The sequence below is a fragment of the Euphorbia lathyris genome, chromosome 9, assembly GCF_963576675.1.
Source record: "Euphorbia lathyris chromosome 9, ddEupLath1.1, whole genome shotgun sequence".
Lineage (NCBI taxonomy): Eukaryota > Viridiplantae > Streptophyta > Magnoliopsida > Malpighiales > Euphorbiaceae > Euphorbia > Euphorbia lathyris.
In genome coordinates this window covers 13,496,441-13,568,529 of record NC_088918.1, presented here as the reverse complement: position 1 = coordinate 13,568,529, position 72,089 = coordinate 13,496,441, and the positions used below count along the sequence as shown (strand labels likewise).

The window sequence follows — 72,089 nt, the reverse complement described above, 5'->3', positions numbered from 1 at the left end:
TTTGATATGGTCCACGTGTCATTTTAATATAAAATCCACATGTCATTTTTCATTTTTCCTTAAGAAATGGATATGGTCCTATCTCACTCTTTAAGGCTTCTATATATATATATATATATATATATATAAGTATTTTTCTCTTTTTTAGGAAATATTATACTTTCCATTTTTAGCACTTTTTTTTACAATTTTACTGATTTTGTCATTTGGAGTATACCCATATGCCTTACCATAGCACATGTCAATCTCCGAAAACGGTGTTAGCAGTCGAGTTCTTGCGCGAAACTCAACATGTACTAAGTTTCTGGTAATTAAAAGAGTCGTCGAATCTTCACTGTCAATGTGTTCTGTCATCGTATATATTCCATATAAAATCCATATTTTTTTTGTAATGTCATTTAAATATAAAATCCACATTTTTTTGGTAATGTCATTTTAATATAAAATCCACGTGTCATTTTTAATTTGTCCTTAAGCAAGGGATATGGTCCTATGGATGTTATTTTATTTTCAAATTAATCAAATTTTATATAATTAATTACAAAATTATAACAAACTATAGTCCTCATGAATTATTCTCACTCACGATTAGCAATGTAATCTCACTCTTTGAGACTTCTATATATAAAAAAATATTTTTCTCTTTTTTAGGAAATATTCTACTTTCCATTTTTAGCACTTTTTTTTTTACAATTTTACTGATTTTGACATTGAAGTATGCCCATAGGCCTTACCTCAGTTCATGTTCAATGTAAAAACTTAACATTTGGGGCTCAGATTAGAGGCTATATGGACCTAGTTGACTTGGCAGGAAGTGAACGAATCGACAAATTTGAGGATATTGGAGATCGATTAAAAGAAGTGCAACATATCAACACGGTTGGCATGCTCTCGATGATAATAACCGGAGACACTCTCTTGATAATGCTAGCAGTATTTCAGAGGTAAACTATCTTAGGGGTGTTCATTTCAACTTTACGGACAACTGATAGTTGTTTCCGTCCCAAATAACTATCAGTAAACTTTTGGAGAAATTCTTCAAAAAAACAGCTGATAGGTTTTGCAACGATGTCTAACAACTGTTGTTTCAAAATATTAACAGAAGAAGCCTATTAAGTGGTGGCATTTTTGAGTGGGTTGGTAAAATTACTTAAAAAGGGACCACTACAAAAAAAAAAAAGGTCTGTTACGACATTTGTTTAACGACGCTTTTTGACACGTGTCGTTATATTTTAAAAATTAACCACGCTTTTGTATTTGTGTTGGTCTATATTGTCACTTAACAACACCTTTTATTATATGTTGACATTTTTAAAAATATAAAGACGCTTTTAGAAAAAGCATCGTAATTTTTTTAAAATTAAAGACAGTTTAAAATTTGCATCCTAAAAAAGTGTCTCAGTGTTTTTTTATTTAAATATAATTTTTTTATCATTCCCGTATTTAATATTTAACCACGCTTCTTAATTTGTGTCGATTTATATAATAATATAACGACGCTTTTAATTGTTGTGATGGAATTTTTAAAAAGTTAACTACACATTTGAAAAAAAGCATCGTTAAATTTTGTGTCAGTAAAAAGTGTTAACGTATTTTCTTTTTATTTGAAGACATTTTTAGTTTTGTTCGTATAATACTTTTCACATTAAGCCGAACTGCCAACGTTAGAGATAAAAATTCAACTATAATTTCTGAGTGTCATATTTATTTTCTATATATTTATAAAAACTCTCTTATTTTTATATATTTATAAATAAAAAAAATGACGTCCAAATAAGAAAAAGAAAAGATTAAACTAAAATATATAATCTATAACTGTCGTAGCCTGAACTAAACAATAAATTTGTAAGACGCGAGACCAATCGTTGAACTTCTGAAGGAAGGCGGTCCTTCCAATCAGGATGATGACCGTCCGCGTTCCTTGAGGATCGAACCTCCTGGATGAAGGTTGAACGTCCCTGGATGAAGGTTGAACGTCTTCTTTGAGGATCAAGCCTGTTACAGTGTGGGAAGCGATCTTCCCACAAACGCTCCGATGCTTAAGTCAGATATCTTAAAATATAATATTCTTTTTTCTCTCTAAAAGCCAACCCATTCTCCTTCGAACTTAAACCTATTTATAGGAATAAGGGAGGAAGTTACTTGTGAGTTATCGGTAAGATACCATACTGAACGTGGGTACGGTTATTTAGGTGGATAATGGGTTACGTGCGTCATGGCTATATCAATTGCTCCCCACTGTTATTTTTGGATTATTTTCAAAAATAAGAGTGAGAAAGAGATTTTCTTAACCACCCAAAAAATGATTTTTAAAAAATGGTTGTATGAATTCTCCTGTCAGGATTATCAATTTTGCATGGGAAGTAAAATAGAATAAGTTTTTTAGAACAATGAAAAAAATCGGGTTTCTTCCCGTTGAATGAGAGAAAGAAAATCGGGTTCCTCCCCGTTTTCGTATTTTCACAGGATAAAGCTTGGCCTGTTTATTCTGATAAGGATAATTTTTCTAATTTCTAACTCCACTAATTAAAATAATGATATCGAGTCACGAGTCGAATCTCGATTTAACAACTATGCACATAAGACACCACGAACACAGCATTCATCACATCAATCAAATTGTTGAACCATTGTGTAGTTCAAAGGGTAAGGGAAGAGTAGATTTACTTTTCTGCTGAAGTTTTTTAAAGAAGCACAATCAATTCATGCATTGGAAACGGATGAGACATGCAACCACGATATGAACGAAGTTATTCTACGGACTTTCAACAAGATTTTATTTTCTTCAAAAATAAAATAAACCAACCTTTTAAAATAATGATAGGTTCAGAACCCTATCCTATGAGATAAATTAGAATTATAACAAATATTAGAATCCTCTTCCATTTAGGATTTCATGGGATAATCCAGAATATTAGTAGGAATCGAAATCCTATTCTATTTAGGATTTTATGAGATAAAATAGAATTATAATAAATATTAGAATCCTCTTCCATTTAGGATTTCATGGGATAATATAGAATATTAGTAGGAATCGAAATCCTATTCTATTTAGGATTTTATAAGATAAAATATAATTATAATAAATATTAGAATCCTCTTCCATTTAGGATTTCATGGGATAACTCTGGTATTTAAGGACGTCGGTACATAATTTGTTTTTTACCTCCACGGCACAGTTTTACCTCCACGACAGAATTTGTTTTACAAGCTTTTTCAAGCCTTCCGACCCGCGTCGGTCCTCTCACGTGCACCGATTTTTCCAAGTTTCTTCAAGCATACCGATTTTCTCTCATTCATACCTAATCTTGGTGTATCTGTGGAATTTTTTCATCCTGCTCTTGCCTTCGATTTCTTGGCTCGGAAAAAGCTCCGTTTTCAGGTTGTCTTTACCCTTGATTCTGAAATTTTGTATTTATAGGGTAGTTTATCTGCACACTATTTTATATTGGTTAAAAAAAAAGGAAAACTAATATTGGTATTGGCTCTTCACCAATTCAAGTCCAAATATCTTATAGAAGGAATAGATTGGTGATAGGATTATTAATATATCAATCATCTGATATCCTGTTGTTTTTCTATGGGGTAACACAAGTATGTGATTAAGATGGAGTTTTTGGTGCTGTCATGGCCTAACAAATAGGCACTTAGGGGGTTTAATTTTTGGAGATAAGGTTTTCGAAATAATGGGCCATTGAATTGTTCTTTTTTTTTCCTGGAATGTGCACTCTTTGATTTCAATTGAGGAATCTCTCCGATTTTTCTGCATTTTGAGCTGATTTTGACCAGCTATATGTTCTTGGTGCAATGTGGGCTCAATTTGTGAACCTCTAGGTTTTGAGGTGATTTATTTCATTCTCTGGGATTTCCTAGAGTTTAGGAATTGCTCTATTTAGGAAGTTCTTCTATCGGAAGGTAATTGTTTTTTGAGTTTGTTTAATGAGATTGATTACTTTCATGGATTTCTTCTACGAAAAATTGACCTTCAACACTGTTTTTGCGATTTTTCTTATTAGAAAAAATCGAACTCTAACGTTTTTTGTGATTTTCCTACTTCGAAATAATCGACCTCCAACGTTTTTTCTTATTCGAAAAAATCGAACTCTAACGTTTTCTTCAATGAAGATTTGAAAAGCTCAATTTGTGAGACTATTATTTTTAAGATAATTGTGGACACTATCCGAATTCAATACGAATTTAGTTAGTGTATTTGTGTTTTATTTAAGATGAGTCATTATTGAAGCTATCCTCGGAATAGCGAAAAAATTCGTTTATCTGATGCTAATCGCCTTTGTTTTTAATCGTTTTTGAGCTTTTTCTCCCGCAGTTGGTTTGTTTCATTATCATGGTTCGTACCAAGCAAACATCAAAACACATATCCGAAGCATTGGGGCCTCATTCCTTGGACGTTTTAGCTTTGTGTGTTCCTACTCGCCTATCAAAAGATGATGTTCATACTTTCAAGACAAAATTCTCGTTTCCGTCTGGTTGGGAGGGCCGCCTCCCTCTAGACCCGAAGACCTCCTTTGCCTTTGTTCCTTCAGAATCATTTGCCATACATGAGGCTCTACTAGAGATGGGAGTTCGTTTTCCTTTACCTTCTTTTTCATAGAGTTTTTGAAAAGCAACAAATTGTCTCCGTCTCAACTTCATCCTCAAGGATGGAGATTGCTTGTAGCATTTTATGCTCTTTGTAATAAAAAAGGAGTAGTTCCAGCCGTCAACCTTTTTCATCTTTTTTACATTCTTAGACCTCTCAAAGACAAATCGGGGCGATTTTCTCTTCAGAGGACTGATATGTGCAATGATGGATTATTTATTGACGATCTTCCTCCTATCGAGCGATATGAAGATAGATGGATCCTCGTGTTTCCTCCTAAAATGGCATGGAATATTCCTCTTCCATGGAGTTGGTGTTGGATTAAGAGAGGTGTCTCACGGCCATCGCATCCCAAGCTTTTAGAGAGATATTCTTTTGAGATTCCTCTTCTTCAATATGCGAAAAGTCCTCTCAGCCACGCTTTAAATGCTTTCCGCCGTATCACGACTAGACCTCGGCATGGGCCGGGCTGGGCCGGGCTCGGGCCGGGCTGTCGGGCCTGTGATAAAACCTGATAAGCCCAAGCCCACACTAATTAGATTCGGGCTCGGGTCGGGCCGGGCTCGGGCCTAAACAAGGAATCCCAAGCCCGCCCACCCAAGCCCATATCTATATTAAAAAAAATCAATTAAAATAAAATACTAACTTTTTTTAATGAAAAATAATAAACATAATAGTTAATAAGTCTTAGAAAAATATAACAAACTAATAGTTAAGTTCGAAATAAAATTATAACATAACAATAAAAAATAACTATCTAAAATTACAACATAACAATACAATATAGCTATTGAAAATTTATATAATTAAATTTATAAATATATATATATATATATATCGGGCCGGGCCAGGCCCGCCGGGTATTTACATAGCCCAGGCCCGCCCATTTACTAGGCGGGCTTAATCGGGCTTGGGCCGGGTCGGGCCTGAAACTAATTTTATGTGTCCAGGCTCGGCTAAATGGGCCTGGGCTCGGGCCGGGCGGGCGGGCTCATCGGCCCATCGCAAGGTCTAATCACGACTGGTTGGGGAATTACATCTTTGATACATGTGAAGAATGGCAAGACTTTGAGTTTTAATTCTTCATCGGAAGAGACAAATATGGCTCCTAAATTTATAAATATGGCATCCGCATCCGACTCCGTAGATGATCCATCCTTGGTCGAGAAATTTAGTGTTTCTTCAATGTCTGAAATGTCGAAAATTTCTACACACACCATATCTGAGCTTGGTGAATGACTTAAATTGATATAGCAAATTATGTTTCAAAAAATAAAGTAGCTTTGTTAACTTTAATGCTTCTCTTATTTTTTACAGGTATGACTTCCACGCCTGGAAAATTTGCTCTCACCGCTTTGAAGACGGGCAACCAGAAACGTAGCAGAGAAAATGTTCATGATTTAGTAAATTCTAGAGATGATACCTTAGCCTCTAAAAAGGTTAAACCTATTGATGCATCTGCCGATACAGATCCTTGTAAGGAAGCTAAAGCCGACTCATCAAAGATGGGAGATCCCCAAGTTGCTTTTGAGAGTGGAGTTGAGAAAGATATTCCCAATTTACACGCGAACACCTTCCATGCTGACAAGGGTGGCTCAGATTTTTCACACCCTAAACCCCCATGCATTTCAAGGAGGACACTTCGATCAGAGTCCTTAAATGACATTCGTCCATCTTTTCCCTTGTTAGATAGACCTAAATCATTCTGGAAGCTATATAGGGATGAACCTACCATGTCTCGTTCTTTAAACGGTGATGATTTTAGAGTGTATCTTGGGTTGCTTGATACAAATTCTGTTTTTCTTCCTGGGGTAGCTTCAAGATTAATGTATTCTTCCATTCTTCCTCAAGATGAAGAAACATATTTTAAAGATATCTAACAAAATATGGATTTAGCCGAGCGCCGGATCGTTGAGGTGATAGGCTTATATATATATATATATATTGTTTCCTTTTATATATAAAAAACATGTCTCTTTACCTCTTCTTATTGTTACAGGGAGCTCAGCGTGCTTCTCTTGCTTTTGGGTTTGCAAGATCATGGAAGAAAAAACTTGACGATTGTCTTGCTCGCAATGAGAAAATGGATCAGACTATCAAAGATCTTCAAGAGCGGAACCAAAAGCTAGAGAATTATCATACACATCAAGAGAAAATGGAGCAAACCATTAGAGATCTTCGAGTTTATAACAAAAAGCTGCAGTCTGAGTGTGACAATTTCAAAGATGATGCTCCTAAATATTCAGCCATGGTTGATGATAATAAGAAGTTGGGAGAGAAGACTTGTAAGCTTCTTAACGATGTTACTTTACTCCAAAGCGAGTTAAACATTGAGCGTGAGATGGTTCAAAAGCTGAAAGGAGAACTTAAATCGGTGCACCCTACCAGCGTTAAATCATACAGAGAATCTTTTGATTGTTACCAAAGGAAATGTGCCGTAGGGGTCTCATTTAGCAAGACATGTTTCTATCTAGCTGGCCAAATTCTTGAGGAAGAACATGGTCGAGCGTATCCCGAGTTAGTGTTCTCAAAAACTGCGTCAGTTTCTGACTCCCGTCCATGGCAAAGTTTCGACCCCGACGAAGAGGATGTCACCGCCTCTTTTAATAAAGGTCTCTATGATGATTTGGAGAATCTTAGCGGGCCTTGGACATTTCACGGGAAGAATGGGATTACCGAAGATGAAAAAATAGCTGTTTTGCAAAACCTGGATGAAGATCATGGAGTTGATGAGGATTTTGATGATGATGATGATGCCTCTGCCACCCCTGCTTCTTAGAGATACATTTTCATTTTATTGGAAAACTTTATCATTTCCTTTTGTTTTGGAAACCTTTTTGAGTTATATTTATTTAATCTTTCCTGCTCCCCAATCACTTGGAATTCAATCCGAATTAAATGTGATTTTGATGAACTTATTTATACTGCTTGCATTATGGCAAAAAACATGTCTTCCCCCATAGAAGTTGTATTTTCTCCATGCCATATATCTTAACAGTTTTAATGGAACACAACTGCGTGCATCATGGTAAAAAGCATGAGCTTTTCCTATACCATGTGTCTTAACAGCTTTAATGGAACATAACTGCGTGCATCATTGTAAAGAGCTATCTATACCATGTGTCTTAACAACTTTAATGGAACACAATTGTGTGCATCATGGTAAAGAGCCATGGTAAAGAGCGTATCTTCCCTCGTAGAAGATGGGCTTTTATTTTACCAGCTTTTATTTTACCATTTTCCTTAACACATTTGGAAAATATGTTAAAGCTTATTAGCATGGAATGATAATCTTTAAAGATTTATTAGCTTTCCTTCAGCGTTATATAATAAATTAAAAGCATGAATAAAATAAGCTGATAAACAAATGATAAAGATAAACACACAATATTTACGTGGAAACCCCAATGTGGGGAAAAACCACGGGACCGTAATTACGGCCTGAGTATCTTTATTCATAATAAGTGTTGATACAATTGCTCTGGAGATAGAGCTTCAAGTGATTTGCATTCCACGTCTTATGAATCTTTTTTGCTTCCATCGTTTCGAGTAAGCAAGTTCCAGGTCCAAGTATCCTTCTTACCCGATACGGTCCTTCCCAATTTGGACGAAACTTCCCTTCTTCCAAATGTGCATTGGTTATGACTGTCTTTCTCAGAACCAGATCTCCTTCTACTAACACTCTTTCCTTCACCCTTGAGTTGTAGTAACGAGAGACTCTTTGTTGGTATGCTGCTAACCGTATGCACGCTTGATCTCTATGCTCATCTAACAAATCCAAGTTATCCTGTAGTGCATCAGAATTTGATTCCTCGTCAAAATCAACCATTCTTGGAGAAATTGCTCCAATCTCAACAGGGATCAAAGCTTCCATTCCATAAGCTAGACTGAATGGAGTTTCTCCAGTTGGGACCCTTTTGGTTGTTCTATAGGCCCAGAGGATTGATGGAAGTTCATCCTCCCATGCTCCTTTTGCCTTATCCAGGCGCATTTTTAAACCTTCTAGGATTGTTCGATTGCTTCTTTCTACTTGCCCATTGGCTTGTGGGTATGCTACTGAAGCAAAGCTGAGTTGGATATGAAGCCTTTCACAAAATCCTTTGAATGAATCACAATCAAACTGCTTCCCTCTATCTATAATTATCACCCTTGGTAGCCCAAATCTGCATATGATATCTTTCCATACCACGTTTTCTATCTTCTTTGCAGTAATAGTAGCTAAGGGTTCTGCTTCTATCCATTTTGTGAAATAATCTGTTGCTACTATCAGGAATTTCCTTCCTCCGGTTGCTTGGGGAAAAGGTCCTAATAAATCTAATCCCCATTTTGGAAATGGAGTTGGTTCGATTGAGGTTCTCAAAAGTGAGACTGGAGCACTTTGAATGGTTGCAAATCTTTGGCATTTATCACACGCTTTAACCTTCTTTAAAGCGTCATCCCTCAAGGTAGGCCAGAAGAATCCACTACGCAACACTTTACTTGCTAAAGCTCTTGCTCCCAAATGTTGCCCACATATCCCCTCATGTATTTCAACTAGAGCGTAATCTGCCTTTTGTGGACCCAAACATTTCAAAAATTGCATCGAGAAACCCTTCTTGTATAGGATATCATTTATCAAAGTGAAACGTGCTGCTCTTATCTTCAGTTTCTTTATTTCTGTGGCTTCAACGGGAAGCTCCCCCGTCTTCAAGAATTTTACAAATGGTGTTCTCCAATCTTGTCTTTCTTCAATACATGCTACAATTTTTTCCTCTATGCTCGGCCTTTTAAGTTCCTCCAAATGCACCATTCTTCCTTTTGTTTCCATTGATGATGCAAGATTTGATAAAGCGTCTGCGTGGCTATTAGAAGACCTATTGATTTGTAGCAATTGGAAATCTTCAAACTCTCGAGATAAAGATCTGACCTTTCGTAGATATTTAATCATGATAGGTTCCTTCGCCTCATACTCTCCATTGAATTGTTGAACCACCAATTGTGAGTCACTGTAAGCTGTTATCTTTTGAACTTGTAATTCTTTGGCAAGTTTCATTCCTCCTATAAGGGCTTTGTATTCTGCAATATTATTTGAACTTGGAAGAGCAAAACGCAAGGAGTATTCGATTATTTCTTGCTCGGGAGATATCAATACTATCCCAGCTCCACTCCCTGTTGAACTTGATGCTCCATCAACGAATAATTTCCATGTGCGCCCATTCTCTCTTGTCATTATTCTCTCGCCAGTGCATTCCACAATGAAATCGGCTAAGACTTGTCCCTTGATCGCTTGTCTAGGCTTAAAGTTGATGTCGTATTCTCCTAACTCAACCGCCCATTTCGCAAGACGTCCAGAACATTCAGGCTTCTGCAATATTTGCCTTAGAGGTTGATCAGTTAATACCACTATGGAGTGAGCCTGAAAATAAGGTCTTAACTTCCTGGAGGCCATCACTAGTGCAAGTGCAACTCTTTCTGCAAAAGGGTATCGAGGTTCTGCTCCTTGAAGTACTTTACTGACGTAGTAGATTGGCTTGTCAATTTTTCCTTATCTTTTCAACAGGACTGCACTTAAGGCCACATTGCTTACTCCTAAATATACAAACAATATTTCACCTGGTTCTGGCCTAGTCAAAAGTGGTATTTTCTTCAAGTAATCCTTTAATTCTCCGAAAGCTTTTTCACATTCCGTTGTCCACTGGAAATTTTTCCCTGCCCTCAAGGTTTTGAAGAAAGGTAGGCTTTTTTCCGCAGATTTAGACAGAAATCTATTCAACGATTCCAATCTTCCTGTTAAACGTTGAACTTCCTTAATAGAGGTAGGAGGCTTCATCTCTGAGATGGCTTGGATTTTTTCTGGATTCGCCTCAATACCCCTTTCAGTTATCATATACCCCAAAAAATTTCCTGATTGTACTCCGAAAGTACATTTGCTAGGATTTAACTTTATATTGTGGCTTCTCAATACATTGAACACCTTGTCGAGCTTCTCCGCATGCACTTCTCCTTTCTTGCTTTTAATGATCATATCGTCCACATACGCTTCCACGGTGTTACCTAGTAGAGGTTTGAAAACTTTATTTACCATCCTTTGGTATGTTGCTCCTGCATTTTTAAGTCCAAAAGGCATAACCCTGTAGCAGTATGTGCCCTTTTCAGTGATAAATGCAGTTTTTTCTTCATCAGAAGGATTCATCTTGATTTGATGGTATCCCATGTATGCGCCCACGAAGCTCAATAACTCGTATCCAGAGGTTTCATCCACCATTTTGTCAATTGGAGGTAAAGGATATGAATCCTTTGGACAAGCCTTGTTTAAATCGGTGAAATCTATGCATATTCTCCACTTTCCGTTGGGTTTCTTCACCATCACAATATTTGCAAGCCAATCCGGGTAGTAAACTTCTCGAATAAAGTTTGCCTCCAGTAACTTATCAACTTCTTCTTCTAAAGCCTTTTGCCTCTCCGGAGCGATTCTCATTTTCTTTTGCTTGATGTTTGGATCAACATTCAAGTGGTGTGAAGCTACATCCAAACTTATGCCAGGCATATCTGCAGGAACCCAAGCAAACACGTCCACATTTCTCTTAAGGCATGCGATTACTTCACCCTTCACTTCTTCTGCCATTTTACTCCCAACATATGTTATTTTTTCCGGATCATCTTCATTCAACTGTATTGCTTCAACTTCTTCAACTGGCTTCGGTTTTGGCTTGTTATCAGATTCTTCTGAAATTGCCATTGTTTCTGCACTTACACCATGTTTTCCTTTAATGGAAGAAACGTAGCAATTGCGAGCTTTCTTTTGATCTCCTCTCACTTGCCCTATGCTATTTGGTGTAGGAAACTTCATCAATAAGTATCCTGGCGATATCATGGCTCCCATGCCAATAATTAATGGTCTTCCTAGTATCACATTGTAGGCTAGAGATATAGATTTTACTACCATAAAATTCACCATCCTTGTAACATTACAAGGCTCCTCGCCCAACGTGATTGGTAATTGGATAGACCCTGCCACCTGGACAGCTTCTCCTGAGAAGCTAAAGAGTGGAGCCGACACCTTCTTCAATCTATCCAAAGACAAGTTCATCTTCTTAAAACAATTCCAATAGAGGAGGTTGACCGAACTCCCACTATCAATGAGAATTCTTTCTACTGGGAACTTCATTATGGTAGCGGAAATCACTAAAGCATCATCATGGGGTATAACCACATTTCCTTGATCCGCAGGGGTAAAAATTATGGACTCTTCTTCTTGGATTTTCATCACATTATTGACTTCATAAGCTTGTCTAGCATAAGCTTTCCTTGATGAAGAGGATTCACCAGCTAAAGTTTCCCCTCCAGAGATAACATTTATTGCTGGATACGTCGGCTTGTTATCAAGAGCTATGGCTTTATCTTTTTTGTCTTCCTTTCCTTTGGCATATGTTCGACCATCCCTCTCTCTGTTTTCCATGTATCTTTCTTCCTTTAAGTTTTGTGGTTTTTCCCTTCTCCACATTTCTGCAAAGACAAAATTTTCAAGCTTACCTTGTCGTACCAATGATTCTATTTCATTCATCAATTGTCTACATCGATCAGTTGAATGACCATGAGTTTTATGGAATCGACAATAAGCATCCGTAAATTTGCCCATCGTTCTGTCAGTTTTGGGAGGGAATGTAAGGAGTCCGGATCTTTCAATGGCTACCAGGATATTGGAACGTGGTTGGAGTAAAGGTGTGAAATTCTCATATCTCAACTTTGGAGCATGTCTTGCTTCATTTCTTCTTCCATTTCCCTTTTTTACATCATCAACCTCGTCCCTCTCTTTCCTTTTTTTATCTTGATTTCCTCTCGCCCCTATATTCCTCATCACATCTTCGGAAAGAATGAATTTATTAGCCCTGCTGAACAAATCGCCCAAGGTTGAAGGTTGATCATAGGAAAGAGATTTTTGGAGATCCCGCGAACTTGTTCCCTGAAGTACTCCCGCAACTGCCATTCCAACTTAGAGATCATGAATCTCGAGAGTTGCAGCGCGAAACCTTTCTACATAATCTTTCAAGTTTTCTCTTTCATCTTGCTTTATTGTAAGGAGATATGTTGCATCCTTCTTCCTTTTGGTGTTAATGATGAATGCTTTTATGAATTCTTTTCTCAACTGATCAAAGTTGGAGATGGAGCTTTCCTTTAAGCTATTGAACCAAGTATGAGCATGATCTGATAAAGTGAGAGAGAAAGCTCGACACATTATAGCATCTTCCCATGTAATAGCATTACTGCCTCATAATTCTGCATATGATCATAGGGATCACCTTTTCCGGAGTAAGTGATGAGTTGTGGCATCTTGAACTTTCGAGGGAGAGGTTTATTCATGATCTCTCCTGAAAATGGAAATTTTCTTGCCGTTTGTTCGTCACTATTCGGAACCAACTTCTTTTGTTCTAACACTTGCTCGATCATCCTCTTAAGATCTACTGTCTCTTTCGTGCTGAACATGGATTCTTCTCCGGCTTTCTCATGTGCTTTCGAATTTTCTTTACAAGAACTCTCCACAACCTCATGGATCTTTAAGTTGTTTCCCTTACTCTTTCCTCCTTCACGTGGTTCTGAGACTTCATCGTGTGATAACTCGAATTCAGGACGCTTTTCCTTATTCCGAAATTCTTTGTCCCGCATCTCTTCTTGAACAAAAAGCATTAACTCTTGGAGTTGATTATTGTTTTCCTCAAATTTTTTCTTCAACTCCTCATAGTCCGATAAGGGAACGGTGGGCGGATTAGCTCTTGATGGACCATGTTGGTCTTCAACGTGTTCCACACGTTCTTCTTCATTGGCTTGGCGTGCATCGTGCTCGTCCGGAATATGGGATGTTTGAGAAGGTGGAACTTGAGATCTTTTGGGAGGCATCCCTTTTGATTATGAAAAGTAGATGACGTAGAATGAATGGCTTTTTTATCGATGATTTCCCACAGACGGCGCCAATTGTTGTAGCCTGAACTAAACAATAAATTTGTAAGACGGGAGACCAATCGTTGAACTTCTGAAGGAAGGCGGTCCTTCCAATCAGGATGATGACCGTCCGCGTTTCTTGAGGATCGAACCTCCTGGATGAAGGTTGAACGTCCCTGGATGAAGGTTGAATGTCTTCTTTGAGGATCAAGCCTGTTACAGTGTGGGAAGCGATCTTCCCACAAACGCTCCGATGCTTAAGTCAGATATCTTAAAATATAATATTCTTTTCTCTCTAAAAGCCAACCCATTCTCCTTCGAACTTAAACCTATTTATAGGAATAAGGGAGGAAGTTACTTGTGAGCTATCGGTAAGATACCGTACTGAACGTGGGTACGGTTATTTAGGTGGATAATGGATTACGTGCGATAATATTGGTAGTGGGTTCAATTGTGGTCCACGATTAAAACTCCATTTGTAAAAATAAAAATAATCTCCCATCACCAACAAATATTACTAACCTAATCTCTCATCCCTAACTCAGCCATCTAGCATCTTCTGCCCCTCCCCTCTCCTTTTATCTGATGAATTCTCTTCCTTTTACTCCTCCATCTTCCATGTATGGTTGCTCAGGCGAAATTAATATCACCTCTTCTCCTAACGGTTTGTATCTCTCTATATCTCCTGTAACACTAAATCCAATTCCTCTTTCAATTTCTTTTCCAATTTTAAGAACTAGCATGAGGTAGAGGAATCAAGATGCTTTTATACAGTAGATAAAAAGGATCGGGATATGGTTGAACAAATACTAAAGCTTATCTTTTTGGATGTGTAGCACCTTAATCCTGTAAGTTACTTTGTATATCTATTTCCTTTTTTTATATAGTCCAAGACGTGAAACGTCAGTTGGCTGAAGTTGAGGCAGCTACAAGAAGCCCGAAAGAATCCTCCACCAGAAACTAGGACACATGTGGTTGGGGAAGGTCTTTTAATAGAGGAATGGATAGTTATATACTCAATTCATAATTCCTCTTATCGTATATTGGCAGATTAAAAATTGAAGAACCCAATTATGATGTTGCTGGCCGAAGATTCAGATTTTGTAATTTGTAAATTGATACTGTACTTAATCTATCTGAATTTGAACATGTATATTTTTTTCATTTGGGATCTTTGTAATTGTTTCTTATGTGTAATGTTTTTGAGTTTAAAGTAGTTTAATAAAATCTTATTGTTTTTATTGACATTTCAGATGATGTATAATTGTTTTTCTTGTACGGATGTTTCATTTTAGATTTTTCTTTTTCTTTTTTGTATATATCTCCATATACAATTATTTAATTATTTTTCATAAAAGAAATTTCATTATATTGGGAATATAAAGAACTCATATTTAAGTGTCTTAATCCTATAAATGTTACAAAATAAGTATCAATAATTAATAAAGATTAAATATAACTTAATCGTCGTAAATTTGGAGATATTTTCAAATTAAAATGTAAATGTGTTTAAGACGCAATATTTTCTGAAGTGAAAGAACGACATAACAAAAATAATGTGTTGTCAAATTTGCAACGCTTTATTAAAATGTAGTGTTAATTTTGGAAATTAAATATACATAAATTGGAAAAAAAATTACGACGTTTCAGATATAATTGTCGGCAACATGACGACGTTTATATGTGAAATGTCGCCGGATCTAATTTACCCACACAACGTTTATGCGTCGTTAGATTTAACGACACGCGATTTAACGACACTTGTGACGACACTTTTAAAAGCGTGGGTAAACATTTAAGTACGCTGAAAAGCGTCGTTAAGCTATAAATTTTAGCGTCGTAGTAGACCCTTTTTTTGTAGTGGACATTCAATTTTAAAATTACAGATAAAGAACTTTTATTCTTGTGTGTAAATTTCCGATCTTTCAGTACAGTACAATACAATGACACACAAACAGATCAAATGAAGTACAAGATATTGAAAAAGAAAAGCATTAGATATCATCTCTACCACTGGCGATGCCACCACCACCAAAATGGAATTGATTTGGAAGGTAATGCAAATCAATAAACCAATGTGACCTCTATATCTCTGGCTGCTCAACCACCGTCCCTTCAGTAACCGTTATCTCCTTCAAGGTTTGGTCAGTTACCCGTCCAAGATCATTCAAATCTAGAATGTTCATATAGATCAAGCTATTTCCATTGTGGCTATGGAACATCACCCGAGTTGCCTCATTTTCTCGGTTCTCCTCTCTCTGCTTCCTCAGCTACTCAATAGCCTTGCTGATTCTTTGTATGAGAATACTCTATTAGTCAACCATTTTCTTAGTTTGCACCATTCTCGGCATCATTTTGAACTCAACATCAACTTGTTGAACACCGTACTTTGACGGACAAACCTCCGGTTGAGAATTATAAGGGCTATAAATGATTGCACAAGCCGAAAGGTCACAGAAGGTAGTTAATTCAGTGACCTTCTTTAGTAAACCCTTCTTCCCCGCTTTGAAACTTGCCTTTCTAGCTGAGTCATTTTTTTTATAAAGGCAAGTTTCACCATTTCTTAAACTATGTGAAATTCAGAGAAAAGAGAAAATGGTCTGATGATATTTTTAGGTTAGGGTTGGTGATTTTTATTTTTAATATACATTGCACCGAGTTGAAATCTTCGTTGTCAAACGTGTTTTTTTCTTTTGGTTTGTTATGGACCAAATTTGGAAAGTCCATGCTATTTGTTATTTATTGAGATAGATAAATTTACTTTCATAATTTTTTTTATATAAATATACTAGTTGGGTCGGCTGATGAGCTTAGGAGTTAGTTCTCTCAGCCTGGCCCAGTCCAACTCGAGCCTGATGTAAATATAGTGTCGACTGAATTGGGTTAGGGCATTATGATTTAAGTACCCTACGTTTATAATTAGACAGACATTCAATTGTTATCTATGTATAAGTCATTATAATAAGTTACCACGTTGTTGTGTTTATGATTAGATAGGTGATTTGTACGGTTATCTATTCTGAATATTAACGTTTAATGTGGTTATGTTTATAATTAGACATGTATTATGTGTTTGATATTAATATGAATTGGGTATTTAACTATCATGATTTATGTACATGGTATCAAAGCCAGGTTGATCGAAATTAATTTATATATAACTGAATTTAATTCCTTAAGTTATAAAACAAGAAAGCTTCTTTGCAAGTTGCATCACGATAATTTGGCGCAATATAGGTATTTTCGTCATATGAAGAGGTATTTTGATCATGAAAATTTTAACTGGACTAAACAACTCTTAAATTAGGGGTTCGAATGAAAACTTGATATATGGTCCACATGTCATTTTTAATTTTTCTTTGAGCAAGAGATATGTGTATATTAAAAAAATAATTTTCTCTTTTTTAGGGAATATTCTACTTTCCATTTTTAGCACTTCTTTCGACAATTTTACTGATGTTGTCGTTTGGAGTATACCCATGGGTCTTACCCCAACACATGTCAACCTCGAAAAAAAGGTGTTAGCGGTCAAGTTCTTGGGCCAAACTCAACATGTATTAAGTTTTCGGTAATTAAAAGAGTCACTGAATCTTCGTTGTCAACATGTTCTGTCACAGTATATATTCCATATAAAATCCACCTTTTTTTGGTAATGTCGTTTTAATATAAAATCAACGTTTTTTTTTTGTAATGTCATTTAAATATAAAATCCACGATTTTTTATAATGTCATTTAATATAAAATCCATATGTCATTTTTAATTTTTCTTTGAGCAAGGGATATAATCCTATGGATGTTATTTTATTTTCAATTTAATCAAATTTTATATAATTAATTACAAAATTATTCTCACTCACGATTAGCCATGTAATCTCACTCTTTGAGACTTCTATATAAAAAAAAAAAGTATCTTTCTCTTTTTTAGGAAATATTCTACTTTTCATTTTTAGCACTTTTTTCAAAAAAATTTACTGATTTTGATTTTGACATTGCAGTATACCCATAGGACTTACCCCAGCACATGTCAACCTCCGAAAACGGTGTCAGAGGTCGAGTTCTTGGGCCAAACTCAACATGTACTAAGTTTTTGGTACTTGAAAGAGTCACCGAATCTTCGTTGTCAACATGTTCTGTCACCGTATATATTCCACATAAAATCCACATTTTTTTTGGTAATGTCATTTTAATATATAATCCACGTTTTTTTTTGTAATGTCATTTTAATATAAAATCCATGTTTTTTTTTGGGTAATGTCATTTTAATATAAAATCCACGTGTCATTTTTAATTTTTCTTTAAGAAAGGGATATGGTCCTATGGATGTTATTTTATTTTCAAATTAATATACATGCATTGAATCTTCATTGTCAACGTGTTCTGTCATTCCGTATAAAATTCACCTTTTAATTTCTAATATACATACATTATTATACTGAATCTTCATTTTTTTTTTTTGTTATGGACCAGATTTGGGAAAAGGCTTACTAGTTTATGTAAAGGCGATTTATCATAAATATAATTATGTTGCAGATAATTTGCTCTTAGCTACCAATTTTAGGGGTAAAATTGCACATTTGTAGACGTTAGAGATAAAATTGCTTCTAGCGGTCAATGTTAAAAGTATTTTTGCATCTTATTCTTTTAAAATATGTCCATATTAAATGTTTTACATATCAACATCATCATTCCATCACAATTTTGCTCAACATAAATAATTAATCATCTAATAACAAACCGTTAACAACAACAACTGTTTTGAAATATAAAAAGTTTACTTTTGATTTTTTCTTTCTTTTATATTTTAAATGTTTTACTTTTTTAAAAAACTAGATGTATAAAAAGCCTTTCGAATTATAGTATTTAGAGCATTGTGGGCCTTATGACATCTACTATTAATTGGGCTTTTAAAAAATAGCAACAATTACACATATGAGAAACTAAAATGGATTTGATCATCCATTATATTAGACTGATTAAAATCTTAGAGTAGAGATTAAAAGTATAATAAAACTTAAATTTAATCAGCCTAGATCTAACGGTGAATGATCAAATTCAATTTTATCATTAGGGTCCATGTGAACATTTTTGATACAGGGATAAGGCGAAATTCGACCCTAACATTTTCTGTGAAGTGAAAATTTGACTATAATGTACAAATTTAATCTTAACGTTTCTAAACAAGATTAATTTTAGCTTTATTTAATATAAAATTTGAACGAACTTATTTAACCGTTATTTAATTATATCAAATTAAGTAAATTTATTTTTTTATATTTTAAAGAATAAAGTTTATAATTATGGATCTAGGATATAATTTGTAGTGTTTTATACTCCCACCGTTTCATATTACATGTCTTTTTAGAGAGTTGTATAGAAATTAAGGATATTAGAAAAAGACGTTGTTGCCCCTTATTTATTGATTCCAATATTTATTTATTCTATAATAAGTCCATTATTCTAATTAATTTTCGTAAATCCACGTTTTATAGCAGAAAAAATGACTTAACGTGTACTGATCATATAAAATGACATGTAATATGAAACAAAAAAAAAATCTCTAAAAAGACATGTAATATAAAACAGAGGTAGTATTTATGAATTTGGATCTAGAATTCTTAAATTAGAGTTTAAAATCATTTGTAATATATATAATATCATATTTATAATTAAGTTTGATAGTATGGTTTAGTTGTAATTTTGTATCTATTCATGACATTCATGTAAAAAGCTCAAAAATGAATTAGTTTAGAAAATTTAGCTTTTTACATAAAAATGATATTAGTTGTTTTTTTTAAATCCTATTAGTTTTAAAAACTACAATTAAATCAAATTATAAAACTAATTCTAAATATATCATTATTTGTATATTTTATATTTTAATTTATAAATATTAAACCTCAACTTATAAATTCTAACCCTAAAAAATATATACTAAACCCTTAATTTATAAAAAAAGTACTTTATTTATTGATTTTGTTAAATTAATTTATGCGTTTTAATTGTTCATCATCATTGTTTAATTTTATTTTATTTTGTTAATATAAATATATTTGTTGGACGAGGTGGATTAAAGCTAGGAAGTTAGTTTCCGTAATCTAATCAGTCCAACCCGATCCGATATAAACATATTGCGGGTTGGATAATATTCAAATTAAGTTAAATCCAATTTCATCCAACAATAAACATGTCCAGTTAAGAGCTCTTTCTCCTTAAACAAAAGAGTATTGCTATATACCACATCCAAATTTCTTATCACTGTATCCTTTAGACCATTTTGCCCTTGACATAAAAATTTTGTCAAAATTGGGAAAACAAATTTTTGAGAGAAAATTCACCGCATCCATTCCCACCATGGCTGGAACGGATGCGGCATACCATTCCCACCATGGCGGGAACAGATGCCGCATCCGTTCCCACCATGGTGGGAATGGTATGCCGCATCCGTTTAGGCTAAATTTTGAAATATCCAAAATCGTAAAAATTTTAGTGATGAAAAATACTAAATCATTCAATTTTTTGTGACGAAAAATGCAAAATCGTCATGAAAAATATGTAAATCTTAATGTTTCCGACTCGTAATCATCCATTTTCGGGGTTCGGATTGTCACACATCAATTATTTTCATAATTTCAATTATTGTTGTTAGGGTTTATGATTTTGGAGAGTGAATTTTCAGTTTTTGATCAAAATTATGAGAAGGGCAAAAAAATCCAAAAATGACGGTGAAAAGGAATTTGATGGCGGTATTTAGCAGCTCACTAAACAAAATCTAGAGAAGAAATCTAAATATACTCCTAATGTCTATTTCACCTTTAACATTTAAAATGATACAATTTTACTATCTAATAAATGTTAGGTTTTAGATTGCAATCTTTTGCACGTTAAGATTAAATTCGCTTCCTTCCAATAATTATGGGGTTTAATTTGTAACTCTTCTTTCACTAACAAAGTAAAACAACACTGTTCCAACTTTATAAAACATAAAAAAAAAAAAAAATCTACCCTAATCTTTCTTCCAACAACTTAACAACTTAACTTTGAAATTGCAAAGGAACACAATAACGGACAACCCACGACTCTCACATAGAGATGGTAATGGGTACTGTACCCGTGGATACCCGATCTTAATGGCACTACTCTGAGATAGGTATGAGATCAAAATCATTCTCCATGACCTCATCATTACCTCATGGTACCCGGTACCCATCATAACTCTTTTATATATTAAAAAAAATTATTGTTTTTAGATATAAGATGTAGTATTCAAACCCCAATTTTTTGTTCTTCAACCATTGAATAATACCATTAAACTACTTTATTCGTATTGATTAAGGTTCAATTTGTCAGTTTTTAGATAGATGATTTATTAAATTTATATTTTATTAAATTTGTAGTATTTTTTATTTATGTATTGATTCTTAACGAGTGACGGGTATGAGATGCAAAAAGTATATCCGTTAGGGTAATGTGATGGATACGGGTAATTAAAAAATAAACGAGTAAGGGTTTGAGATTGGTCTTACCCGCAGGTGTCGTACCTGTTGTCATCCCTACTCTCACCTTTTTTCACCTTGATTCCATTCCTTATCGTTTCATCTACCACTGCTTGAAAGTAGCTAGTTTGAATTCCTGTCGCATCTGGAATCATGGTTCCGCCACTTCGGATTAATACATAAAGCATAAGTATATATCTTAATCATATATCTATTTATATGGAACACCTTTAAAGTTGGAATAACTCCCAATTGAACTAAATACAATTGATATAGTTTCTTCCATTCATCATCCCCACCTAAAGGGTTGAGTTGTTCAATTCAATCAATTCTAGTGTTAATCACAACCATATGCTCAAATTTGGAACCATTCTATTTTTTCTTATTATAAGATTAATCAAGATTTAGAATAGAATCAAAGTTTTTTCGTATTAAAAACGATGATTTTTAATTTGACACTATAAAAATGATCGTTAAAGATTTCAAAATAGAAGTTTTCTCTCTTTAAAACATTCATTTTCTCTTTTCTCACCAAACAACACTTAAATGACCTTAAAATTGAAAAGTTGAAGAATTAAAATTGCTTAAAATATCATCAAGTCCTTGAATTTTTTAATTTTGGGATCGTCAACTCTCATTTTAATTTTAAGATCATTGTTTTTAGTAAAACGAAAAACTCCAATCATCTCGTTTAGCAAAGCCAAAAAGCTAAGTCGCTGTTTGGATAGTTTTTTTTTTTTTTTCAGATACCAATTTGACAATACGAGTGGGTTTTTTTGGACAATTATAATATTAGAATAGGACAAACTAGATGATTTGTCACAAACTTTGGCATTTGGGTTTTATTTAATAATCTAATTAAAGAAAGGAAAAGTGCTTTATTAGTTTAAGATTTTATGTTTTGATGAAGTGACTTGTACACATGGCTTGTAATGAAAAGAAGGAATTGAAAATATGTTTCTATATGAAAATTAATAATAATCAATAAATTATGTGATTGAATAAACCTTGATATTAAAACTATGCATTTCTTCGTTTGATCTTTGTTTTTTTCTTTTTAACTATTATTGATAACTGTATATATGAATTTGTCACTGAGTGTCAGAACGTCATGCTGAGTCTTCTGGAGTCGATATGTAAAACAGAATCAACGATTAGAGAGTGGCTGGAGTCCGACGAATCCGTATTGATACTTGAATCAGTAGGTGTTTTGGAAGAGTTGAAAAGTAAAAACTAGTTGCCCTGTTTGGTAAAGAGCGTTTTGGGATAAAAAGAGCGGTTTTGACCAACTTTAGCGGTTTGACCACTGAAACCGCTGATTGGAGTGTTTGGTGGAGAGAAGTTTGGGAAAGAGTTTTGGGATGAAAACGCTAATTTAGAAAAAACTCCTTTTATGAGCTTTTTCAATTAGCGTTTTGCAATATTAAAATTAATGGACTTCTTTAACCCTAATAGATAGACTCCTCCTCCAATATTAAAAAAAGAAATGCCTTTATTCGTCTTTTTGCACAAACCGCTATTATCAATCAGCTAATTTTTACCAAACAGGTCTACACAAATAGCTAGTCAAATCAGCTAATATAATCAGCTAACGGCTAACAGCTAATTCCCAAACAGGGTCATTAGTGTTAATGTCCATTAAGTGTGGCCATACATATCTATTTATAAGGGTGGGTCGAACCCATCTTCTTCTAGGAGTCTTTTTGGTATTAGAATTCCTTCTTCTGCTAGAAGTCTGGCTTTAGAAAAAAAGTTTGTGCAGAATAATGAACAAAATATATGTGTTTTTATAATAATGTCTGAAACTGATCTAACTTGCGAACGTTAGAGGTAAAATTATTATTGGCTACCACTGTTAGGAGTAAAATTACATCATTTTAGACGTTAAAAGTAAAATTGCTCCTGACTATAAACATTATCGGTATTTTTACACTTTATCTTTTTATTAAAATTTGGAAGTATGGATATAATTACAATACAAAGTCTAAGAACAAACTTTATAGGGCATATGATAGTATGCAACTAATCATGAAGTAAAAAGGTAATATTGGAGGGACCCATTCAATTGAGTTCAACTCTAAATACCCTGAATTTAAGGCCCATGTTCTTTGTCTTTTAAGGTATACTTTATTTTTTAGGATATTTTATTTAATAATGCATTGCAATTTTCTTTTTCATGTGATCCTTCTACTTTAATTTAAATACATTTGACCCTCTCCTATTATTTTTCAATGTAATAAGCCCTTATTATTATTGGACGGAAAAAGTGCATTGATATTAAACTATTTTTCCGATTAAGCCTTTAAATTTTAATTTTCACATACATTGTGTTTCTTATTAACTGTTTAGTTAGCTAAACCGTTAATGAAAAGCCCAATCTATATGAATATTATAGATTAAGAGCTTAATTTATAAAATTTATAAAGTTTAAGGGTTTAATAAGATTTTTGCATATACTAATAAAAAAAATCATCATGAATTGAATGTACATGATTTGTTATAAGTTAACTAATATAATATGTTTGTATATAATGTAAGTTAGTATAACTGTTATATCGATATATTTCTTTATTAATCGTTTTTTTTTTATTAATTTGGAAGTGAAATTCTAAATTAGTAATTCACATAATATTGTTTAAAATCTCCTACCAGGGGTTTCTGGCAGGCCAGCCGACCCTCCTCGCCCCCTTGGCTCTTCTCCTGCATATATATCATAGATTATTTGTAATCTAAAAGGCAAGTTAAAAGTAACTCGAACCTTTTGTCCTTATAGCAAAAAGTAGTTCTAAAAGGAAGTGGACTAAGTTTAAATGTTTAGGCATATATGAACCAATGCTTTGTATGGTGTTGATAATAGACATGCTTCTTTCAAAAGGAAAGAAAGGAACAACATAACACATGATTTCATGTCATGTGTGCTTAGCGAACCTGAGATGGAAAAGACATGAGACCCACTTCGTAAAACTATGGTATGTAATTTTTTATCCTTAAGACTTAACTTATTGTGGATGTATAGTCTAATATGGCTATCTCGGAAGGATGTCTACAAGAGCCATGACTGATTCAATCTAGAAGAGACTGACCAGACAAACGAGTTAGATTATGATGGAAGGAATATATTAAAAGGTTTAGATTTCCATGTGTTTACATTTTCAAGTTTTTATTTTACTACCGGGCAATTATGCGTAAGTGCGTACTTGTGTCCAATAAAAATGGTAGAAACCAAAAGGATCACAGTGGATCTGATATAAAATCTAGGATAAAGTATACAACTTTTAGATCCATGTGAATAAAGACACTATATATCTTCAATGAATGTATAACACTAGAGCTCTTGGCAGTATGATGGTCGCATGAACTATTTGCAAGTATGAATGATATTGTTGTGGTTTTGTGAATAATCGTATGTTTATTCATCAAAAGAATAACCTATTTATAGGCAGATTACAAATGTACAGATAACCTAGGTTAACTAATCTCCTAAAAATCAGGAACTAATTTCCTAACAATCAGCAATATGCAAAATAAGATAATCTCTAATTAGTTAGTATCCTTAAGGGATAAATACCAAATAACTAAAAGATATTTACATAAATCTACACTCCCCCTCAAGCTGGGTTATGTATATCATACATTCCCAGCTTGCACACTAGTTCATCAAAAATAGTCCTAGGAAGAGCTTTGGTAAGAATGTCGGCAGTTTGCAGTTTTGATGGAGTATAGATAGTCTGAATTGTGGAATTTTCAATCTTCTCAGTGATGAAGTGTCGATCTATCTCAATGTGTTTTGTTGTGTCGTGTTGAACTGGATTTTTAGCGATACTAATGGCAGCTTGATTATCACAAAGCATTTTTATAGGTTCTCCTGCAAAGAGATTCAGTTCACTCAATAATCTTTTTAGCCAAATCCCTTCACAAATACCAAGAGCTAGAGCTCTAAATTCTGCTTCAGCTGAACTTCTAGAAACTACTGATTGTTTCTTACTTCTCCATGTCACTAGATTACCCCAAACGTAAGAGCAATATCCTGTAGTACTCCTCCTAACTTTCTTATCTCCTGCCCAGTCTGCATCAGTGTAGACTTTGACATCTCTGCAATCATTTTTCTTGAATAGAAGCCCTTTGCCAGGATTCATCTTGAGGTACCTTAAGATTCTAGTAACTGCTTCCATGTGTTCTTCGGTAGGATTGTTCATGTATTGACTGACGACACTAACCGAGAAACCAATATCAGGTCTGGTATGAGATAGATAGATCAAGCGACCAACTAATCTTTGATATCTTCCTTTGTCCACCGGTGTTGTATTTATTTCTAACCCAATTTTCTTATTGGAGTCCATTGGAGTTGAGACTGGTTTGCATCCAAGCATTCCTGTTTCCTTTAGTAAGTCTAGGACATACTTGCGTTGAGAAACAAAGATGCCATGCTTTGATCGAGCAAATTCCATGCCAAGAAAGTATCTAAGACTTCCAAGATCTTTAATCTCGAATTCCTTAGATAGGAAGTCTTTCAATCTTTCAATCTCTTCCTTGTAATCAACTGTCATTATTATGTCATCTACATAAACAATTAGGATAGCTATCCTTTTATCAGATGAAAATTTCACAAACAAAGTGTGATCTGCTTGACATTGAGGGTACCCATTTTGAGTGATTGATTTAGTGAATCTACTAAACCATGCCCGTGGAGATTGTTTAAGGCCATACAAAGATTTCTTGAGTTTGCAAACTTTTCCCTGGTTTGAAGAGTTCTCGAAACCTGGCGGAATGTCCATATAAACTTCTTCTTCAAGGTCACCGTTCAGGAAGGCATTCTTCACATCAAATTGGTGTAGGGGCCAGTCTTTATTTGCAGCAAGAGATAGTAATACACGAATAGTGTTGAGCTTTGCAACAGGAGCAAATGTTTCTTGATAATCAATTCCGTAGGACTGAGTGAATCCTTTAGCAACAAGGCGAGCTTTAAACCTCTCAATACTACCATCTGCTTTGTATTTGACTGTAAAGACCCACTTGCAACCCACTAATCTTTTTCCAGGTGGTAGATTTGTGATTGTCCATGTGTTGTTTTTTAGCAAAGCATCAATCTTATTTTGAACCGCTTCTTTCCAGTGTGAATCACTTAGTGCCTCTTGAATAGTGTGAGGAATCTGTATATTATCAATGGTGGAGACAAAAGCATGATAGGATGGTGATAATATTTTATAGGAAACAAAATTGCCAATAGGATGTTCCGTACATTTACGAACTCCCTTTCTCAATGCAATAGGCAGATCTGAATCATCATTTATTTGAGAAATATTATCAAGGTCAGAATTACTTAAACCTGAATGAGCCTCTGAAAGAGAATTCGGTTCTGATTCATGACGGTCCTCTGGATGTGTTATGTGCTCTATATCGTTACCAGATTTTTTCTTTCTTGTATAGACAAGAGTTTCTCTGTTTTCTGGTTCTTGATGAGGGACAAGGATCATAGATGGACTTGTCAAAGATGGACCTAAGGATTGGGAACCTAAGGGATTAGACTGAGGTCTAGATAAACCTTGATTTTCTGTGACTTGAGAGGTGGAGGGACCCTCATGATAAATGCCAATAAATGGAGTGTTGATACTTGGAGCAGTATCCCAAATATGAGATTCACTAGTATTCTCCCCCTGAATCTCATTTTTATAGTAAGCCTGATTCTCAAAAAATGTGACATCCATAGAATTATATATTTTCCGAATGATAGGAGAATAACATTTATAACCTTTTTGATGAGAGGAATAGCCAATAAAAATGCACTTGATAGATTTGGGATCTAACTTACTACGATTTTGAGAAGGAAGATGAACGAAGGCTGTACAACCAAAGACCTTAGGATCAAGAAGAGTTATGAACCTCGTGTGAGGGAATGATTTCATGACAGTGTGACACGGAGTTTGAAAATTGAGTACACGAGAAGGCATACGGTTAATAAGATAGGTAGCTGTCAGGACAGCTTCTCCCCAGAGATATTTGGGAACTTGAGTAGAAAACATGAGAGAATGAGCAACTTCTAAGAGATGTCTATTTTTCCGTTCGGCAATCCCATTTTGCTGTGGAGTATTGACACAAGAGCTCAAGTGTATAATACCCTCTTGGGTGAGATAGGAACCAAGAATGGAATTGAAGAAATCTTTAGCATTGTCGGTCTTGAGGATTTGTATTTTAGTGTGAAACTGAGTTTGAATCATAGAGTGAAAATTCCTAAAAATTTCACTAACTTCTGATTTTGTTTTCATGAGGAATACCCAAGTTAATCTAGAATGATCATCTATAAAAGATACAAACCATTTCTGTCCCGCAATAGCATTTACACGGGAAGGGCCCCACACGTCACTATGAATCAATGAAAATGGTTTGGATGATTTATATGGTAGTCTAGGATAGGTATTTCGAGTATGTTTTGCAAGTTGACAGATTTCACAGCAAAAGGAGTTTGGATTTTTATTAATAAATAAGGAAGGAAACATCTTTGACAAATACAAGAAATTTGGATGACCAAGACGATAATGCCATAACATAATATCACTATCTTTATTTGAAATAGACTCATTATTTAAAGAGAACAAACTGAACTTCTGAGCTGTTCCAATTGGTGGAGTGTGATCTTGTAGGATATAGAGCCCAGAACACATCTTAGCACTGCCAATCATCTTCCCCGAATCCAATTCCTGAAACACACACAGATTTGAATAAAACTTAGTCACACAATTGAGATCACGAGTAAATTTACTGATAGATAGTAAATTACAGTCTAGTTTCGGCACATAAAGAACAGATGTGAGAGTTAGATTCTGATTTATTTTTACTGAACCCAAGCCCTCAACCTTAGATGATGTACCGTCGGCAATTTTCACTGTATGATGTTCTGAGCTCGGGTAAAACTCAAAAAAAATATTTGCATCACCTGTCATATGATCTGATGCTCCAGAATCAAGGATCCAAGGATTAGTAGGTCTTTTATTGACAACAAGAGCTACTGAATGATTACCTTTCATGGCTAACAGCCCTGTACCAGGTGTAGTTATGTTGGACTGACTCAGGAGTTTCTGAAGTGCCTCTAACTGTGCTTTTGTAAACGGTGATGAATCAGATCCACTTTCTGTTCCTTCAGCAATGATACTTGAAGTGGCAGCAGTATGTCCATGAATTTCCTTGTCTTTCCATGACCTGGGCTTCCAATCTGCTGGCTTTCCATGAATTTTCCAGCATGTTTCCTTGAAATGTCCAAGCTTACGACAATGATCACACCATGGACGTCCCTTCTGTTGTCGATTAAATTGGTTGGTACCTTGGAATTGTCCTCGGGCAGCAAGGGCAGAGGAGTCCTGAGCAGCTGGAAGGATAGAAGAGCCCATCATGACTTTCTTCCTGCTTTCTTCATGTCGAACCTCTGAGAATGCTTCTTTGACTTGAGGAAGTGGCTTGGTACTCATGATTCTACTCCTGACTGCATCAAGATCCTTATTAAGGCCATGGAGAAACTTGAACATTCTCTTTTTCTCCACAATGCTCCTGTATAGAGTAGTATCTACAGGGCACTTCCAAGAGTAGGATTCGAACAGATCCAGTTGTTGCCAATAGCGTGTAAGAGTGTTGAAGTATTGAGTGACTGAGGTATCTTCTTGGTGGAGATCATAGAGAGCAGCCTCAATTTCGAATAATTCTGATGTATTTTCAGAACTTGAATAAGAATCTTTTACAGCATCCCATAGTTCTTTAGCTGTAGCGTACAAGAGAAAATTTTCTCCAATCTCATTACTCATGGAACTAATCAGCCATGACTTAATCATGTGATTATCAGCTTTCCAAGTTTTGTACTTTGGATCATCAGTTTTTGGAGCAACTACCTCTCCGGTGAGGTATTCCTCTTTCCCTTTTCCACCGATATACATCATCACAGATTATGACCATTGGAGATAGTTGTGGCCATTGAATTTGTGGCTGGTAACCAGAGAAGCAGCCTCGGTACCGTGAGATGAAGAGCCAACTATGAGAGGTGGGTTCGAGATTAAGGAGGGATGGGAGGCTGTGTCTTTTTCTGTTGCCATGGTGTTTTAGGTTAAGAGCGGCTTGAGAAAGAGGAGAAGAACGGCTGCTTTAGGTTAACACCAGGAAGGACGGCTGCTTTAGGTTAAAAAAAACGCTGGAGAAAGATACGATTAGAGTAAAGAGAGCTCTGATACCATGTGGTTTTGTGAATAATCGTATGTTTATTCATCAAAAGAATAACCTATTTATAGGCAGATTACAAATGTACAGATAACCTAGGTTAACTAATCTCTTAAAAATCAGGAACTAATTTCCTAACGATCAGCAATATACAAAAATAAGATAATCTCTAATTAGTTAGCATCCTTAAGGGATAAATACCAAATAACTAAAAGATATTTACATAAATCTACAATTGTGTATATATTTCGTTACGTACGAGTGGATATATTGGAATTATAGTCGGGTAAAAATTGTTATCTACCCATAGCTAAAAGAAATGAGGTAAAATTATAAGGTAATTAAGTTAAGGCTAAATTACAGATCAGATGATAACATTAGTAAATTTGGTAAATACCAAAATACCCCTAATATCACCTAACTTAATCCTAATAATCATATCTACATAATTTGGCTTTGTAGTACAAAACTTAGCAGCATATTCTCACGAGATAAGACGCCTTAAGGATAAGTCCTACTCTTATAAATACTTGTACTACAAGTCATAAGTGTTTTTACGAGAAAAGAAAAGGCTTCAGTCTCCTCTCTCTATAACTCATTACATTTAATTCGTGGATTATCATATCTCTTTTCGAAGTCGTTTGACGTAAGAGTTGTAAAACTGATAATATAAGCTCGTAATTCGATTTCTTCCGCTATATAACACGTGAGTAATCTACGTTACAATAAGTAACCCGGTTACTCATTTATTAATTCATGTTTAAAGCTAAAAGACAATCTTTTGAGTTTGGCTTATGAATGTCTAAATGAAGAGGGACATAACTTTTGATAATGCATACTAAACACTAAATTTCCCAAACATTGAATTGAGTTTATCTATTTTTAGATAACTCTCCAACAACATGTGCATTATGTTCCCATTTTAGTGCTACTTAAATTAATTAAATCATATCATTCTACTTTTTTAACAATAATGTTCCCATGTCATTGTGAATTTCATTTCTATTTTCCAACAATAATTCCAAAACAACACAAGAAAAGAAATTAAAAGTATAGAACTAACTTAAAGAATATGATATTTTTTAGGATTATTATTTGATTTTTAGTAGATAGTTATATATCTTTTAAAAAAGATTATTATAATTTGAGTAAATAATTTTTTATTTATGAGTTTCTGGATAATACACTAATCAATCCTTCTACTTTTAAAAAATACATAGAGTTCATGATTTTTTTTTTAAATCAACTATTTAGTCCTCGTCTAAAATGTTGAACATCTCACATTGCTTAATTGGAGAGCTAAATGTCTCCTTATATATGTGAAACAATTCTCTCATTTTGTGGTATTTTTTGGAGTGAGTTGGACCTTTGTTTACATGGTATCAGAGTCATGATTCAATGTTGAAGCTCCTACTAATATTACCAAATAAGAGGACGTGTTAAACATCTTACATTGCTAAATTAGAAATCTATATGGCTCCTTAATTATGTGAGACAATCCTAACTAACCTTTAGAGATATATTTTGATGTGAGTTAGACATTTGTTTATAGTTGTTAATATAAAATTAAATTTAATATAAAATGACGAGTTCATTGACATTACGAAACATTAAAATAATTATTTTGTATAAAAATTAATTTTTTACTAATAGGATTATGGACGGAATGATTAAATACTTAATTCTGAAAAGAATAATAACTCTGTAATGTAATATGTATGGTCTCACAACTTTAAAACGTGTTTATATGTATCAGATACACACTCTACTAATAATCATCGGGCTTTTTACATTGGCACCATACACTCTGGACTAGATCGACACAGTATAAGAGTCTTATATTCATTATTATGTCATTCATGAATATTCGTTTCACGCTCTAAATGGTTCTGAGCGTGAGGAAAATATCTTTTAAAATTAATTTTTGGAGTGAGCTTAATACATCAGTGACCCTTAATACTTCTCTAAATTATTAATTGGTCCTTTGAACTTTAGAGACTCCTCATTGCCCTATGAACTTACATATAATGATATATTGACGATCTGAACTTACTTAAATTGACTTATTGACCTCCTGAAATGGGTTACACCGATATATTAGCATTCTAAAGTTGTTTAAAGGAATACATATTTTAATGTTTGCAAATCTCGTTTTGTTCTTCAGCGTGGACTTATAGGACTAATGAGATATGTCCAAAGATTTGAGGAAACGAATCGGATAATCTGGACAAATATAGTGAGCTGATGATGGGTTAAGCCTTTAAAGTGAGATAGATTGTAGTCTAATCCTGAAACACGTCTACATATATTAGATGTACACCCTATAATAATCTACAGGATTTTTACCTCAACACTACCCACTGCGGATCGGGTCGTTATCGTATACGAGTCTTGCATTGCATTCATTGTTATGTCACTCATTAATATTTGTTTCACGCTCTAAATGCTTCTGAGCATGAGAAACGTTTCTTTTGAATTACTATTTTTTAGAGTGAGCTTAATGTATCAGTGATCTTTAATAGTTGTATAGACTATTGATTGGTCCCCTGAACTTTAGAGACTCATCATTAACGATATGAACTTACGTAAAACGACATATTGACCATCTGAATTTTGGTCTCCCGAATTACAATGATCTATTAGCCTTCTAAAACTGTTTAAAGTGATACACATTTTAACTTTTTCTAAATTCTCTCTTTATTCTTCTGCATAGACTTATGAGACTAATGAGACATCTCTAAATCGGATAATCCGGACAAATATGATGTGTTAAGCCTTTCAAGTGAGTTAGATTGTATGATTAGTAGTCTAATCCTAAAATTAAGGTTGCAAAAGATGTTAAAAATTAAGGATTAGCAAAAGAACTTATTGATTTGATGATGATTAACATGAGGAGTAGCTCTTTAAGCAGGCCAATGGAGCCCACCTTTCTTTATCAAAGGTTGAGGTTGGGCCGGCAGCCTAATCTAATGCATGCCGGCATGGTATCAATGGGCCCACTATATCTTTTTCTTTTTTTTTTTAATAAAATTAGTAGCGTGAGTGTTGCTATTTACCGTTTCCAAATTGATAGTTACTACCGTCTTCTATTGGACAATTTTCTCATTTTTATATAAAAAAAATCAAATCTGAAATTTTGTCACTTTTTATAAATTTTTTTTATCCTAGGCGGTCAGGGAAACCACCTGCCAAGCAGAAATTGTGACCACCTAGGGTAAAAAAAAATCAAAATGTACATCGTTCAATTTTTCCGACTCGTAATCATTCATTTTTTTGGGCTTTTGGGTTGTAACTCATCAATTATTTTTAGAATTTCAGTTTTGATCGGAAGAGAGATACCATCCAATAACGTATATTTTCACGAAAAATGTATCTCGGCCAATTTTTCCGACTCGTAATCATCCATTTTTGGGTTCTCGGGTTGTAACTCATCAATTATTTTCAGAATTTCAGTTTTGATCGGAAGAGAAAAAAAATTCAGTTTTTGAAAAAAATATGAAAATAACAAAATTGTCCAATAGAAAACGGTAACTAGCAATTTAGGGACGGTAAAGAGCAATCCACTTTATTAAGCTTGATTTTGCTTAATTATTTTCTTTTTTAAAAATAATCATCCGAACCTGATAGAGGTTTAGCTTCGGATCCGAGCCACATGTTTGAATATATTATGAACGTTGGAGGGAACGGAGTGGCTTGGATTGACCTTGATAACCTTATTTTGTTGGCATATTTTGGTATAATGTTTTCCAAGTTGAGGGTAAATCAGGAAAGTAGTTGATCAAGATTTTTATTTTGGAAAAGTTTATACTTCAAATTTAATTCTGATGACCGTATTAAGCAAAACAAACAGCTTGCTTGGCTTCTTTTGTTTTAATTATTATTTTTATATAACATAAATAATAATATTAATTTAAATCCCTTCTTAAAAATAGAAGTTTTAATTGGGAGAAAGTTATATTCCGAGTTGGAGTCCTAACATACATAGAAAAACTTTAATTAGAAGATGATCCACCTAAAAAGTGTATGACGAGTCTCGAACCGAGAAAGCAGATAATCTATAAAAAAAATGTAAGTCTTTTTTAATTAAAGCATGAATAAACCTCTCAACTTTATTTTTTGCACAGACTTAGCGGATGGGGAAACGTTTCAGAGAAATGGCATCGGCAACTGGAAGGACATTTCTTCGGTAATGTCGATGCAGGGACCTTCGACGAAGCTGGTTATTTCTCAATCGAATTTCTCTTACGGGATCATCAAGGTGCGTGTTTATATGCATTCCACACAACATTCGAAGGTGTTTGTGAGCCTGTACTAGATGAAACCATAGCAGTCCGTGAGGCACTGTCCCGGATAAAAGCCACCAATCGATCCAATGTTACAATCCTCTCATATTGTTTGTCGGTGGTCCGGACTATAACACAACCTTCGTGTCAGCTTTCTTACCTAGCAGATGTTACTGATGAATGTGTTTCTTTGATTCAAGATTTGAGTTGTGTTTCAATATATTTTGTTAAACGTTCAGCGAATTTGGCTACCCATTCTCTAGCTCGAGTGGTTGATTCTAGGCCTGTTCGTGGAGTGTGGGATTACCCCCTCTGTTTCTTTGCAATGTTTTTAGTTCTGATTTAAGTTAATAAAGTTATGTTTATGTTAGGTCTCACAACTTTAAAACGTGTCCACATGTATTAGATACACAATCTACTAATAATCGTCGAGCTTTTTATCCCGGCACCACTCACACTCCGAGTTAGGCCGTTACAGTATAAGAGTCTTATATTCATTGTTATACCATCCATGAATATTTGTTTCACGCTCTAGATGGTTCTAAGCGTGAGGAAAGTCTCTTTTAAATTAATTTTTGGAGTGAGTTTAATACATGAGTGACCCTTATTGCCCCTAAACTTTAGGTATTCCTTATTGGTCATATGAACTCACATCACAATAAAAGACATTGACCATCGGAATTCACATCACCGATTGCATATCAATTCGTTCTAAAAAAAGATTTCATATATATTTTTATAATTTAATAATAGAATTGGAGATTAATATGGTGAATTTTTAAATTTTTTTTGTCCACTCCATAAAAAAATATATTTTTTTATTTTTTTCACATTCAACATATGTTTATGATTTGTTACTGATAAAATGATGCACGTGTGAAGTGTAGATGACAAGATTCATGATCGAAAATACAGTTTGATGAATTATTTCTTAAATTGACCTAATTTATTAACGTTAGAGGTAAAATTGCTCTTGACTTCCAACGTTAGGGGTAAAATTGCACCATTTTAGACGTTAGGGGTAAAATTGCTTCTGACCCAAAATGTTAGGAGGTATTTTTACACCTTAACTCTATATAAAAAGTATTTTTTAGGCCTCTTTATTAATATGGGCCCTGGACGGACGTCCCTCAAAACATAGCTCAGGGCCGACCCTGACCGTCATAATAAGTGGACCAATGAAATACATTATAAATTCGCTATGGATTAGGACACTTGATTCACGCCTAAGATTAAATAATTACAATTTGAGCATATTACTAACTACATAAATCGCGTTTTTCGTCCAACAGTCGACATCTATCCTGAAAGGTAGTTAGGACACATACCTCACACCAACTATCAGATTTGCCTTTGATACTCTATAAATAAAATCAACATCACAGTAAAAGTACAAACACCCATCTATTGTAATTGTGGCTCAATTTGCTTTTTGCTTTTATCCTAAACTTTGCTAACTTAACCATAAGAGTGGGATCGTCAATCACTGGTCCCATCTTGATTCTTTTTTTGGCTTATTTCAGACGTAGAAAAGATTTTAGCTGTTATCGGAGCACTACCATCCAAAGTCAGTCGTATTATATATATATATATATATATATATATATATAGATTGGGTTTGAAATTTGATTTTTAAATCTGAACTTGCCAAAATTGACAACAGATTGGATTGGATGTGGACCGAGTATTTTTAGACAAAAACCCGACTAAATATATCTTGAATTTTTTTTTTTTTTTTTTGCAATGCTAAAAGAAAAAAACAAAGGAAGATGTGGGTGTGGCAATAATCATGTCAAAGGTGTTAATTTGAACACTAATGTTGTTTATAAATTAATCATAAAATAATATGAATAACTAATTATGATCCCATGCATGCCTAACCTTTTTCCTTAAGCAAGGGATATGGTCCTATGTTATTTTATTTTCAAATTAATCAAATTTTATATAATTAATTATAAGATTATAACAAACTATAGTCCTGATGAATTATTCTCATGATTATTTCTTTATAATAAACGTTAATACATTTATAAAACAATAGTATTGTAATATAAACAGTTTTATAATTTATTTAAGCGTAAATAATTTAGTAGTCCCCTACTTTTTACCTAACACATTGTTTAATCCATCTATTTTAAAAAACACATTATAAGATCTCTATCTTTTGTCAATATTAATCATTTAGTCCTTCTGTCTAGTTTTTTTCGATTTTTAACCAAACATATCTTAGCTTTCAGAACAGTCATATTAGATATAAAATGACCATATTGCTCTGTTATTTATTGTCTGTCTATTTATGCCAAATATAACGGTTAAAAATCTAAAATAAAATAAATAGAAGGACCAAAGGGTTAATATTGACAAAAAATAAGGATCTTATAATATGTTTTTAAAATATAAGGACTAAATGATGTGTTAGGTAAAAAGTAGGGGACTAAAAAATTATTTACCCTTTATTTAATATTGCTTTATCGCTAATTTTACCTATTTATTGTTTTTTATGGAGTTTAATTTATTCTTTTTCTCAAATGAGAGTTATATAATTCAAAGTGCATCTCACAACAAAACTTTGTGGCTCCAAATGGCAATGGCATAGCCTCTCAACTTTTAAGTGTCCTCACAATCCTTTTAATTTAACTAAAATATTTAATTAATTTCTTGAATTTATATAAAATATAATCAATTAATTATTTAATTGTAAAAGAAAAAAGTAAGCTGTATATGAAAAATGTGATGCACAAGCCTTAAAATGTTATTACATAATTCATATAATAGATTAAAAAAAGAAGTTATTACATGATCAACTGTAAAACTTGTCTTTTCTAATATTATAACCACATTCCTGACCTTTGTCGTTTTACCTTTTTTAAGACGCATGTAATACGTTTTCCGTATTTAACTTAATTTTTTTACAACTGAGTGATTAATTAATTATATTTTACATAAATTTAAAAGGCTAACTGAATATTTTATACAAATTGGATGGACTATCAAAACCAATCAATCTTTTTAGACAAATTCAAGCCATAAATGATATATTAAGCGATTAATTTTATACTCTATCATCTAATGGTGAAAACACACCAAGTAATGATACTTTGTCAAAACGAAGTAACCATAGAAGGCACCTATATATAAAAAGTTGTAAAGAGCATCATAGTGCCACATGTCAATTTGTGGCAAGGAATGTGAAGTCAATCTCATGGTATAACTACAAGGCAAAATTTGACAAAGAGGTCTAATTTTTTATATTTTTGTTAATTAAGTTTTTGTTTTTATTAATTTGTTATATTAAATTTTTAATTAATTATAATTATAAACCACGGGGTTGTGATAGAGTGGTAAAGGTTCCTCTTCTCTTAACCAAAGTCCAGGATTCGATCCTCACCTTTAGGAATGGAAAGAATTTCCGTAGCCAGGAATCCCATCAATAGAGGTACAAACCATCTTACGAACCAAAAATTTACTTATAATTATATACATGGTTACAAATTCTCTAAATAAATTAAAGACCCAATACTAAATGGACCCGTAGACCCTCAGTTTTGAGTATAAAACTCTATTGATTTTCGTTTGAAATTTATATTTTTAACGTATAAAAAAGTTTCACATCACTTTTTCTATAAGCAAGTTTTGTTGGTCACGACAATATTAAACTACAATGATAATAGTAACAAGAATAATAAAAAAAATCAACCGACCATTTATCCATCCACTAGACACTTATAGTGTTACTTCGAATGGTTGTGTCTTTACATGAAAAGATACGTGTCTTTCCAAATGGTTGTGTCACTACATGAATGGTTACGTCTTTACATCCAACAACATGTTTCTTTTCAAACAAATAATTATTATTTTAAAAAAATATATTATTACTTTTCCACTTAAAATCACAAGTTAATTAACATAAATTAATTTTCTTAATCTAGTGTCTAATCAACTTTCTTAATCTTAAACATATATTTGATGTTTTCCTTTGATCTACTATTACTATCTTTATGAGAGATAATGAAATTATACTTTTTCTTGAAAATACATTATATCTTCTAATTTATTATATATGACATCTTAATTAATTAATTAATTAATTAATTAATTATATTTTTTGAATAAAAAAATAAATAAATCAATATTTTTGTGTGATTTTTATAAATATTAATACATCCCACAAAGATACACTAATGTAATTTTTTCAGTAAAATATAGTCTTCATCACGCAATTAAATATTCCCTCTAATAATAATCATTACTATATAATTAATAATTTTCAAGAGATATTAATTTTTATGAATTAATGATAAAAAGAGGGAAAACATATTGGTAATATTTCCATATTTTTGAATGGAACTAATTAACTAACTTAACTCACAATCCACTTGAACTAATCTTTTGATTATTAGATATAAATTACAAAAATATCATTATCATTGAATTAAGAGTTAAATTGGTCCCTGAAGTTAAAGTATGTAACAATTTAGTCCAGATTGAGGTTTAAGTATCAACTAACTTTGAAGTTGGTCAGAGGAATCACTGATTCACATGTTCAAATTTTGCTTTTTTTACGAAGTTATATTGGAAAGCAATTAATTTGTCTATTAAAGTTTATCAGTTACCTGATAATGAATGTAAGGAATGATATGATTCAGTGTTTGCTTTTCTAACATGGGATGAGTTGCCAATTTTTTTGTAGTATGATTTGGATTGTGTGGTTTGAAAGGAATCAGATCGAATTGCACATTGTCTTCCTCGGTTGGGTCTGCACAGGGTTTTGGAGTTGATTAGGTCGCTATTAGGTGGATTCGCCGATGAGATTTATTCGGCCAGTACCGGCATTCTATTGCGGCGTAGCGCGGGGTGAATCGGCCAGGATTGATTCATTGGTCTCCTCCTCCGCCTTCGATTTATAAACTGAAATGTGATGCGACTTTTTCAGTCCAGACACATATTAAATCATTTAGTTTTGTGGTTCGTGATTCTACAGGTTTGGTTGTATTATTGGGAGGTGGTTTGATGGGTTTTGTTATGTCAGCTTTACATGCTGAGCTATTGGGAATTTTGTTGTCTATTCGTGTGGTTCGTGATGCAGGTTTTCATCATATGATGATTGCTTTTGATTAATTATCTGCTATTCGTCTTCTACGAAGGGAACAACTCGTATATAATTGGCTAGATGTGGTTGTTCATGATATATTGGAGGAGACCTTGGATTTTGCACATATGGAATTTATTTATGAAAGTCGTCAAGCAAATACTGTTGTACATAACTTGACAGTATGAGTTACTTCTCTTTCACATATGAAAATTCTTATTGAAGATTTCTCTATATTTGTTTCATTTTGTATTCAATTTGATACAACTTTTTATGTTTAATGCAAGTGTGTTGGTTATATAAAAAATAATTAACCCAAATTTGATTAATTTTTAGGTAGTAAAACTAATCACATTTGGATTAATTTGTTAAATATTGTCAACTTTAAAGCTGACTTCTGGACTTCGATTTAGACTTAACTGGTCATTTCTGTCTACTTTAAGGACTATTTTGATCCTTAATTCCACTATCATTATCAATGAAGAGCAATTTTACTCGTAATGCAATAAATAATATAATTGAGAGCTTGTAGTTGATAAAACGAATTAATTTCCGATATTATTAATGAAACTTTCTCCTTAATTATACATGAATCTTGTTAGCACACTCGACCACACCATACGTAGAGAGTCGGCTCCAATACCCTAGCGCCACGGTGCCACCCACTGCGAACCGGGTTGTTTACATGCCTACCAACTTCCTCCCGGTTCATCGTCAAACCATATCATACGTAGAGAGTCGGCTCTGATACCAATTGTAATAGTTCGTCGAATGCCATACAGATATTGTCCGCTTTGACCAAAATCCAACACTTTGAGCCTCACGATTTAAAAATGTATCTACATGTATTCAGTGGCGGAGCCAGGATTTCATATCTGGGGGGGCTAATTTTAGCTTTGCGGTCGGATGTGATTTTCTAAAGTACAGCCCGCCAGGGCTGGGCAAATTTTTTTACCGACAGCATATGACAAAACTGTTTCATTTTAGGGTGTTAAGTAAAGAATTAAAAGTCTCTAACGTGAAAAGTGTAGAGATATTTAATTTTCTATAAGTTCAACTTTGTAAAATGAACTTAAATATCAATTTAGTTTATAAACTTTCAAATTAGTAAAAAAACGTAAAATGTCCATACTATGATTTATCGATTTAGGAAATTGTGCAAGTGGAGATTGTGTTTAAAGGGAAAAAAATTAATTAATAACAATGATAAAAAAAAAGGGTAAAGTTCAAATAAAACCCTTGTGGTTTCACTAATTTTCAGATAAAGGACTGTGATTTACTTTTTGTCAAAACGAGGATTGGGGTTTTTAACTTTAACAAAATAAGGACTTTTTCGATTGATACTATTAAAATCACCTTTGACGACTTCAAAAATAACATATTTTAAGAATTACTAATATTCTAAGCAACTTTAATTCTTCAACTTTTTTATTTTGAGATTGTTTAAATGATGTTTGCTAAAGAGAGAGAAAGTTAATGTTTAGAGAGAGAAAGTTCCAAAAAAGATGATTTTCGAAAATCGAAAATGTAGTTCCATAGAAAATATGACATTGAACAACTTTAATTCTTGAAAATTTTCATTTTCAGGTCGTTAAAGATGGTTTTAATAGCATTAATCCAAGTTTGAAACCTCAATCCTTATTTTGACAAAAAGCAAACCACAGTCCTTTATCTGAAAATCTGAAAATTAGTGAAACCATAGAGGTTTTATTTGAACTTTACCCCAAAAAAAAAGTTTAGATGATAATATTGAGGAATTTTTTTATTATGAGATCAAAATATGTAATAATAGAAAAAATAAAAATACATTTTGGTTAAGAGGGATTTAAGAGAAAATTTATAACTGGTTCTAATAATAATAGAAAAAAATAAAAACACATTTTGGTTTAAAGAGGGACTTAAGAGAAATTTATAATTGATTTTAATAATAATAGAAAAAATAAAAACACATTTTGGTTTGAAGAGGGATTAAGAGAAAAATTTATAATTTGGTTCTAATAATGGAAAAAATAAAAACACATTTTGGTTTAAAATTGGAGGGGATGAGGGTTCGGACCCATACACACAAGCTGAAGAGGAGCTTTCTAACAAGAACCTTAACCATCAAGGCAAATTCCATTTCATGTCACGTAGTCATGTTCGTATCTTTTAATTCAATTAAGGGGGGCTTCTCGGGACTGCACGGATATTCTTCAGGGGTGGTGCCGGAAACCGGGGGGGCGAAGCCCCCCCGAGCTCCGGGCTGTCTCCGCCCCTGCATGTATTGAATACTCTTTTTACTAATAAGTCTCAGTCACTTCTTTCCATTTCCGATGTGAGATTCAGTTCATTCATGTCTCATCATCGTCCCTTAGGACCGCTCCTTGCTCATATCGTCTATCTCGGTGCTACCCAATCTAGATCGGATCATTACAATATCAGTTATAATGTCCAAGTTGAAATCAACGATAGATATATATATATATATATATATATATATAACTTTTGTCTTCTTATAAATTAAAAATATGGTATAAATTTAGTCCTATTATTATTGAAAAAATCAAATTTCGTTTCTATGTATAAATAATGCAAGCTAAACTTAATGTTTACTAAACAGTGCAATTTCAAATCTTATTAATAGAAAAAAAAATTCACGTGCAACTTCATGTTTTGACCATCCTCTAACCTTTCGGTGTTCTGATCACCCTATAAAAACCAAAATCGCACATCTTTTTTGTGCGGAATTAACGAAAGATAAATAATAAATAATCGAAAACACAGATTTACGTGGTTCACCAACATTGTGTTGCAGAAGAAAAATAGTATTTATTAGGAGACGAAAAACATATTACAAATTAGGTTTACCAACGTTGTATTGGAGAGATTCCGTTGCTTCCTGTCGTAGTGTCTTATACTAATTCAAGGCATTACGACATAAATAATAGAAGAAATGTTTTATCAATGAAGTTTGAAATTATAATATCTAACAAATATTAACCTTAAGATTATTTTTCTTTTGTACGTAAAACCTGAATTTTTCCCTCTAAATAATTATTTAGGACTAAATTAATAAATAATTTTTGTAGGAGTTGTATTTTAAAATTTGGATAAAGATAATTACAAATTAATTAAATTAATTAATTAATTTGCAAAACAAGAAAAAGGAGGGTAAAATTAGCGCAGCAGTTGCTTTACCGGCAAAAATAAAAACCGTCTTTTTAGTCAGAAAATCCGCGAGGTTCGGAAGTAGGTTCGGTGAGAGAGAGCTTTTCCCTCTTCAAATTTAGACAGAAAACGAAAGAAACTGAGAGAAAAATCTACCTTCCCTCTAAACATTTTCCCTCTTTCCTTCTCAATCTAATCTCACTATCTGATTGATCTTTTCCTCTTTCTCCCGACTATACATTTACGCATTTTGAGGAGTTCTTCTTTGTTTCTCAAAAGAACAAAGAACCGAAATGGGTTGTGTATGATTTGGGAATTTTGATTTTTTTGATTTTAATAGAGTATAGGGTTTGGTGTTTTTGAATTCGTTTTTAAGAGAAAGATAAATGGCAACAGAGCAAGGATTGCCTTTCTCTGTTGTTTCTGTTGTGGAGGAAATTCTTCAACAGCATGCATCTAGATCAAAAGAAATTGATTCCGTTACGAAAAGACTTGATGAAGCTTGTATGATTCTCCTCTCTTTTCTCTTCCATTTACGATTATTTTCAAGTGTTCAACAATTTTGATTTTGTTTTTTTGTTGTTTGATGATTGGGAATTTCCGAATTGGGGAAATTTTATAGCAACTAGAAGGTTTGAAGCAGCCGTGTGGCTTAGAAGAACAGTTGGAGTTGTTTGGTGTAAAGATTTGCCTGCAGAACCATCGGAAGAAGAATTCAGAATTGGATTGAGAAGTGGGATGATACTTTGTAATGTCATTAACAGGGTTCAGCCTGGTGCTGTGCCGAAGGTATGCTTCATTCAATTGTGTTTGTTTGAAATTTTGTTTAATTGAATTATGATTTATTTTGTTTGGTGCTTGATAGGTTGTGGAGGGTGCTGTGGATTCTGATGTTGTGCCCGATGGAGCAGCTTTATCTGCATTTCAGTACTTTGAAAATATTAGAAATTTCCTTGTTGCTGCCCAGGGATTGGGGCTTCCAGCCTTTGAAGCCCGTGATCTCGAACAGGTAAGAATTCGAGTTCTGGATGGTTGTGATAAATTGTTTGAACAGATTAGGATTTGATAATTTGATCATGGTTTTTATTGAAGTTCTTTTGATTAAGTTTGTACTGTAAAATTTGGTACTAATCTTATGATTCCAAATTGATGATTTGGTCATGGTTTCTAATGAAGTTATTTTGATTAAGTTTGTACTGTAAAATTTGGTACTAATCTTGAATATTCAGGGAGGAAAATCTTCTCGGATTGTGAACTGTGTTCTAGCACTTAAATCATACAATGAGTGGAAACAAGGTGGTGGAATTGGGACATGGAAATATAGTAGTGGAAGTGCAAAACCAGCATTTGGCGGGGGTGGAAGATTCATGAGAAAAGCTGCAGAATCTTTCATGAATAACTTGTCGACAACCTCTAGTAGTTTTTCGAGTAGTGACATGTCTCTTGACGATAATAGCCAAAAATTGAATGAAACAGTCAGTGAACTTATCTGGTTTTTTCTTTTTTATCTCCTTATAGAATATGAAATGAAACTTATTTCTTTGCTTGCTTTCCTTGCAGAGTGTTTCTCGTTCGATGCATGTGCTGGTTCGTTCACTTATTTCAAATTTGAAGCAAGACGAAATACCAAATGTGAGGATTCTGCTTGTTCTTATTAAACCCCTTACTGTTCCGTTAATTAGGTGTTGAATTGTGGATTCATCCAATACATTTACATGGAATCATTTGCATATAACAGATGGTAGAATCCATGTTGAGTAAAATCGTGGAGGAGTTTGAGCGTCGGCTAGCGAGCCAGCAAGAACTTGTAAGCATCTTTGTTTCTAAGCTATGTCGTATATGAACTTCTTTTCCTCTCTCGTTCTTTTGCTTGACTTGTTTGTGTTTCTAATTATTTTCGGTCACTGGACAGCTGAAAGCAACATTAAAAGATATGGAAGCATCGAGCCTTAATATGCCTCTTGAAAGAGCTACTTCCAATGATGTCAAGGTATAACGTTTGCTTTCACCAGTCAATTGTCTTAGCTTGATTTGAACGTATCGGTTTGTTTTCTCATTTAACTGATGAAATGATTTAGATGGAAGAAGTAGTTTCTACACCAATCGAAACTGAAGAAACAGAAGAAACCGCAACAGAAGAAGCCTCCCCACAAACTGTACCGCAAGAACATTTGAATGAAAAAGATAATGATGATGAGGGATCAAAAATTGAGCTTTTGAGACAACAAATTTTGGCTGAACAACAGCAGAGTAATGAATCAAAGATTGAGCTTTTGAAACAACAAATTCTGGCTGAACAACAGCAGAGTGATGAATCAAAGATTGAGCTTTTGAAACAACAAATGCTGGCTGAACAACGGCAGAGAGACGAGAAATCGAAGATTCAGCTTTTGAAACAACAAAGGCTGGTTGAACAACAGCAGAGAGATCTACAGGTAATGCCATGGATGATATCTCCCAGGATTCTCTGAAACTGCGTTGGACGACTTAATCATACACAAATTTTTCTGACTGTAGGAATTGAAACATATTCTACACACCACAAAATCAGGAATGCATTTCTTGCAGATCAAGCATCAGGAGGAGTTCAACAATCTGGGTATATTTTATCACTTAGGCCTTCTTCCAATCATTAAACGAGGAACGATATAATACCATTTATTGTTTCTTATAACAGGGAAACACTTCCACAGTCTAGCCCATGCTGCTTCAGGATATCAGAGAGTTCTTGAAGAAAACCGCAAGTTGTACAATCAAGTTCAGGACCTGAAAGGTATCATTTTGTTACCGGTTATATGTCCAACTCACTGGTTTGGTTATTCAATACCTGCTAAAGTATCCAGCTTGTTTGATTAGGTAATATTAGGGTATATTGCCGAGTGAGACCCTTCATGCCTGGGCAACAAAGCCGTTTCAGTACTGTTGACCATATTGAGGAGGGAGACTTATCGATAATCACTCCTTCAAAATATGGCAAAGAGGGAAGGAAAACATTTAATTTCAACAAAGTTTTTGGTCCTATGGCAACTCAAGGTTTGTAAGGATGACTTTGATGGTTCTTTATTGTGTATATCTTTGTCGGCATCCCTTTTCAAATTCTTCTACTTTTTGGCTCCTTGCAGAGGAAGTATTTGCAGATACTCGGCCTTTGATTCGGTCGGTTCTTGATGGTTTCAATGTTTGTATATTTGCATACGGGCAAACAGGATCCGGGAAAACGTTTACTATGGTGAGAGGTTGATTATATTAGCAGTGAAACCATTTGAGCTTGATTGGAATTATTGAATAATTTTCATCATTTTTCAAATTTAAAAATTCAGACCGGCCCTAAGGAACTTACAGAGGAGAGTCTAGGCGTAAACTACAGGGCATTGAGTGATCTATTTCTTCTCTCGGATGAAAGAAAGGAAGTCTTCTCCTACGAAATATCCGTCCAGATGTTAGAGATTTATAATGAGCAATGCCGGGACCTTCTTGACAGTAGCAATGTTAACAAGAGATATCCTTCTTGACTGTAACTGTGTTTATTTGTAGCAGTATGTCTTGTTCATGCTTCTTATATTTCTACTTGATACTTGTTTTCGTTAATTCCTGCATACATTAGACATTAGGAACAGCTCGCAGAATGGGATTAACGTACCAGATGCAACTCTAATACCTGTTTCCTCGCCATCTGATGTCCTAAGTTTGATGGACCTTGGGCATAAAAACCGTGCAGTGAGTGCTACAGCAATGAACGACCGAAGCAGTCGATCTCACAGCTGCCTCACAGTTCATGTTCAAGGTAAAAACTTAACGTCTGGGGCTCAGAATCGAGGCTCTATGCACCTGGTTGACTTGGCAGGAAGTGAACGAATCGACAAATCTGAGGTTATTGGAGATCGATTAAAAGAAGCCCAACATATCAATAAATCTCTATCTGCTTTAGGAGATGTTATTGCCTCCCTAGCTCAAAAAAGTTCTCATGTTCCTTACAGGAACAGTAAACTTACACAACTACTACAAGATTCACTCGGTAAAATTAAACGAAAATATCGATCTTTTCATGATCTATTCTAAAATCCCGTTCTGATTTTTTCAATGGTCTTTACTATCCGCAGGAGGGCAGGCTAAGACACTCATGTTTGTCCACATAAGTCCAGAACATGAAGCTCTTGGAGAAACACTTAGCACACTGAAATTTGCCGAAAGGGTTGCTACGATTGAGCTCGGTGCTGCTAAAGTGAATAAAGATAATAGTGAAGTGAAGGAGCTAAAAGAACAGGTTCTTACTCCTCTATGCTTCTCATGGAAGAAAATTATTCTCTTATTCTTTCATTATTGCATCCTGAAATATGATGAATGTTTTGTTCAATCTGTTTTCAGATTGCTTCCCTTAAGGCAGCCTTGGGTAGGAAGGATGACGGGTCAGAGTACTCTCACAATTCTCGTTCCAATTCCCGATCCAATTCTCGATCCAGTACCCCGGAAAGAGGTAGAACTAAGGCTGGTGGTTTTCAACACGGTTGGCATGCTCTCGATGATAATAGCCGGAGACAGTCTCTTGATAATGCTAGCAGTATTTCAGTTTCAGAGGTAAACTATCTTAGGGGTGTTCATTTCAGCTTACGGACAACTGATAGTTGTTTCCGTCCCAAATAGCTATCAGTAAACGTTTGGAGAAATTCTTCAAACAGCTGATAGCTTTTGCGATGATGTCTAACAACTGTTGTTTCGAAATGTTGTACAGATGAGGAGTACTACTTCGTCTGCAACGAGAAGGCAAAGCTTGGATCTCACCGATTTACGAGGCAGTTCGCCTCCTTGGCTGGCTACTGCACAGAATGGAAAGGAAGATGATAAAGAATTAGGATCCAGTGATTGGGTGGATAAGATAATGGTGAATAGGCTTGAAAGTATAGGCGGAGATGAAAACCTTCTCGGACAATGGGAACTAGACAATAGAGAATTGCCTGAGCCATTCTATCACGCGTCAAAGCTTTACCCTGATCAAAACACCTTAAGCAACATCCCAAAGAAGAATCAAGAATTCGAAACAGCACAGAATCGTCGGTACGACGTCATATCTACAGATGGTTCTGATGATCTTGAGGCTGGGACTGGAACTAGTGATTCTTCTGAACCTGACTTGCTATGGCAATCTAATCTTCAGAGTAATCTTCAGAGGTCAGGGAGTTTGCCTACTAAACAAAAGAAGACAAATCCGAAACTAGTGAGGAGACCGGATCAAGCCAAGTAAGTTAATTTGCTTATGTTGATGAATGTGGAAATAAAGTAGAGAATCGTAGATCTTATATTAATCTCTGACACACCTCCACATGCAAATGCCCATTGGGCTTGCAGCATGTACAACACAGGCCCATCCCGCCATGTGTTCAAACTGATAGTTAAGGTCCAATCGTAGATCTTATGACTGACAGTTTTTGTGTTGTTGAAGCAGGAGTATGATTCCATCGCTAATTCCTTCACCGTTGAAGAAAACAAACGGGGTGAGTCCGATTAACAAGCCAGTTTCAAGACTACAAGCTCCTGCTGATATGAAGAAGAAAGCCGGGCGAGCGAAGTGAGAATCTATTATGTTGCACAGAAGCAGAAAGGGATGAAAATGGCCCCTAAACGGACAGGAAATGCTAGGAGTTTCCGTGCAACGTAGGCGGGAATTGTACAATGGAGGTGGATTTATGGTGTCTGTTTTTCTGTATTTTACTATATATAGTTGTATAGAGAAGAAAATAGATATAGAGAGAGGATTTCATTGAGTTCTTGTTTGGTGGTGGTGATGATGATATATGTATTTGCAATCCCACCTTTGCTGATTTGATTTCAATTTGTTCATATATGTATATGTTAATTGACATTGTGAATTTAAACTTTTTTCTTCTTTTTGCTTCATGATTTGTTAAGAAAGAATTTGGATTATTAAAAAAGTTAAAGAGGAAATTGCATCATGAACCTTTTGTTTTTTTTTTGGCTGATTTAACACTTGGCCTATTTTTCTTTATTACTAAGATCCACCTTATTATTAGGGAGGTAAACGGGGTGGGGAGTGGGGCAGGGTAGGGAATGCATTTCTCATCCCTCCTCTACTTGTCGGGGATTCCCCATCTCCATCATCGCGAATTAAAGGGGACAAATTTATCCTCATCCTCATCCTCATCCCGCAGGGGAATCCCAGTCCCCGTTTATAGATGTTTTATGTTATCCATATTCAACATTTCCCGTTCTCCGCGGAGAATCACCGTTTATGTTTAAAAAATAGTCAAAAAAATCAATTATTACGGGAAATAATTGAGAATCCTCATCGGGGATTAACGAGATGGGAATTCCCGCAGGGGGAGGGGGGGAGCGGGGTGGGGTAGAGAATGCATTTCTCACCCCCCTCCTCGACTTGTCGGGGATTCCCCATCTCCATCATCGCGAGTTAAAGGGGGACAAATTTATCCTCATCCCGCAGGGGAATTTCAGTCCCCGTTTATAGATGTTCTTTGTTATCCACATTCACCATTCCCCGTTTTCCACTGTTTATGTTTGAAAAATTGTAAAAAAAAATCAATTATTACGGGGAATAATTGAGAATCTTCATCGGGGATTAACGGGATGGGAATTCCCGTGGGGTGGGGATACTATTCCCCATCCCCATCACGGGGCACAAAATTATCCTCATCCCCGATCCTTATTGGGAATTCCCACGTTCCCGTCTGGGCAGGTCACCGATGTGGATAGGGAATCCCCGCTCTATTTGCATATAAAAAAATATATATATTGTCATCCTAATTGATAAAAATATAAATATAAATACAATCCATGTATTACATAGTTCAGACAATTTGAAGGTAATAAAAACTAGTCAACAAAATTTAAAAAAAAAATAGGGAATTTTTTCATAGTATTTGATTGAAAGCTGAATTGATAATTAAATTTAGATTTTAGCTAAATTCATCATGATTGCCATTTAAGGACTATTTTGATCCTTCATTCGAACTTAATAGACTAAATAAACAAAATTTTAAAAATTAGGAACTTTTTCTATAATATTATATTGGCTTAATAGGCAAATAACCCATTGAACTTGTCTAAATATTGCAACTGCCCCCTCCAACTTTCAATTGTAACAACTTACCCCTCGAACTTGTCTAATTGTAACAATTTACCCCTTAACGCTCGTGGAGTGTGATAATCAGATCTTTGGCGTGATACGAATCTGGCGAAACGTTTTTACGATTGCTTCAAGTACGGGGTAAAAAAAATCTCAATTTGGGGTTATGTTTTACAATTGAATAAATTTAAGGGGTAACTATGTTAAGCACTTATTTAATTTAAGTGCGTTTGATAACAGTTGTTTTTTCACCACTTAAATTAGTTAATTAAGTTAAACATTATCAACTCATACTTTTTTAAAAATTAAATCATTCAATATTTCCAGCACTTATAATATTCAGCACTTAAAATTCAGTACTTATTTTTTCAGCACTTAATTTTCAGTTTTATCAAACACCACCTGAAATATATGTCAACTTTGCCAGCTAGACATCCCTTCCAACCCTTTTTATATGGGTCCTACTTACACATGGCCACGTCACATTTTGCCTATTAGATTTTTCTTTTCTTATCTTAATCCTTCATCTTAGATTTGTCCATTTCCGTAAATTTATTCATGTAATACACACCTATACTAAATCGAAATCCATAGAAAATCAATTGCAATCAAATCTTCGGATTTTAGACTTTTTGAACATTCTGATGTGAATTCTTTCTTTTGATGCAACCACACATATCTATTAATCTACATATAAGATAAATTATTCCCGCTCTTACTAAATCCGAAAAATGAATAAATGAAAACAAATACAATTCAGACGGATAAAGGGATCTAACAAAATGTATAAACACTGGCTAAAAAGAAAATAATAGAAAAACACATAAATCTAACCCTGAAGGAGGAAGAATGAAGAATTTCTTTCTACCTCCTGAAAGTAGACCGTCCAAAATAAAAGATTTTGAAGTTTGTTAGATTATGAAAATTGGATAGGAAAAGGGAAGAGAATAGAAGAAAAAGAGGAGGAATGCAGGTTTCTGACATAAATTTGTACCTATAACATCATAGATATAATATATGATTCAAATTTTAGACATCAAAATTTTATAGGTAAGAAATTTCTTCCTCAATTTCTTATTGAAGGTCTTGACTTTTTTCAATCAACAATCTTTAAAGTTTGTTTGAGTCTGAATCCACCCTCGGTAGGCATTCCTTGATCCCGTGAATGTGTTCTTATGAATGTCATGATTCTTTAATGTGGATTTCTATTTACCGCCCCAAATTACTTATTACCGCCTTCTCTTGGACACTTTTGCCCTTTTCATTTTTTAAACTGAAATTCAAAAACCCGAACAACATTCATGGGACTTAAACACGGTAAAGGAAAAAGACTAATGATTCTTCGGATAAGTATTTTTATTTGAAAATTGAATTGAAAACACGAGTTCCATTTCCGGATTCGGAGAAAAAATTCATCCAAAATGTACTAAACGGGTGATTCACACCATTCCGCCTAGGCAGAAATATCTGTTTCTGCCTAGGCGGAAACGGGTGGATCACCCATTTCTGCCATGGCGGTGATCCACCCGTTTCTGCCATGGTAGAAACGGGTGTTCCACCCGTTTCCGCCTAGGCATAAACAGATATTTCTGCCTAGGCGGAATGGTGTGAATCACCCGTTTAGTACATTTTGGATGAATTTTTTATATATATATTGATTGGATCGGCTAGTTTTTGGAGATGAATTTCAATTAGTGTAAATAGGAACGATAGTTATTCGATTTCCTCGACGTTCTCGGGTTCATTTTTCATAAATCCAATTTTTGAATCGGGAGAGAGAGAGGATATTAAGTTTTTGAATGGAAAAATGAAAAGGGTAAAAATGTCAAAAAGGGGACGGTGATAAGTAATTTGTTCATACACAAGAAATATGCATTACTATGAAGCGGGTAGCCAATGAAAATACAATATACCGTCTTTGGAGCTATCTTCCTTCTTTTTGGCAACAGAGCTATTACTTTAGTAAGTTACTCCTAACTTTCAAGTAATTATAAAAATGTTTCCTTCATTTTTATAATTCATTTGTTGTCTTGTCTAATTTCTTGTTCGGCATTTTATTTGAAAGGTGATTAGCTGATAAAACAACTTCCTTTCACATGTTCTACAGAAATCCAATACTATTTAGCATAACGCTCATCATTTCCTTCAAGGTATGATTCTTACGCACTGCAACTCTATTAAAGTGAGGAGACTGCGGTGGTATTACCTTGTGAACAATTCCATGTTGGGAGAAAAACTCGCCAAATGGTTCAATATATTCACCACCACAATTGCTTCTAACCACTTTGATTTTTTTATTAAGTTGGTTTTCTAGTTCATGTTTATAGAGAACAAATTTCTCTATAGTCTCATTTTTATTTTTAAGCAAATATACATAGCAATATTTTGTATTATCGTCGATGAAAGTAATAAAATATTGGATAAAGTTCAAATAAAACCCCTGTGGTTTCACTAATTTTCAGATAAAGGATTGTGGTTTACTTTTTGTCAAAACGATGATTGAGGTTTCACACTTTTAATAATGCTATTAAAACTATTTTAACGACCTGAAAATGAAAATTTTCAAGAATTAAAGTTGTTCAATGCCATATTTTCTATGGAACTACATTTTCGATTTTAGAAAATCATCTTTTTTGGAACTTTCTCTCTCTAAACATTAACTTTCTCTCTCTTTACCAAATATCATCTAAATAATCTCGAAATAAAAAAGTTGAAGAATTAAAGTTGCTTAGAATATTAGTAGTTTTTAAAATATCTCATTTTTGAAGTCGTCAAGGATGATTTTAATAGTATCAATTGAAAAAGTCCTTATTTTGCTAAATTTGAAAACCTCAGTCCTCGTTTTGACAAAAAGTAAACCACAGTCCTTTATCTGAAAATTAGTGAAACCACATGGGTTTTATTTGAACTTTACCCTAAAATATTTATTGCCTCCTCTAGTTTGAATGAACTTTAAGCCACAAATATCAATATGTATCGGATCAAAGCAGTTCTCCTTTTCTTTCCAATGTATGGAATAAAGACCTTGTTAGTTTTGTCTCAACACAAATTTCACATTTATGTTTATAAGCAATTTGGAATGAATGGATATGTTTTAAATTAATTAATCTACACAACGCGTCTTAATTAACATGTCCAAGTATACTGTGCCATAAATAACATGACTCAGTGATATAAACATAGGCTTAAGGTGTTATTGAGCCCTTCATCTATTCAAAATTTTATCATTTGGCCCCTGACCTATTATTCGGTCACATTTAGCCCCTGAACTATCCCAATTGGTGAAATTTCATCCAATTTAGATTGAGACTTGACAAAACCGTTATCTCCCCCTCGTATGTAATGATATTTTGACATATGAACCTGACACGTCACACGTCTTGAAGTTTATTTACCACATAAGCTCTCTTATGTGAAAATAATTGATTAGATTAAAAAATAAAAACAAATATCAAAATTTATCAAATTTAAGTGTCAAAATATCGTCATATCCTAATAGAATAACAATTACGTTAAGTCTCTATTTAAATTGGGTGAAATTGCATCAATTGGAATAGGTCAAGGGCCAAATGTGGCTAAATAATAGATTAGGGGCCAAATAACAAAATTTTGGATAGATCGAGGGTCAAATAGTGGTTTAAGCCTATAAACATAAAAAACATTATTCTTATTGATATTTATTGCATTGAACTTACAAGAAATTGCATTGAATTTCGATAGCCAATTGGATACATAACTCTTTCTCATATACATTCCCATTTTACAAAAAAAAAAAAAAAAAAAAAAAAAAAAAAAAACTTATCAAATTCAAAAACTATATTAAAGTTGTGAGGGATAAAAAAGGCCTTTTAAAACTAAGTTCTTCTGAATGTCAGGCACATGTATGACATTCTGCAATTTCACTTCTTTCCCAAAAGTCATTTTCAGAATCATAATTATTGTCTCCTTGATTTTAGAGGTAGCAGAATTGTCCATAAAGTGTTTGAGTACGTCCTAGTCCTGAGACATTATATCTAACCAGTGCCCTTAATTGTAAGACAATAATTTATTCTATTAATTCACTTTTACGAACTAACTTAACAGAGTATCCTTGATTAATGGTCTGCTCATGTTTGACGGGTTGAGGACCTTGGCAAGTGAAATCGTGAGACAATAAGTTACTAATCTAGATATTCATAGTATGTTGTTATCATGAGGATAATAACGAACTAAAGACTAGTATGTGTCTTGGTTGTGATGGTGTTTCACCGGTTATAGACATTAAATGCCAGGCCAAGGGCATGTGGGCTTATGAAACAGTGAGTTTTAGATGATCCGCTATGAGAACACCATATGGCATTGATGTCATAGGTGATTCTCATGTAATGCTCATATATGAGTCCTTAGACCTAAAGTCACCATCAGACCTAGATGAGACACAACATGCTTTTATTATCGCCCAATAGACAAGTAAATTAGTGCCAATTTTGGGTTAGCCATGTATGTTCTGAATCATGACGAGGGACCATGTTGAATTCCGAGACCATATCACACATATTGTGTTTGACATATCGTGTCAGAGACCATATATACTCCAGGTTATAAAATATAGAGCATATGTTCTAAAAATAATGTCTTATGTTCTAAAAATAATCTCTTATGTTCTACAAGAATGTCATTAATGAGTGTTCTCACATAAGAATCATTCTCACATTGGGTTGGAATTTATCATGTTGACTTTCAAGACCACATCACACATATCGTGTCAGACATGTCTTGCATAATGGTTTCTACAATGTTTGCTTTGTTTGACTTGACCCTCTTTCACAGCCTGTAACTAGATTGTGGCCCATCTTGTTACAGTTGTAGCATTTTCCATTGGATTTTGGTTTCTTGGAAATACCACCCTTGTGACCCAATTTGGAGCCATGTTGACGTTGTTTGCCTTTTTTAGAGTCTGTTTTGGCTTCCACCATATTGACCCTAGTCACATATTGACTAGCCACATTAGATACTTTCTTTTATGTGCCTCTATTGTCTTTCTCAATTCGGAGTCTAACAATAAGCTCATCAAGAGTCATTTCCTTTCGTTAATGCTTAAAGTAAATTTTGAAGTCTTTCCATACAGACGATATTTACACCCACAACCTTTTGGAATCTATCATAGTAAAAAAAAACATGAATTGTCCAACTAAGAATTTCTTAGTCCATGCATCCTCTGAGTGTACTTATGGTCCATAGATTCCTACAGTTCCTTTGTCGTTTCTTAACTTGATAAACATTTAAAGTGCATCAATCAGCTCGTTTAAAATATAGCTATGCTAAAAGAAGTCAAAATGCTTCCAAGCCTTGATTGCATTAAAGACGGTAGCAGTGCCTACCTCATCCTCTCTGATAGTAGAAGGATCATCATTGAAGAACTTGATCAAATTAAAGATTATTAGATAAAACAACTTCTTTTGTTTCTAAGTCTTAAAATTCACCTTAGTGAATTTTTTCGGCCTTCAATTGTGGCTGACAAATGTTGCCACTAGTATAAGTGAAGGTGATGCATCTGAAGTGACTGTATTCTTATAATAAGATTCATCTTCAATTTCAATCATTTTTTTCTTTTCTTTTGAAAGTCAAATAAACCAAGTTAGAATCAGAAAATACAATATATTTAAACAAAGCCAAAAAAAATGTTTATAATTTACAATTTAGTCAAATCTACAAATATAGTTTTTCATAAGAGTTTGAAATTAAATTCCGTTCACCAAGTAATCCAATCAAACTATTCCTTTACGCCTCTTTAAAAAATAATTAAAATCCATCTTAATTTTTTTTAGCAAATATTAATCCAAAAAAAACAACGAAATAAGAATACAATAATAAAAGAACATAAGATACCATTAATCTTAATTTCTTTAAACCTTTAAACAAACCAAAAGTAGGACAGAATAATGTGAGAACTGATAATATTTATTTCCTTAATACAAATTTAGCCGCAATTAACTATCCTCTTTCAAGATACCGCATAAACATTGGCAAATTCAAACCGTGTGTAAAAATTATTATCGGAATACCAAAGATCGAACAAGGGGATAACAATCTCATTTTGAAATATCTAATATTATTCATTATTTATATCACATTTGTTTATTGTATAATATACTTTTTTTAATTAGATCGAATTATTTCTTCTACGCATGAAGATATATGAATATGAATATGTATCAATTCTTTTCAAATCAATGATCTTTTAATTCATCTTTTTTAATAATAAACTCATTCTTTTTACTACTTTTTTTTCCGAATAAATCATGAATTTTTTAATATGTGGAGGTTAACCAACTTCTTAAAATTAATTAAAAGATGATAATTCATCCTTTATTTTTAATTCTATTAAAAACTATAGGAAACAGAACTTTTTTTATGACAGTTGGATATTAACTTTATTTTTGAAAATTTAAGAATTCGAAAAATTATTTACAATTATATTGAATAGTAATTAATATATTTTAAGAATTAACGTTCATAAATTAGTAGTACAGAATATATTTTTTTAGGATTTAAGATTTAGGATTTATAAATTGAGGGTTAGAAATTTTCAATTATAGTATAAAAGCTTATTTTATTTGTAATATATATAAAATAGTGATATTTTGAAAATTAATTTTAATAATATAATATAATTATAATATTATAATTAGTTATGATTTTCATATTAAAAACCCAATTTCTAATTTAAAAAAAAAATTATTTCTTTAGAAAAATCTTAATTATTCCACTTGATGAACTATAATTGCTTAAATTAATAAAAATCATGTCACCCATAATGATTGACAATGAGTGCAAACATTTTGTTGCCACCACTTCTTTTGACTTTTCATAAATTATCATATCATATTCTATAAATTAAAATTATTCAGCCAGTGCCAAAAAATGATTAGCCATAATTTATTTGCCTTAAATACCATTTTTTAGTTATAAATTAATTGGATTATATTGAATTTGTATTTTTTTTATTTGTTAATAAATAAATTATTATATAAAATATATATTATATGATCTAAAAATAATGATATAAAATATATATATATATATAACATATCTATACAAATATTAATATTTTAAGAATAATATCATTCAAACAACTCAATAACAAATAAAATATAATGTTTACAAGTAATATAGTTTACTAAAAGCTATGAAATAATATTATTAAAGTTTTAAACCATATCATGAAAACAAGTAGAGAACGCCATTAAACCAAAATATCTGAAAATAATAAATACAATTCACGAATAATCATGTGATAATGTTCAAAAATGAATTATAAAAAAGCAAAAAAATAATAATAAACCATTTTATTCATCGTTGCTTAGACGGTGTCCAGGTGGTTTATATGGTTAAAAATCATATAAGGACTAAAAAAATCCCTATAGCAATTGGAGAAAATCGCATAATTCATAAGGCCGACTTTTTCGTCCTCTCCTCGCACGAGCATCACGCACCGAGCATTAGGTGACATGCCGAGTGGGATGTCACACGTCGTGTCACTGCAGGTCTGACTTTTTAGTCACTTCGGTTTGGACCTCGCACGTTATGTGACCTGATGCGCACGACATGTGAGGCAGTTTTGTTACCTTGGAAAACTTGACTCTTTCCATTGGGTACGTATTAGAGATGTCCGCATCAAAAATCAACTAATATCCGCCATTGATTGATAACAACAAACAAATACAATTGAATTAAATATGTAAAATTTTCTAAGTTTTTCATTTCTTTTTATTAAGCACTTGGCTTTACCAAGTCTATATATATATATATATATATATATATATATATATATATATATATATATATTTGTATTTGATTATGCAATTTCATGTCTTAATCAACTAATCAATTTGGGCAATTTGCTTAATCATAATTCATCTAGTTTTTGCCAACCAATATACACCATTTTTTTATATTATTATAAATGTGGATTAGCATGAAAATATATTTATCCAAAGTCAACATCATTAAAAGATTTAAATTACAATTTTGGACATAATAAAAGTAAATTATCAAAAGTTAGTAACATAAGTCAAAATCTACTAATTTGGAGCATGATTTTTCCCTCAATCATCTCCTTATTTAGTGGAGCTGTGTGTATATATTTTTTTAATTTTTAAGATACGTGCAACGACTTATTATTATTTTTTTTTTTTACAATCGAATGATTAAATGATTACATTTTACATAAGTTCAGGGGCTAACTGAACATTTATATAAGTTCAGGAAGTTATCGAGACACTTTGAAAGTTCAGAGAGTCAATCAAACTTTTTGAACAAATTTAGGGGCAAATAATGTATTAAGCCTCTATTCAATGTTGAGTTACCATTGATATTTATTTTACGTTTCAGATAGTCTTGGACGTAAAGGGTGTGTGTTAGATATCTCATATTGCCTAATTATGAAATTATATGACTCCTTATATATAGGAATAAAAACCTATTTAATCTATTGGTATCTAAAATTTTGTCATTTGTTGCACGTGGTATCATTTGGTAATATTTTCTCCTCAAGGTATTCCCACAAGCAATATTTAACCCATTTTGGATGGAAAATTAACTGATTTGTTAACTTTTGCTACATGATACATTTTTTAACACGTGACATATATACATGTCATTGTTTTAATATATTTTTTTACATATAGACTTACTATGTGAATCAATAAGGAATTATTTCTTTTTCTTATTTTTCCACATATTAAGTCTATATAGAAAAAAAAATTGAAACAATTTTCATGTGAACATGGCATATGTCAAAAATTGTGTCGTATTACAAGAGTTAACAAATCAGTTAACTTTTCATTAAAATGAGTTAAATGTCACTTACGAGGATATCTTAGGAGGCAAATGTTACTAAATGATACCACATGGGGCTATTGTGATTTAAAGAACAGATGGAGATGAATAGAATCTCTTATTGAATGAAAAAGGGAAACTCTGCTTTATATAGCAGTTACAACCAAAGTAAATGAGTGAAAGGTCTATACTACCCTTAATATCAATTAAAGGATATCGGTTACAAGTATATACTCTAATAACCGTCCTTCAAGTTGGGAGAGTTATGGTTAACAATCCTAACTTGACAAGCAAAGGCTGCATTTGTGAACCAGATAGATTCTTAGTAAGTATGTCTACCAACTGGTTTTGTGAAGGAACAAAAGGAGTCACTATGAAACCCTACTGCAGATATTCACGAACCACATGACAATCTATATCAATATGTTTTACCTTCTCATGGAAGACTGGGTTTGCAGCTATGCAAATGGCAGCCTGATTGTCACACATAAGAGGAATAGGAAGCTGAACCTTAAGTTGGAATTCAGGTAACAAATAACTTAGCCATTTTAACTTACAAACTGTGGTTGCCATGGACTTATATTCAGCCTCAGCTGATGATTTACTGACTGTCGACTGTTTCTTGGCTTTCCATGAAATCAAACTGCTTCCTAAGAAAATGCAGTAACCCGTTACAAATTTTCTTGTAACTCTACATGCCCCCTAGTCCGAGTCACAAAAAGCAGTTAGTAAACCATCATTGTCTGCTGAGAAAAATAATCTCAATTGCCTTGTTCCCTTCAAGTATCAAAGAACATGTGAGGCTACATTCCAGTGTTGCTGGGTTGGTGAATTCATGTATTGGCTTAATTGTCGAGTGATGAATGCTATGCCAGGCCTGGTAAACCCTAAGTATAGGAGTCTGCCTATGATCCTCCTGTATTTTTCAGTATCGAGGTATAAAGGAGAAGAATTTGGTTGATCTAGTTGCACTCCACTTGGACAGGGACTTGTAGCAGTAGCAGCATTAAATAGTCCTACATCAACTAACAGATCTGCAATATATTTCCCTTATGAAAAAATGATTCCAACAGATGGTCTATGTAATTCAACCCCAAGAAAATATTTAGCATAACCAATATCCTTTATAGTAAAGGCCTTATGTAATGCATTTTTTATCTCTGCAATTTGCTCTTCAGAAGAACCAGTAATGAGCATGTCGTCGACATAGATCACAATTACAGTAAAATGTCCATTTAATTGTCTAGTCAGTAAACAATAATCATGCATAGATTTGTGAAAACCAAGTTGTTGCAAAGTAGAAGTGAATGCTTTATACCACTGGCGCCCTGCCTGTTTGAGTCCATATAAGGACTTAGTCAATTTACATATCTGTCCCTTTTTTTACTTTGTATAACCTGTTGGTGGCCATATGTATATCTCCTCATCTACATACACATGCAAATAAGCATTATTCACATCCACTTAATGAATATGTCAAGCCTTGATTGCTGCAACTGCCAAAAATAGCCTTACTGTGATAGTTTTGGTGACAGGAGAAAAACTCTCTATATAATCCACACCATATTTCTGATCATACCCCCTAGCTACCAATCTAGCTTTATATCTTTCCACACTTCCATCAGCATTATATTTTATCCTATACACCCACTTAGATGAAATCGGTTTCTTCCCTTCTGGCAATTCAACTAGAATCCATGTCTCATATTCTCCTCCAAGGCTTGAAGTCCTTTAGCCATGGCTTCTTGTCATTCAAGTTAAGTACATGCCTTATTGTAAGTGTTTGGCTCCTTAACCTTCGCAATATAGGCCATATAAGTATCATGTGTAGTTGTACAGGTAAGAGAACTGTCAGCATAATTGACCACAAAGTCATTGAGCCACTAAGGTGGTTTGATAACTCTTTTGGGTGGTATAGGTTTAGGTTGGGAGGCATTGGAGTGAGACGAGTTTGAGGAGTTTTGGGGAGTAACAGTAGGTGTGAAAGTAAGATTTTGAGGTATAATAGAAGATTGAGAAGAAGTCTTTGAATTTGTGGATGCAGGATTGATAATCGGAGTGTGAAATAGTGAGGGAATTGGTGTTTGGGACACTAAGGTAGTTGGTGATTGAGGTGGTGAAGTAGTTGCAGAAGCAGGAAGATTTTTGGTTTGTGAGGTAGAAAGAATGTCAGATATATTTGGTATAAGCATGACAGAGAAATGTGGTAATGGACAATCTGGTATATTGGTTTCAGGCATTAGATCACCAGAAAATTGAGTTTCATAGAATCGAACATCTCTTAATACAATCAACTGTTGTTTCTCAATAAGATACATTTTATATCCTTTTTGGTCAGGAGATAAACCTAAATAGATCCTTGATGAGCTCGAGGCTCAAATTTATCTTTATGAGCCTGTGTATCTGTTACATAACATAGACATCCAAAGCTCTTTAACTCTTTGTAGCTATGTTCCTGCTTATAGAACCTAAAATATGGACTCTGCCAATCAAGGGTTTTTGTTGGCAATAGATTGATTAGATGGGTAGCATAGAGCATAACTTCACCCCAAATTTTATTGGAAAGACCAATTTGAAAAAGTAATGCTCTTGCGGTTTCAGCTAGAAAACGATGTTTTCTTTCCACCATTCTGATATGGTGTGTAGATGCAAGACCTTTGATGATAACACCATATTTTTTGAAATAGTGCCTGAGTTTGACTTCCCGTGAACTCAGTACCATTGTCAGTCCTGACTTAAGATTCTCTATCTGAACCGAAAAGAGAATAGAGGAAGCAGTCTCTGTCCCATCCGGCCCCATTTTGCAACACTAGATATGACACAAACATAATCAATTTATACAAATTGTCACCCTAACTCCAACTTTTTTTTCTATTCATGAAAATTTACAAAATACAAAAGGGGCAAAGAGGTCATTTCACGTGAGAAAAAATTCCAAAATTAAGCATTTTTACTTTATATCAAAGAAAGAAGAAGAAGGAGGATTGGATTAGGACATAAACGTCATAATCGAAAAGAGCCATTGTCTGAAAATCATCTCCCCAAAAAAAAGAAAAAAAACCGCGTCTCTCTATCTCTAGATTTCTCCTCCAATCAGAATCACTGGTGCACCTGTGAGCCACTTTCTCTCTCAAAACTCAAAACCCACCCTTCCTCTCTAGGGCTTTTCTTCTTATCAGAAAAATCCCTTCATTTTACCGTAAATGGACTCTTTTTAGATCAGTTATCGTCAATGCTGGATCTGCTGAGGCCTCTTCATGTTTCAACTGTGAGTTCTCCGACTTCTTTCAGCTCTCAATTTTCAATGCATTCTCAATTTGAGTTCACTAGGTCTCTTTTCTGATTACTAAAACCGAAAATTGAAGATCCGATTGTTGAGATTCGTGTAATTCTATCAGGAGCTTGTTTGGGTATGTTCTGATGAATTAGGGTTTTTGAATGTTCTGGGTTAGTTGAATTGAATTAGTTTTGTTCCACATTTCGGATTAGATTGCTTGATTCAGTGTTGTGTTGCTTTTCTGTCCCAAATAAAATTTGTTTTTGAGGAATTGATGGGGTGGAAATTTAGATCAATTGGGGATGATTTTAGTGATAGTTCTGAATTGATATCTGTTAAGGTATTCCAGAGTTTCAGCAGGAATCCTCTTTAAAGTGAATCCAATGAAGTGAGGGTTTTTTGCTTATTGAGAGTTTTAGAGCTTATGCTCTTGAAATATGCATAACTGTGAGCTTTTGGGTATAATTGGGTATCATAGGATTTGAGAGTAGACGATGAGATTTCCTTAATGTTGTACCAATTTGTCGATTACTAATGAATTATGTGCTCCTTCTTGTCCGTGGATGCAGTAAAAAGAGCCGAACCATGTTAATCTCTTGTTCTTGTGATTGCATGTCTAATTTCATGTTCCTCATATCAAGCTTGTTATAATCAACAACTGATCCAAACAGTATCTTGATTGGATTGGTGGGGGTTTCTGTAGCACAGTGAGATTAGTAATAAATTGTTTGTTTTTATTGTGGATTTGGTTTCACATTGCAAAATTGGTTGGCGTATGTATGATCTATAGATGATCTTATGTATTTAGGTTTTCGTTGATTGTTCTTATTGAAGTTTAATTCCTCGAAGTAATGATTTCTGAACTGAGTTTAGTTTTTACATCTTTTAAAATCTGTTCTGCTGCACCCTTCTCTGTTGCTAATTAACTATTTACATATTTGAATTGCACTGGTTTGATAGTGGAGGGTTATATACATATTTTTAGACGTAAAGATAAAAGTAATTCATTTCTTGAATGAGAATGGATAGGATTTTGGCACTTGGTTGTGGAAATGTTGACACCTAAACTGCCATGAGCCAGGCTGAAGTATCGAGGATGAAACCTCCTCTTGTTCCACTTGGGACCTTGATTGGTCGTGAGCTCAGGAACGAGAAGGTTGAGATACCCTTTGTGAAGTATGGACAAGCTGCATTAGCAAAGAAAGGAGAGGATTATTTTCTGATAAAGCCAGATTGCCAGCGGATTCCTGGGGATTTGTCTACGTCTTTTTCAGTCTTTGCGGTAATTCTTCCTCTATAATGCATCACACTTACAATCCATTGAGAAGAATGGCATATGCAACATTTTTAACCTGCATCTGACAATTTCACTGCAATTGTCTTACATTTATTGCAAGTGTATTCTGTCCAGGAACTTTGAACTTCGGTTTAATTGTTTTCTATATAAGTTCATTTTGTTTGTCTTATTGACAGATTTTTGATGGGCATAATGGTATATCAGCTGCTATATTTGCGAAGGAGAACCTGTTGAATAATGTTTTGAGTGCAATTCCCCCAGAAAGTAGTCGGGAAGAGTGGCTTCAAGCACTTCCTCGAGCGTTGGTTGCAGGCTTTGTAAAAACTGACATAGAGTTTCAGCAGAGACGTATGCTTCCATATCCCTTGTACGATTATTGAACTCTCTTGTTGGCATCTTCAACAATGTGCTGACCTTCAAGTTTTGGACAAACTGCAGGAGAAACTTCTGGGACAACTGTTACATTTGTTGTGGTAGATGGGTGGACTGTTACTGTTGCCTCCGTGGGGGATTCACGATGTATCTTGGACACCCAGGGGGGTGTAGTTTCTCTCTTGACAGTTGATCATAGACTTGAAGAGAATGCAGAAGAGCGGGAGCGTGTAACTGCTAGTGGGGGTGAAGTAGGAAGGCTCAATGTTTTCGGGGGCAATGAGGTATGTCACGATTGTGAATCCGTGATCAGTTCATCTATAAGTTGTTGGATAATAAAGTTTATATCATTCATTTCTGTTTCTTTTGTCTTATCGGTCCTATTTGTTTTTATAGGTTGGCCCCTTACGCTGCTGGCCTGGTGGATTATGTCTTTCTAGATCAATCGGCGACACAGATGTTGGGGAATTCATTGTTCCAGTACCTCACGTTAAGCAAGTAAAGGTGAGAGAGCTTTTATTCGTGATGGTTTTTCCACTTCCGTGTTATTTTCTACGAGAAACATAAGACATTCTTTTTCCCTTTATTCAGCTATCAAATGCAGGTGGAAGGCTTATTATTGCTTCTGATGGTATTTGGGATGCTTTAAATTCTGATGTGGCTGCAAAATCTTGTCGCGGTTTACCTGCAGAGATTGCTGCGAAACTGGTCGTTAAGGTAATTTGTCGTTTCATTGTGGTAGCATGGTCAGATTTGACTGCTACCGAGGTTGTGCTAATTGTACTCATTTTCTACTCTAGGAGGCTTTAAGGTCAAGGGGCCTGAAGGATGATACAACATGCCTCGTTGTTGATATTATCCCGTCTGACGTTCCGGTCTTGCCTCTTATACCAAGGAAGAAGCAAAATATGCTTACTTCACTTCTTTTTGGGAAGAAATCTCTAAATTCCGTGAATAAAGCGACTAATAAGCTTTCTGCTGTTGGAGTGGTGGAGGAGTTGTTTGAAGAGGGTTCGGCTATGCTTGCGGAAAGGTTTGTTGTGTCTGATATTATTTAGCTCTTTATGAAATCCATCCCAAATAGGAACCTTCTTCTATTCTCATCTATGTTACATGGAAACGACAATGAAAACGAAAACCAGGAAAAGATTTTGTAACATTTAAAAAAGGGTAAATTTCAAATAAAACCTATGTGGTTTCACTAATTTTCAGATAAAGGACTGTGGTTTACTTTTTGTCAAAACAATGATTGAGGTTTCGCACTTGGATTAATGCTATTAAAACCATCTTTAACGACCTGAAAATGAAAATTTTCAAGAATTAAAGTTGTTCAATGTCATATTTTCTATGGAACTACATTTTCGATTTTCGAAAATCATCTTTTTTGGAACTTTCTCTCTCTAAACATTAACTTTCTCTCTCCTTACCAAACATTATCTAAATAATCTCAAAATAAAAAAGTTGAAGAATTAAAGTTGCTTAGAATATTAGTAGTTCTTAAAATATATCATTTTTTATGTCGTCAATGATGATTTTAATAGTATCAATCGAAAAAATCCTTATTTTGCAAAAGTTGAAAACCTCAATCCTCGTTTTTTTATCTGAAAATCAGTAAAACCACGGGGGTTTTATTTGAAATTTACCCTTTAAAAAATTCTATACAAGTCGCATAATAGAGGGGCAAAAATATTTGGCGCAACGGTAAACATTGTTGTCGTGTGACTGAGAGGTCACGGGTTCGAGTCTTAGTAGCGGCCTCTTGCCAAAAAAAATGGTAGGGGAAGGCTTGCCCCCTTTACACCCTTGTGGTGGGACCCCTCCTCGGACCCTTGCTTAGTGGGGACGCGTAGTGCACCGGACCGCCCTTTTATACAAGTTGCATAATAGAGGAGGAAAAATAGATTTTCTTTTTCATATACTTGATGTTCATTCTGTAAACTTTTGTGATACAAATGCAGATTGGGTAAAGATATTCCTGCAAACACAAACTCCGGACTGTACAGATGTGCTGTATGCCAAGCGGACGAAACACCTACCACCGATGGATTATCAGTAAACTCGGGGTCTTTTTTCTCCCCTGGATCAAAGCCATGGGAATGTCCCTTCCTCTGTCCTAATTGTCAGAAAAAGAAAGACGCCATGGAAGGGAAAAGACCGAGCTCACCCATAATGACTGCATAGCGAACGATCATGGTAAATATTTGTCATATTTTTTTCGGCTGGAAGTGTGAGCAAGCATGGTTTTTTTTTAATTTATTTATTACTTGGTACTGATTGTAATAGATGTATAAGAATTAAGAAATGAGATTGAGTTTAGAGTGTGTATTTTGTGTCAAATTTCTGGGTTTTCTCCAGCTTTGTTGGAACTGACAGAAAAAAAGAGATTTTTATCTGATAGGAATGTGATAGTTTGAACTAACATCTTGAACTTGTAAGTAAAAATGGCTGCACTTTCTCGTGGTTTGAAAACGCGTCTACATGTATTGGATACATGACTGACTTACTAACATGATTCAATTAATCTCTTGGTGTTTTTTATGTGAGAATCAATTCATTTCATTTTCTGCCTCATTACTATTCTTTAGGGTTGCTTTTTGTTCGGTCTTTCACTCCGGCGCTATTCTCCAGGACTGGATCATTACATTTTCATATCTTCAAGTTCATTTCTTGTATTGTGTTTGTCCATGAGGAAAGTCACAAACTTTTGAATTTGGTGTTTTCTATTTAATTACATCCGAAAAGTAGAAAAATTAACTTTGTGATTTGATCGACTTGCAAAGTCAGTCTATGTGTTTTAAAAGTTTGCAAACAAATATTTGTGCTTTGTGCAATTTACAAATTTAGTCATTTCGACACAAATTGTTGTCATGATTATTTGCCCCAACAGGAGGCAATTTGGAGCAATTAAAGAGACTAACTTTGCAAATTACCGAAAATACAAACTCTTACTTTCACAGATCCCATTTGAAAACCTTTAAACTATGAGTACTGTTATTACAAATCAGTCAAATCATACGGTTTATTGAAATTTACATCATTTAATCCTTGATGAGAGATCCTTTGTCATTTGATTTTTGTATTTTCTGTTGTCTTTTTTATCGGAAATCAGTCAACCCAATTATCGAGTGGTCTTGATTAACTACTTTTTTGACATGAGGATTAAGGATACAAGAACAAAAAAATTAATGCTTTCTTTTGATTCCTATGTGGTTAAAAATTGTTGACGACATTCATGTGACATTTTCGACAAATGAGTTAACTCATTTCGAGTCGAAACCACGATAAAAGAAATAAAAATCAAATGGTGAGGGATTTATCGTTACAACATAAAGAATTATGATAGGAGATTGATTGTGTATACATTTACAGTTTTGATTATATTAGAGAACAACTATAGTAAAACCTTCATAAATTAATGCTCGATAAAATAATAACTTCTTTAAAATAATAATTTCTTCTGATCCTGACTTGGACCAGTTCAATAAATTAATACTCGATAAATTAAAAAAATTTCACGTTCCCAACATTATTAATTTATAGAGGTTTTACTGTATTGTAACGCAAACATGAAATCAACATATTACTTAAACATAGTTTTAGTATTAGCTTGACATTTTCCAAATGGGTTAAGGCCCAAAAATACTATTAAATGGATTTAATTAGACCCTTATTTTCTTCATTAAACAGAAACAAATGATCCATAAACTCAAATGATTCAAACCCATAAAAGCATAAACAACATGGTAAATTACATTTATGGTCCCTCATCTTTTACCTTATTTTCATTAGGCTTCCTGTATTTCAAACCGGAAATGATAACCTCTGAACTTTTTTATTTTTTAATAAAATCGGAAGGCTAGCAAGAAAGAAGGTGGAACATTTCAATTAGGTCAACACCCCCACACCCCGAACCAAACAAGCTCCGAGTCTCAATAAATAAAAAAGTAGAAAGTTTACAAAGGAGATAAACGAAAGACAACTAGCTAAAATAAAACTGCTCCAGACGATATGAGTCATCAAAAATAAAAGAATTACAAAAGGAAGGCGCAAAAGGCCACCAAATAATGGAATTAGCAGAAACACTGAATCTTGCAACGGCATCGGCAGCACAGTTAAACTTTACTAACATGATGACATTTTTTACTACCATTGATCAAGTAAAAAATGACCCACGACTATTTCAAAATAGAAAAATTCAAGAAGTAACTTCATTTAGAACCATATTTTCATTGAACCATGTTTTTGTTTTTCATATCACCATTTTCAGAGCTTTCTCGTTCCAAATAATCACTTTTTTCGCATAACCAAACAACACCTAAATGATTCAAAATCCAAAAAATCAAGAATTATATTTGCTTAGATTATTATTTCCACCAGCTCTAAAATGAAAGTCAATGATAAAAGGAGGCATAAAGAAAGTAAGGGACAAAGTTCATGAATATTTTATATGCAATTATGAAATTCAGGGTCATAAAGGAAGTAAGTGAAAGTTAAGGGGTTATAGGTGTATTTTACCCCATAAACAACATATAACAAAACACAACGTTTTTTTTTCATAACAATTAGAAGATAATAATAACAATAATAACTCCCCACAATTTTTCTACTAATTATGAAAAAAAAATGGCTTAATACATTATCAGCTCCCTGAACTTGTTCAAAATATTAGATTGGCTCCCTGAACTTTACAAGTGTCTCACCAGCTTCTTAAATTTGCTTATTTCGTATCACCAGCTCCCTAAACTTGTCCATAAAAGTAGATTAGCTCCAAGTGTATCATCAACTCTCTAAAATTGCTTATTCTGTAACAACTAAATACAAAAATTTATTAAACCTAAATTCTAAAAATACGTCTTCATCTATTCGAGAGGTAATTTTTTCGCTTCTCCTACCTTTCAACCTATTGTAAGAGTTAGTGTTGCAGGTTTGAGAGATTGAATGGATGAAGATCGAGAGTTAGTATTATGGTTTTTGTATTTAGTTGTTACAAAATAAGCAAGTTTGGGGAGTTGGTGAGACACTTGCAAAGTTCAGAGAGTTAATCTATTTTTATGGATAAGTTTAGGGAACTGGTGTTACGAAATAAGCAAGTTTAGGGATCTAGTGAGACAACTTAATTCAGAGAACCGATCTACTGTTTTGGACAAATTCAGGGACTGGTAACATATTATGCCAAAAAAAAAAAATCCTTACTTAATTAGGAGGCAACCATTGAAGCTCAACACCATAGTTCCAATCCTCAATAGCAACTTGATCATTCATATTCACAACACTAGTATAAGCCGTACAACCCCCATTTCTCACCCTTATTCTATGTGAATTCATTGATGCATCTTTCAAAAAATGACAACAAAGTGTACCTCTACATCCCCGTCCGCCTTCCCCGTCCTCCTCGAACCTCCGACAAAGGCTATCCGACGAGCAATTCAACGGGGATTTCAGAATGTCCACCGAGCAATTGAACAACATAACCGTGTTCCGATTCGATATGTTGAAGGGTAAATTCTCATCAAGAATTAACCCTCCAACATCAATATCCGAAGTGTAACATTTGTTTTGTCTAATCATAGGTGGACTTATTATGAGCTTGTAAGAATTGGGGTCAATTGTGAGAATCTTGTAAAAGATTCCTTGAGATGATTTGAATTCTAGAATATTGTTGTTGTTACAGTAGATTCTGTAATTGGAATCTCCACAATTTTGATTTGTGCTTAATGGGTATGGAACTTGGGTGGAACCACAGTTTGGGCAAGTGGTAAAGGTTGAAACTTTGGTGGATAAACTTGCAATAAGTAACACTAAGAAAAACATATTTTTGGGGGTTTTTTCTTACCTTAAAAAAGAACAAGAAAGGAAGAAGTTGGAATGGAAGATATGAGAAAAGTTTGGTACTTTGATGTCCTATTTATATAAACTTAGGCTCTCTTTCTAACTAAAGTTAGGCACTAAAGGATCCATTATTCACTAGCATATACACTTTTTTTTTAGTGGGTTTCTGCGTTTCGTGATCGTGTTTGTGTTGAAAGTATTTTATGAAAGTTATGTTTTAGAAATAATGTTTTTCACTGTCTGTTTCCGTCAGTGATAGATCCAAGATTCACTGACAGGAGTGCTTGTGATGGAATCTCATCAGTGGCGGAGACAAAAAGGGGGGAAGCCCTTGGCCGCTGGAACTATCCCTACTATGGATGGTTTTGGGCCCTGGGACGTAAACTATCTCTATCATGGATGGTTTTGGCTCGTTGTTTCTGATAAATTAAGGTTCGGTTGGTTAATTACTCATTGGGTTTGTATTTAATTACAAAACCCAGCTTGTTTAATATATGATATGCGATAAATTCTCCTAATTTGTTCAAAACAACTCAATCTTATTTTTAGAATCCAAATCTAGCTTAATTTTGTAAAGTACGTAAAAATTGATTATGGATCCCTCAGATAATAACATGCATATATACGTCCAAAAAAAAAGACCGAGTTCGATTAGCATTTTTTTTTACGCATGCATATGTAAAATTGCCCCCTCAGTGGATCAATCTTGTATTCGTCCATATTTCTCATGATTTATGAGTGTTAAATTGATATTTTTTTTAGGTGTTTTTACATGAAAAAATTTGGTTTGTGTTCAAGTCCCCCTACTCCCTCTTGGATTTGTCCCTGGTTTCTGTTTCTGTGTCCTACAATATAGCTGACATGAAATGTTTTGGGTATTCTATGAGTATTCAATTGATATTATTTAGGTATTTTGCACACAAAATTAAAGCTCGATACACATCTTCTATAAAAAATTTCTGATATTTTTCGGTGCGCAGTGGATGCTCAAGCCTCCTCGATCCTCCTTGGATCTGCCTCTGCAGTTAGGAATGTGCATCAACTCAAAGCCGAACAAAAAAAAAGGAATATTGTAGTACCAAAATAATTAACATTAACATGAACCGAATACATGAAAAATCCAAATATAACCGAACTGAAATACCCAGTTTGGTTTTGAACCAAAAACTCACATTTATAAAAATGACAATATTTTCTCAATTAATTTACCTCAATAATTAAATATTTTCAAAATATACTATTTTGATTATTATACAATAAATAAGCATAAAATTCTAAAACCAAATATGTGACTATGTATACATAATATGAGAACTTTTAAAAAGAAAAACAAATTGAATTGGTTCATATTCAATTTTTATTGAATAATGCATAAAGTAATTGGAATAAAATATGTTTAATGGAAAAATTAATTACTGATTTTTAAAGGTGTGTCGGGCAATCATTTGATGATTAGTATGGTTCAATAATTCTGCATGAACTATGAAGATTATTAGCCCAATTTCAATCACGTTTATCCAATATTTTATAAAAATAAATAAATAAATACAATAAAGTAAAAATTGAGGTCCCATCTTTTCAATTTGGACCCTTATTTTTTAATTTTTACAAATTGAATTTGATTATTTGTAAATACATAATGAGTACTCTTAAAATTATGAATGAAAATTACAAAAAGATGAATAAAAGTTGTAATTAGCAACTATACTCTTTAATTTGTTTAGGGGTTAGTTACTAAGGTTTATGGAAAAATCTCAATATGGGCTTCACGCATAAAATAACATTAATATAGATTTAGTATTTAAAAAATAGTACCAATTTAGGTTTTGATAACGAAATATGACATGTCATTCATATTATTTCTTTAAGTTTTAATTTCTCTCTCCATATACAATTGATAAAACTTAACGGAGTAATATGAATAATGTGTCACGTTCCGTTATCGAAACCTAAATTGGTACTCTTTTAAACGTTGAGTCTATATTGGTGCTATTTTGTACGTGGAGCCTAAATTGATACTTTTCCAAAAACCATAGGCTTATTTTGATACCTTATCTCATTTATTTATAACTAATCTTTCTTGTAATTTTTGCTTCCCACCAAGTCTATAATAGATTCTAACTAACTTGAACCAACTGCATTTTGTTGAACGCTGCGTTTTGTTCAATATCCCCTCAAGTTGCGAATGGTGAATATCTAAGGTGTCTAATCGTTGAAGAAAATAGTGAAAAGCATGTTTGTGAAATAGTTTGGTAAAGCAATCTGCTAGCTGATATGTTAAATGTACTGGCATGAGATGAATAATTCCAGGTTGCACTTTGTTTGAAATGAGATGTGATATGGATTGGTAGTTGAACTAGAGAGTTTTGATCTTAAATCCACAAAGAGTTTCTTCTCAACCCTAACTTTAAGAAGTTAATCCTGATGTTTCACGGACTAAATCTGTAGGAATAGTGAAATCCGCATTGTTGAAGGTGTAAAATGTTAACAAAACTTCAAAGAGAAGATTATATTTAGATTTGATAAAAGTTACTTTCCTCTTACAACCTAGGGATTTAAATATCCATAAAGAAAAGGACAAAAGACTTACAAACCCCTACTAGGGTTTTTATTCTCAAAACATCAAACAATGGTACTATTGAGATGAAGGGAAAACAGATAGCAAATTAGTAAATAAGAGCTAATGGCAAAACAGTGAATTGTAGAGAACAGGCCAGTGTCAGACTTGTCCCCTTAATGAGTAAGTAATCCTTACCATCTTGGTGAGCACGTAATTCCTGTCTCCTTGGTGAGCAAGTAACCAGGACAGTACACCAAAGACAATATAAGACTGAAGTCATTCCAGACTGAAGCCGAATAGATACCTCCATGAAGGTCGAAGCAAAGACACCAAAGAATAGCCGAAGCTAGGTTTGCTACGTTACAACTTCCCTACTTGAGACTAGACTTGTTGAAGAGATATCATTATTCGGTATTCAACTTCAGTTGATGGTCAATTATCTGATGTTTTCTTGCCTTTAACCCATGAGTCCTTCCATCATTTTGGATACCCAATATGACATATGATATTTCCGTGATTTTTTTAGTGATCACATGATTTATCTTTATTTTCTTTCCTTAAATGGTCATATTGATCATTCTACATAGCTATACGTTAGAACTTGAATTCAAGATTTAGTTTAAATGATTTGAGATCGTTAATCACTCAAATTAATATATTCCACTGTAGTCGGTTAATTGTTATAGCAGTCTTGATCACATGCATCTTAATGAGCACGTAGAATTTGTTCATTCACCATTAGATCAAGGCTTATTAGAATCTTAAGGTGAAGATATTATAAATATGTATTGATTTGATTCAATTTAAAATCAAACCCACTTATAATCACCTGCCACGATATCCATATATTAATTGGATTATGTAATTATACTTTATTATTTAAAAAAGAAAATGGTTCCATCTTTAGAAGCTTTTGCCTTTTTTCATAAACTGTTATGATTTTATACACACCACTTTAGGCAAGTGGGATCCCTTCTAGGATAATCCATTTTTTTTTAAATATTGAATGTGGGATTCACATAATTCAATTTTCAATTATTTTTTAGATACAACTAAATCTTACCCTTCCTTATCAAAAAAAATTAGTATCCATTCAATTAGATTACTAACTAAT

General features: G+C 33.8%; 2 protein-coding genes across 3 annotated transcripts; both read left to right on the top strand.

The window, feature by feature from the left end:
* Positions 1 to 41,845: 41,845 nt before the first annotated feature.
* LOC136206681 (kinesin-like protein KIN-14G) lies at positions 41,846 to 47,594 on the top strand. The gene is made up of 18 exons (XM_065997826.1): positions 41,846 to 42,228; positions 42,347 to 42,513; positions 42,590 to 42,733; positions 42,954 to 43,199; positions 43,285 to 43,356; positions 43,463 to 43,531; positions 43,637 to 43,714; positions 43,803 to 44,159; positions 44,242 to 44,323; positions 44,402 to 44,497; positions 44,581 to 44,757; positions 44,847 to 44,953; positions 45,045 to 45,225; positions 45,326 to 45,739; positions 45,825 to 45,988; positions 46,090 to 46,299; positions 46,454 to 46,959; positions 47,165 to 47,594. The coding sequence occupies exons 1-18, from the start codon at positions 42,111 to 42,113 to the stop codon at positions 47,289 to 47,291; spliced, it is 3,315 nt and encodes a 1,104-aa protein (XP_065853898.1). The 5' UTR covers positions 41,846 to 42,110; the 3' UTR covers positions 47,292 to 47,594.
* Positions 47,595 to 60,641: 13,047 nt separating this feature from the next.
* LOC136205897 (probable protein phosphatase 2C 5) lies at positions 60,642 to 65,007 on the top strand. Of its 2 annotated transcripts, none has more exons than XM_065996742.1 (8): positions 60,642 to 60,908; positions 61,999 to 62,199; positions 62,391 to 62,562; positions 62,653 to 62,870; positions 62,983 to 63,090; positions 63,178 to 63,303; positions 63,387 to 63,619; positions 64,545 to 65,007. In XM_065996742.1, the coding sequence occupies exons 1-8, from the start codon at positions 60,873 to 60,875 to the stop codon at positions 64,765 to 64,767; spliced, it is 1,317 nt and encodes a 438-aa protein (XP_065852814.1). In that variant the 5' UTR covers positions 60,642 to 60,872; the 3' UTR covers positions 64,768 to 65,007. The 2 variants fall into 2 exon arrangements, with proteins under 2 accessions (XP_065852814.1, XP_065852815.1); XM_065996743.1 differs by having other exon boundaries at positions 61,947 to 62,199.
* The last annotated feature ends 7,082 nt before the right edge of the window (positions 65,008 to 72,089 follow it).

Excerpts from the sequence above, each read along its gene's own strand:
- LOC136206681 (XM_065997826.1), top strand. The coding sequence starts at position 42,111 with ATGGCAACAGAGCAAGGATTGCCTTTCTCTGTTGTTTCTGTTGTGGAG. Across the intron at positions 44,160-44,241 it reads AACAGCAGAGAGATCTACAG|GAATTGAAACATATTCTACA; the intron begins GTAATGCCATGG and ends TTCTGACTGTAG. Across the intron at positions 46,960-47,164 it reads AGGAGACCGGATCAAGCCAA|GAGTATGATTCCATCGCTAA; the intron begins GTAAGTTAATTT and ends TTGTTGAAGCAG.
- LOC136205897 (XM_065996742.1), top strand. The coding sequence starts at position 60,873 with ATGCTGGATCTGCTGAGGCCTCTTCATGTTTCAACT. Across the intron at positions 60,909-61,998 it reads GGCCTCTTCATGTTTCAACT|GCTGAAGTATCGAGGATGAA; the intron begins GTGAGTTCTCCG and ends GCCATGAGCCAG. Across the intron at positions 63,304-63,386 it reads CTGCGAAACTGGTCGTTAAG|GAGGCTTTAAGGTCAAGGGG; the intron begins GTAATTTGTCGT and ends TTTCTACTCTAG.